This window comes from Triticum aestivum, chromosome 1B (assembly GCF_018294505.1).
Source record: "Triticum aestivum cultivar Chinese Spring chromosome 1B, IWGSC CS RefSeq v2.1, whole genome shotgun sequence".
Taxonomy (NCBI): Eukaryota; Viridiplantae; Streptophyta; class Magnoliopsida; order Poales; family Poaceae; genus Triticum; species Triticum aestivum.
The window spans coordinates 228,374,826-228,446,914 of record NC_057795.1 but is presented as its reverse complement, the minus strand read 5'-3'; the positions used below and the strand labels follow the sequence as shown (position 1 = coordinate 228,446,914).

The window sequence follows — 72,089 nt, the reverse complement described above, 5'->3', positions numbered from 1 at the left end:
TATGCATGTGAGAGAAATAGTGTTTTCCAACTGAGATTAGTGAAAAGAGTGGTACATAGTAGTCAGAGAGAGAGAGAGAGAGAGAGAGAGAAACAGAGAGAGCATGTGCGTGAGACACCCCGAGACCCTGAGAGAGATTGTGAGCATGTGTGAAAGAGAAATGCCGATGCATATAAAGTGTGTGCACTTATGCGTTAGATAGAGAGTGATATATAACGTGTTTGTGAGAACAGGGTGAGGCATAGTGCATCTACGTGTAAAAGGAGGTTCTACGCATTAAATTAAAATATAAATGGCATTATTATTTTTGGATGAGATCATGAATTTTGCAAAATTGTGACTGGACAAAAATCGGTCTATCAGACACCCATACTCTATTGAATTCTAGCATGTGCATGTGTTTATTCCATATTATCGATCCATAGAGTGAGAGCGGTTTGAAATACAGGCAATGTATGCTTTTGCAATTCATATATAAACATTAATTAGTGCACTCCATGTTGTTAGTGTGAAGCACTTTATACATTTGTCACTTGCATTGATACATTCCAAATTGCTAGCTATGAAATAAAATACATGTCGAATTCAACATAAAGGGGGTTTCGAAGATTCGAATTCATAGGAAGTGCATTCATCTATTTGAACCCGAGATAATGACATTTTTAAATCAGATGTAAAAGGGGGCATCAATCTTTGTTGTGAGTTTGAACATGGTATATATATTCATACGCATATCTAACTTTTTTTTGCAACCAAGGAGATTATATCTGGAACCATGCATGAACTGAGGTAAGTTGCATATTTTTTAATATATACTCGTGTACAATGTATATTAAAATGTACCCCCTCCATTCCAAAATAATCGTAGCTTTAGGATTTTCAAGAGTAAAGATTTGTGAAGTTTGACAAATCCTGAAAGTTCAATTCAAGAGAACCGAAAACGTTAATGCTTCTGCTCCCAAATATTGAACGAAGCGCCAAATAGGCCTCTGGTCACCCGAAACCGCGCGCGACTAATGTTTTGGTGGTAGGAAATTACTGTCCTGACTCTGGCCCGTGTAGCCTATCGGCCCGATGTCCAAAGGTCTAAACCGGGGTAGGTTTGTAACTTCACCAAGACGCCAGTCTCAACCACCTCCGAGAAGCATTCATACGCCGTGGGCACCTAAACACCCATGCACTCGGTCGAAATCTATCCCGCCCACATTTGGGACACCTGACATGACTGTCCTACCCTGACCCGCAATATGTCCGAAATTTTAGATGGGGGCAAAGTTTGTAACTTTCCCCAAATTTCAAACAAGCGTGTCTCAAACCGAAACATTGTTCCCCCTTAGTTCCCCGCCTCCCTCTGTTTCCCCATTCATACTTCGTGGGCGCGAAAACGCCCTCTCCACCAGCCGCAAAACCCCAGCCTCCTCCGTCCTCCACCCCATAGCAGCCAATCCACCGCCGCCCTCCTCCATCATGCCAGAGTCGGTACCCCGACATCATCGTCCAACGCAACCGCAACCGCAACACCCTCAAGGACTTAGCAGCTGAAGCCGAGGCAGAGCTGCCTCCACGACGCCGACGCCGACGTGCGCCGTATCAGAACCACTCCGACCATGCTGTCATGTGCCTCACTGCTGCGGCTCCACTGTCGCAACCGTCCACTGCACCGGAGCTGTTCCCGCTACGCCATCGTTCGCCGCCTCGGATCTGCTTCCCCGCCGCCGACAGACGGTTCGTCCAAGGCTGCACCGTCCTCCACAACTTTTGGTTTCCAGCGAACAACAAGATCGTAGGAAAAACAGAAGGAGGACATAGCACTGCCAGCAGAAAGAGGTACTCCTCTTCCCTTATTCGTGCAAATCTTACGTCTCCGCTCACACCGTATTCATCCCACAAAAGAAACTAGTTGAGCGCTTCTTACTGCATCTTCTTCGTGATACTAAATGCACAAGGTTTCCTCCCTTTTACTATTTCACCTTTGCTAGAGGTCGGTAGCCCGCCTGGATTTCAATTCAGGGTCAGTCGAACCGCAATTAAAAGAAGCAGCATCCGCTTAGGCACACGAAGCACCTAGTCCGCCTGTTCCCCGGGGAAGCGGCGCATCGGTGTCTATCATAGGGGTGTGGGGCGCAGGAGCTGCTTGCGCCTGATCTGGAGGTCGGTGGGGCTTGAATGGATGGCCGGGGAGGCGGTGCCAAGCACGGCGGTGGGGTGAGGTCGAGGGGAGGGCGCATGCAGGGGAGGAATACTGGGCCGGTGGTCGCTGGCATTTCGAGGAAGATCGTCAACACTGAGTGGCTGGAGGTAGATGAAGGCGATCTGCCCGTTCTTTGTACATCAGACGGTGCGGAAAAAATGGACTGACCTATTTGCTTTCAGTCGACTGTTATTTTCATAGAATCCTGTAGTAATTGAGTGTGACATGCATGTTGTAGAGCTATCATATGTCTCTCGTCATTTACTTCTCACCGACTTGCTATCTGCTACCTTTACACTGTACTAATTGTGCACACACTTCACCCATACTCACACTATTGTTTTTTTATGCATGGGTATTTCAGACGCTGACGCGGTGTTGATGAATGCAGAAAAGAGAAGACAGAAGTCGCTCTAGTGAATTTGAAGATAAGCACTAAGCGTTTCAGCGCTCTAATGGGTGCAGTGTCAGCAGTTGGAGACAGTAAATGTAGCTCTGCAGTTGATGATCTCAATTGCCACACACAACCATCCCAGGTGCTTGCTTTAACTTCGCGCTGTCAAATGTGGTTGCATGTTGCATATGGTGTCTAGCTTGTATTGCTTCCAATTTGGTTAAATTGCATCTGCTTACTTTACACATTATACCTTTGATAATGACATGCCTTCCTGTTTTTGATACATACTACATATGTCTATTAACCATGTTCGTACATCAAACTAATGCTCTTTTGTATCCCTCGTCAATCACTTATGATGAGACAGTCACCCGGGTGGGTTACTGTGAGACGCCCTACTCGTTTAAAGAGTGCAGTGTCATCCTCCCCACATGATTCTCAAGAAACAACAAGGCTAGATGAAGATAGTCAACGTAGCTCTCTAGTTGATCACCGCAATTCCCCCACACCACCATCGCAGGTGCTCGCTCTTACTTGGAAGTGTGATATGTGGTTGCATGTTGCATATGGTGTCTACCTTGTAATGCTTCTAATTAGGGTAAATTGCATCTGCTTAGTTAACACATTATACCTGTGAATATGGCATGTCTTCCTGTTTTTGGTACATACTACGTCTTTCTATTAACCATGTTCTTACATCAAACTACTTTTCTTGTGTATCCCTCATCAATGCTCCTAATTTGTTAAATTGTATCTCCTTAGCTTACACATTATACATGTGAATATGACACGCCTTCCTGTTTTTGGTACATACTACATCTGCCTATCACACCATGTTCTTACATCAAACTACTGTTCTTGTGTATCCTGCATCTATCGCTTATGATGAGATAGTCACGTGCGTGGGTTAATATGAGACGCAATACTCTTATAAAGAATGCAATTTCATCCTCTCCACATGATTCTCAAGAAACAGCAAGCCTAAATGAAGATATTGAACGTTGCTCCATACCTGAAGACCGCACTTCCCCTACACCACCATCACAGGTGCTTGCTCCAACTTCGCTGTGTGATATGTGGTTGCATGTTGCATGCGGTGTCTAGCTTGTAATGCTTCTAATTAGGGTAAATTGCATCTGCTTAGTTTACACACTATACCTGTAAATTTGACATGCCTTCCAATTTTTGGTACACACTACATCTATGTGTTAACCTTGTTCTTACATGAAACTACCTCTCTTCTGTATCCTGCATCAATCACTTACGATGAGTCACCTTTATTCGTTGCATATTGCATATTATTTCTAGCCTGTTGTCATGTATTGCTTCTAATTTGGTCAAATACATTTGTTAGGGCACCCTTTTAATTTGGCAGAGTGATATTGGTTTCATCTTTCATATGGTTTCTAGCTTGCATCAATTCTAACAAGTTCAAGCACCTTGTGCTTAGTTTACACTTTATACATCATACATGTCAATATGTCACGCCATCCTGTTTTTCATACATATTCCATCCTCCTATCATGTGGCTGCCTTACATGAAAGTAGTGTTCGTCAGTATCATGCATCAATAAGTTCTGAAGAGCAAATTTTATTCCTTTTTCTTGTGGGTTTGACTTGACAAGGCAAAATCAAGAAAGAGGAAGGAAAAGAGTAAGGAAGGCGATGATGGTGGTCCTCTGCAGCAACGTAAACGGAGCATCTGTACCGATTCTCCTTGTACTAATAGTGCATTACAAGGTCCAAGTCTCCGCTCCCCTACTCCACCATCCAAGGTGCTTGCTCTACCTTGGCAGTGTGATATCTGGTTGCATGTTGCATATGGTGTCTAGCTCGTATTGCTCCTAATTAGTGTAAACAGCATCTGCTTAGCTTACACATGATACATGTGAATATGACACGCTTTCCTATTTTTGGTACATACTATATCTGTCTATCACACCATGTTCTTACATGAAACTACTCTTCTTGTGTATCCTGCATCAGTCACTTATGATGGGACACCTTTAAGTTGGTAGTGTGATATTGGTTTGTGTCTTGAATATGATTTCTAGCATGTATTGCTTCTAGTTTGATGAACGCCACCTACGACGAGAGAGTTTTAACTTGGCAGAGTGATATTGATTGCACCTTCCATATGGTGTCTTGCAGTGTTTCTAATTTGTTGAAGTGCCTTCTGCTTAGTTACCACATCATAGGTGTGAATATGTCAAGCCGTCCTTTTTTCGTACATATTCCATCCTCGTATCATGACTTTGCCTTTCATGAGAGTAGTGTTCGTCAGTATCATGCATGAATGAGTTCTGAAGAGCGAATGATATTCCTTTTTCTTGTCGGTATGACCTCACAATGCAAAATAAATAAAGCTGAAGGAAATTGGCAAGGCATTGGATGATGGTGGTCCTTCCGAGCAACTGAAACGGAGGTTCTCTACAGATTCTACTCCGCCATCCTCCCAACAAGATTCGCAAGACAACGCAAGGCTAGACAGTCAACGTAGCTGTGTAGATGATGAGCACATCTCCCCTTCTCCACCAGCACAGGTGCTTGCTCTAACTTGGCACTATTATATGTGGTTGCATGTTGCGTATGATGTCTAGCTTGTATTGCTTCTAACTTTGTTGAATTGCATCTGCTTACTTTACACATAATGCATGTGAATATGACGTGTTCCTGTTTCTACATCAGACTACTATTTTTGCATATCCCGCATCAGTCACTTATGATAAGGCACCTTTAAGTCTCCACTGTGATATTGGTTGTGTCTTGCATATGATTTCTAGCATATACTGCTTCTAATTTGTTGAAACGCCATACAGTTTGAACTTGGCAAAGTGATATTGGTTGCATCTTTCATATGGTGTCTGCTTGCAGTGCTTCTAATTTGTTGAAATGCCTTCTGCTTAGTTACCACATCATAGGTGTGAATATGTCACACCATCCTGTTTTTCATACATATTCCATCCTCGCATCATGTGTTTGCCTTTCATCCGAGTAGTGTTCGTCAGTATCATGCATGAATGAGTTCTGAAGAGCGAATTTTATTCCTTTTTCTTATCGGTTTGACTTCACAATGCAAAATCATTACAGCTGAAGGAAATTAGTCCGGCAGTGGATGATGGTGGTCCTTCGGAGCAACTCAAACAGGGGGTCTCTACAGATTCTACTTCGCCATCCTCCCAACAAGATTCACAAGACAACACAAGGATGGACAGTCAACATAGCTATGTAGATGATGAGCACATCTCCCCTACTCCACCATCACAGGTGCTTGCTCTAACTTGACACTATTATATGTGGTTGCATGTTGCATATGATGTCTAGCTTGTATTGCTTCTAACTTGAATTGCATCTGCTTACTTTACACATAATGCCTGTGAATATGACACGTGTTCCTGTTTCTAGAACATACGTGTACATGATGAGCACATCTCCCCTACTCCACCATCACAGGTGCTTGCTCTTACTTGGAACTGTTATACGTGGTTGCGTTTTCCGTATGATGTCTAGTTTGTATTGCTTCTGATTGTATAGAATTGCATCTGCGTAGCTTACAACTTATACCTGCAACGATCACTTACCCATAAGACACATTTAACTTGGGACTATGATGTAGGTTGCATCTTGCATTGTCTACTAGCTTGTACTGCTTCTAATTTCTTGAAATGGCACTTACGACGAGACACTTTTTACCTGATAGAGTGATATTGGTTGCATGTTCATATGGTGCCTAGATTTCATTTCTTCTAATTTTGTTGAAATGCCTTCCGCTTGCTGTTTTTTCATACATATTCCATCCTCCTATCGTACGTGTGAATATGAAACGATGTCTTTTTTTGTATATATTCCATCCTCCTATCCTCCGCTTGCCTTACATCAAAGTAGTGTTCATCTGTATCATGCATCAACCAGTTATGCAGAGCTAATTTTATTCATCTTCTTGTGGTTTTGACTTCATAAGGCAATATCAGAAAATAGGAAGGAAAAGAGTAAGTTAGGGGATGTTGGTGGTACTCCGCACTGACGCAAACAGAGACTCTCTAGATTTGCCACCGCTACTGCTAATGAAGTTGAGGTCCCAAGTCTACATGATGAGTTCATCTCCCGCACTCCACCATCGCAGGTGCTTGCTCAAAGTTGACAGTGTGATAATTGGTTTCATGTTGCATATGTTGTCTAGCCTATATTTCTTCTTTTTGATTAAATTGCACCTGCTGAGTTTATACGTTATAAATGTGCATATGACATGGCTTTCTGTGTCTAGAATACACTGCATCTATCTATCATACCATGTTCTTACGTCAAAGTACTGTTGTTGTGTATCCCGCATCAGTAACTCGTGATTGGACACTTTTAACATGGCAGTTTGATAGTGGTTGCATCTTGCATTGATTTCTACGTTGTACTGCTTCTAATTATTTGAATTGCCACTTATGACAAGACACTTTTAACTTGGCAGAGTAATATTGGTTGCATCTTTCATATGGTGTCTAGCTTGCATTACTTCTATTTTCTTGAAAATCCTTCTACTTAGTTTGCACATCGTAGCTGTGAATATATCATGCTGTCCTATTTTTCTTACATATTCCATCCTCATACGGTTGTCTTACATCAAAGTATTGCTTGTCTGTATCATGCATCAGTGAGTTCTAAAGAGTGATTTTATTCTTTTGTGTTGTGGGTACAGCTTGACATGGCAAAGTCAAAAAAGAGCAAGGAAAATAATATAGTAGGGAGTGTTGTTACTCGTCGGGTGAAACAGAAAAGGTTCTGCCGTCGAGATTCTGCTGGTACTTATAGTGCAGTAGAAGGTCCAAGTCCACCGGCTAAATCTACAAACACAGTATCACCTGCTCCACCAGCTGCAGCATCCGCTTCAATTGTACCAGCATCTCAACCAGTTACTCGTTCGTTTGCTCCGGAACTGGCCAGTTCCCAAGCTGCCTTCACACCTAACACTACTTCCAAAGCACTGCTGACACAATAGGACTTGGCAAGATCAGATGAACCTCATGAGCATCAACACCAAGACGGTACCTGACCGAGTCAAGTTGCAGTTGCATGCTCCTTTATATGTACTCTCACAGTTTGATGTACACTAACAATTTCCATATTCGTTGTTGAACTAGCACCACGGCGCAAGCGGAAACAGACATCAGGGATAATGCTTGACAGATTAACAAAATCTAAAGGAGGAAGAATGGAGATCCATTTTGAGGCAGGTTTAAAAAGGCCATGTGATGCTACAGAGACAGCCAAGTTAGTATCAGAGGCAGTCATTGCCGTTAGGTGTCATGCGCGTATCCTCCCAACGTGGATCCAGTACAGGAATGAGAAAGAAAATACCCAGTTTAACACCTTCCTTGCCCATTTATCCGTAAGTAATGTTATTCATCGCAATTAGTAATATTGTCTTGCTCTGTCCCATACTTTCTAGCTTCCTCTTAATAAGACTCACATTCTTTTTTCAACAGATGAGGTTCAAGTTGGATCCGAAAGATGATGCAACTAAACAAGCATGCACTCATGTTTTGTCAGTCTGCTCTGCGACAGTATCGGTACCACCTTAGAAAATCTCACTTTGAAGGCAAGGCTAACAATGAAATCGCCCAAACATCTCCAGTGGAATATATTACAGATGAAGACTGGACAACCTTCTTTAAACACTGGTCTGATCCAAAGTATCAGGTAGGCTGTATGTATTTGATCAGACCACATATTGAACTTGTATTTATGTATGTGCCTTACAAGTGTATCTTCTTCTAGGCTAACTATTTGAAGAACAAAACCAACCGTTCTAAAGTGAAATTCCAACAGACAACAGGATCTCGTAGCTATATTGCACACTTCGAGGCTCTTGAAAATAGCTGCTACTTCCTTCTTTTTTTTGCCATATTATCGTATCTATATTGACTTGTTCCAAATATAGAGGAAAGCCCGTGCGGACCAAAAAGAACCTGAACTAAATGCAGTGCAAATCTGCAAGGATTGCCACACAAGCAAGATGAAGGGCATGGGCACACTAGTTCAAGCCACTGTTGTAAGTCCTTACTCCTCCTGCCTTGAACTGATTGGTACTGTGATGTGTTCATTTAACTACTTGGTTTCCAGCCAATGTCAGTTACTCTGTTCACTTTTACACATAGTTGTCTTAACGTATCATTTCACCTTACATGGTTTAAAAGAGATGAAGGATATTCTTTTGGTCTTGATCTGTAATCTAGTTGTTATGTTCACGTGCGCACACAATGGTAAAATAGCATGTTTGTTTTATATCTGTTTGCCCATGATATGAATGATGTCATACTACGTTCATCCTACTTTAAACTATGTCTCTTTATCCTTAGATGTCAACGAATGTGAGGAAATAGACAATACAGTAGGCATGCCTCGCATGCTACATGGACATATGTTCCAGAAGTGATTTTATTATGTAGTTGGCACTACAATACATGCTAATGTATTACAGTAGTTCACCAAAATCAGTTATGTATAAAAGTTTAACCTACTTTGTTTGTTTTTGTCTCATTAGTAACTTATCTGGTACACTAATCTACAAGTTTAAACTTTCAGGAAGCTATGGAACAAATGATTGAATAGCCACAACCACCTGAAGGTGACGAGGCTACTACAGGCACAATGTCACCTCTTGCTGCAGTGCGTCAGTATCTCTCCACTAACAGTGCAAAAAGCACCTTCCTGCGTAATTCTGGGTTGGTTGTCAAGGTAACCTCATCCAAATCACCTACTGAACAAAATCTTCCTGCTAGACAGAGTGATATATCTGTGCTCCAGACACAAGTCCAATCCCTAATGGACGTTGTTTCGGAAACAAGAATAGTGGTTGAGAAATGTCGTCAAGATATGAATGGTTTTGAAACTAGACTATCAGACATTCGCTTCGTTGTTGAAGAGCAATGGCGGAGAAAAGGTGGAGATCGTGCTGCTCCATCAAATTCTACAGCCTGAAATATTAGCACTCAGGTCAAATGATCTGTGCTTCTATACATCTGATGGTGCTTTTATCTGGAAGGACTGTAAACTTTATGCCAACAGGCCTTTTGTTGTATGATTGGAATTTATTTTGTTGTGATACAACATTTATGATGCTGCCACAGGCTGTAGTAATTACGACGCTATTTTTGTATAGTGTAGGTTTATCTTAGTAATGTATTCGGTTGAAAGCTTCGTAGGATCCTGACATGCCAACATTCGTCGGGCCCATTCCAATTGGGCTAAAAATGATTACGGGCTGAAATTGGCATGTGGCCCACTAAAAATATCTGGGCTTAAATCAGCATAAGCTTTCAAATTTTTCTGGTAGGCATGTGCCCATAGTGGGCCTTTAACAGGCGTAAACATAATTTGGGCCCTCGGTAAAAATAGGCCGTTTACAGGTGTAAATATCTCGAGCCCATAAAAAACACGGGCCTTTAATAGACCGAAAGTGAGATTGGGCCCTGATTGTGCCAAATAACCCACTGGACTTAGCAGGCCGAAATGGTGGCCCATTTACGATGCGGATATTTGACAGGCCGAAAGTCGGACGGGCCGTAAATGCGCCGACCTAATACACGGGCCTTTAACAGGACGGAACTTTGGTCGGGCTAGATTATCGTCATTTTTATATGGGATGTTAATGGGCCCGATATGACGTTGGGCCACATATGGCCCATGGTTTACGTCCGACGTTAACAGGCCAAAAATGACAACAGGCCGAAAGTGGCCCAAATCTATAGTGAGCCTCTAACAGGCCGAATGACAGACATGGCCGAATATGACCCAAATCCTTCACGGTCGTTTATGGGCTGAAACTTTTGATGGCCTGTAAATGGGCCCAAATGAAGCCGGACCTTTAACAGGCCAGAAATACATCGGGCCGTAATTCAGCCCAATTACTTAGCGGACTGTTAACGGGCCAGAAGTGACCATGGGCCGCATTGATAACAAGTTTAGACCAGGCCGTTGACGGGCCGATTTGACAGAGAATGTTGGGCCTTTAGCTGGGCCGGCCCATTATGGTCTACAGAATCTTGTGGGCCTTTAGCTGGGACGGCCCATTGTGGTCCGCAAAATCTTGTGGGCCTTTAGCTGGGCCGGCCCATTATGGTCCGCTAAATTTTGTGGGCCTTTAGCTGGGCCGGGCCATTATGGTCTACTAAATCTTATGGGCCTTCGGTTGGGCTGGCCCATTTAAACTTTGTGGGCCACTTTTGGGCCGGTCCACGTGTCAACATATCATAGGCCCATCACGACCATTGGATGAGTGACACCTGTGCCAACGCGAAGCTGACACGTGGATCCGTCAGCCAATGAGAATTTTACACGTGGAAAATCGGCATTGGTCGTGGCTGTTAACGGGTTATCGGATCCAAAATCCGACCCGATAGCTTAACGGCATTCCATTACGGTGGATGCCACGTGTCGGTCACCCTTGACGAAAGCACTTCTGTGACGCGCGATTTATCGTCATGGAAGTGGACACTTGCGTGATGATAATTTTGGTAATGTCATGGAACACTTCTACGATAGCACAGGTATGACTATCTTGATTCTGTCATAAATATGTCATGGATGTACATGCATGACAAAAAACGCGACCTACTGTGACAAACACGTATCATCACGGAAGTGTATTATTTTGTAGTGCTGGTGGGTTGTGCTCCCCTCGGCCCTCCTCCGGTGGCCCTCTTCTGGTACATAAGTCATTTTGACCTAGAAAAAATAAGGGGAGGACTTTCGGGATGAAGTGCCACCATCTCGAGGTGGAACTTGGGCATGAGCACTTTTGCCCTCCGGTGGAGCGATTCCGCCGGGAGAACTTCCCTCTCGGAGGAGGAAATCATCGTCATCACCATCACCAACAACTCTCCCATCTTGGGGAGGGCAATCTCCATCAACATATTCAACAACACCATCTCCTCTCAAACCCTAGTTCATCTCTTGTGTTCAATCTTTGTACCGGAACTATAGATTGGTGCTTGTGGGTGACTAGTAGTGTTGATTACATCTTGTAGTTGATTACTATATGGTTTATTTGGTGGAAGATTATATGTTCAGATCCATTATGCTATTTAATACCCCTCTGAACTTGAGCATGATTATCATTTGTGACTAGTTACTTTTGTTCTTGAGGTCAAGGGAGAAATCATGTTGCAAGTAATCATGCGAACTTGATATGTGTTCGATATTTTGATGATATGGATGTTGTGATTCCCTTAGTGGTATCATGTGAACGTCGATTACATGACACTTCACCATATTTGGGCCTAAGGGAATGCTTTGTGGAGTAGTTATTAGATGATGGATTGTGAGAGTGACAGAAGCTTAAATCCCTAGTTTATGCGCTATTCCGTAAGGGACAGATTGGATCCAAAAGTTTAATGCTATGGTTAGAATTTATTCTTAATACTTTTCTCGTAGTTGCGGATGCTTACGAGGGGGTTAATCATAAGTAGGAGGTTTGTTCAAGTAATAATAGCACCTAAGCACCGGTCCACCCACATACCAAATTATCAAAGTAGCGAACACGAATCAAACCAACATGATGAAAGTGACTAGATGAAATTCCCGTGTACCCTCAAGAACACTTTGCTTATCATAAGAGACCGTTTTGGCCTGTCCTTTGCCTCAAAAGGATTAGGCTACCTTGCTGCACTTTTGTTACTACTACCATTACTTACTCGTTACAAATTATCTTGCTATCAAACTACTCTGTTACTTACAATTTCAGCACTTGCAGACATTACCTTGCTGAAAACCACTTGTCATTTCCTTTTGCTCCTCGTTGGGTTCGACACTCTTACTTATAAAAAAGTCTACAATTGATCCCATATACTTGTGGGTCATCAAGGCTCTTTTCTGGCGCCGCTGTCGGGGAGTGAAGCACTCTTTGTAAGTGGAAATTGGTAAGGAAAATTATTACTACGTGCTGAAATTTATTGTCACTTGTTACTATGGAAAAAAAATCCTTTGAGGGGTTTGTTCGGGGTATCTTCACCTCAATCGGAACCACAATTATTTACCCCTCAACCTATTGTACCTACTGAAAATGTTGAATATGAAATTCCTTCCGGTGTGGTAGAACAACTCCTAGCTAATCCTTATGCAGGAGATGGAACCGAACATCCTGATAAGCATTTTATATATGTGGATGAAATTTGTGGATTGTTTAAGCTTGCAGGTTTACCCAAAGATGAAGCTAAGAAGAAGGTTTTCCCTTTATCTTTGAAGGGAAAGGCATTGACATGGTATAGGCTATGTGATGATATTGGATATTGGAACTGGAATCGGTTGAAATTGGAATTCCATCAAAAAATATCCTATACATCTAATTCATCGTGATCAGAATTATATATATAATTTTTGGCCTCATGAAGGAGAAAGTATCGCTCTAGCTTTGGGGAGGCTTAAGTCAATTTTATATTCATGCCCCAATCATGAGCTCTCAAGAGAAACTATTATTCAAAAAAATTATGATCGGCTTTCTCGTAATGATCAATCCATGCTCGATACTTCTTGTGTTGGTTCTATTATGAAGAAGACTATTGAATTCTGGTGGGATCTTTTAGAAAGAATTAAACGCAACTCTGAAGATTTGGAACTCGATGAAGGTAAAGAGTCGGGTATTGAGCTTAAGTTTGATTGTGTTAAATCTTTTATGAATACCGATGCTTTTCAAAGTTTAGCACTAAATATGGACTTGACTCTGAGATAGTAGCTTCCTTTTGTGATTCTTTTACTACTCATGTTGATCTTCCTAAAGAGAAGTGGTTCAAATATCACCCACCAATTAAATAAGAAATTAAAGAACCGGTAAAAGCTAAAGATGAAACTATCATTTATAATGTTGATCCAGTTGTTCCCACTACTTATATTGAAAAACCACCTTTCCCTGTTAGGATAAAGGAACATTCTAAGGTTTCAACTGTGGTCAACAAAAGTTATATTAGAAAACCTAAACCAGCTGAACAAATCAAAGTACTCCCTCCGTTCGGAATTACTCGTCGAAGAAATGAATGTATCTAGATGTATTTTAATTGTAGATACGTCCAATTTTAGTGACAAGTAATTCCGAACGGAGGGAGTAGAACCTAGTGTTGCTATGGTTAAAGATCTTTTGGTCGATAATATTGATGGGCATGTTATTTACTTAATGAAGCTGCTAGAATTGCCAAACCCGATGAAAAAGATAAACATGGACCTGTTGTTGGCATGCCTATTATCTCAGTTAAGATAGGAGATCATTGTTATATATCATGGTTTATTTGACATAGGTGCTAGCGTGAGTGCTATTCCTTTTACCTTATATCAAGAAATTATGAATGATATAGCACCCGCTGAAATAGAAGACATAGATGTTACTATTAAGCTTGCCAATAGAGATACAATATCACCAATTGGGATTGTTAGAGATGTTGAAGTCTTGTGTGGGAAAATAAAATACCCTACTGATTTTCTCGTTCTTGGTTCCCCACAAGATGACTTTTGTCCCATTATCTTTGGTAGACCATTCTTGAACACCGTAAATGCTAAAATAGATTGTGAGAAACAAACTGTCGGTGTTAGTTTTGGTGATGAATCTCATGAGTTTAATTTTTCTAAGTTTAGTAGAAAACCTCATAAGAAAGATTTGCCTAGTAAGGATGAAATTATTGGTCTTGCTTCTATTGTTGTACCTCCTACTGATCCTTTAGAACAATATTTGCTAGACCATGAAAATGATTTTTATATGCATGAAAGAAATGAAATAGATAGAATCTTGTTCGAACAACAACCTCTGCTTAAACGCAATTTGCCAATTGAAACTCTAGGAGGTCCTCCTCCGCCTAAAGGTGATCTTGTGTTTGAATTAAAACAATTGCCAAACACTTTGAAATATGCTTATCTTGATGAGAAAAAGGAATATCTTGTTATTATTAGTGCTAACCTTTCAGAACATGAGGAAGAAAGATTATTCAAAGTTCTAAGGAAGCACCGAGCTGCTATTGGATATACTCTTGATGATCTTAAGGGCATCAACCACTCTATGCCAGCACAAGATTAATATGGAACCTGACGCTAAACCCATTGTTGATCACCAACGTTGGTTAAATCCGAAGATGAAAGAAGTGGTAAGAACGAAAATATTGAAACTTCTGGAAGCAGGTACAATCTATCCTATAGCTGATAGTAGATGGGTAAGTCTTGTTCATTGTGTCCCTAGGAAGGGAGGTATTACTGTTGTTCCTAATGATAAGAATGAACTTATTCCACAAAGAATTGTCACAGGCTATAGAATGGTAATTGGTGTTAGAAAATTAAACAAAGCAACTATAAAAGATCATTACCCTCTCCCTTTTATTGGTCAAATGCTAGAAAGATTATCTAAGCACACACATTTTTGCTTCCTTGCTAGATATTCTGGTTTTTCACAAATACTTGTTTCTCAACCTAATCAAGAAAAGACCACTTTCACTTGTCCTTTTGGAACTTATGCTTATAGATGTATGCCTTTTGGTTTATACAATGCACCTGCTACCTTTCAAAGATGTATGACTGTTATATGCTCTGATTTTTTTGAAAAGATTGTTGAGGTTTTCATGGATGACTTTTCTGTTTTTGGGAAGTCTTTTGATGATTGTTTAAGCAATCTTGATCGAGTTTTGCAGAGATGTGAGCAAACAAATATTGTCTTGATCGAGTTTTCCATAAGGTATTGTTTTGGGCCATAAAATTTCTGAAAGAGGTATTGAGGTGTACAAAGCCAAGGTTGATGCAATTGAAAAATATTCATGTCCTAAAGATATCAAAGGTATTCGTAGCTTCCTTGGTCATGTTGGTTTCTATAGGAGATTTATCAAAGACTTTTATAAAATTTCTAGGCCTCTTACAAATCTTTTGCAAAAGGATATCCCTTTTGTTTTTTATGATGATTGTTTGGAAGCCTTCAAAACACTAAAGAAAGCCTTAATTTCTGCACCTATTGTTCAACCACCTGATTGGAACTTGCCTTTTGAAATTATGTGTGATACTAGTGATTATGTTGTTGGTGTTGTTCTAGGACAAAGAGTTGATAAGAAACTAAATGTTATCTATTATGCTAGCAAAACTCTAGACACTGCCCAACGAAATTATGCTACTACTGAAAAGGAATTTTTAGCAGTTGTGTTTGCTTGTGATAAATTTAGATCCTTTGTAGATTCAAAGTGATTGTTCACACCAATCATGCTGCTATAAAATATCTTATGGAAAATAAAGATGCTAAACCTAGACTCATTCGATGGGTTCTCTTGCTACAAGAATTTGATTTGCATATCACTGATAGAAAAGAAGCGGGGAACCCCGTAGCTGATAACCTATCTAGGCTTGGAAATATTCTTGATGACCCACAACCTATTAATGGTAGTTTCCCTGATGAACAGTTAGCGGCAAAAAATGTTTATCATAACACTCCTTGGTATGCTGACTATGCTAATTATATTGTTGCTAAATACATACCCCCTAGCTTTACATACCAACAAAAGAAAAAAATCTTCTATGATTTAAGACATTACTTTTGGGACGACCCACATCTTTATAAAGAAGGAGTAGATGGTATTATTAGACGTTGTGTACGTGAGCATGAACAGGAGCAGATCCTACGGAAATCCACTCCGAAGCTTATGGAGGACATCATGTGGGAGACAGAACTGCTCACAAGGTATTGCAATCTTATTTTTATTGGCCTACTCTCTTCAAGGATGCCCATAAGTTCATCTTATCTTGTGATGAATGTCAAAGAATAGGTGATATCGGTAAGCATCAAGAAATACCTATGAATTATTCACTTGCTGTTGAACCATTTGATGTTTGGGGATTTGATTACATGGGACCTTTTGCTTCCTCTAATGGGTATACTCATATTTTGGTAGTTATTGATTATGTTACTAAATGGGTAGAAGCTATTCCAACCAGTAGTGCTGATCACAACACCTCCATTAAAATGCTTAAGGAAGTTATTTTCCCAAGGTTTGGAGTCCCTAGAGATTTAATGACTAATGGTGGTTCACACTTTATTCATGGTGCTTTCCGTAAAACGCTTGCCAAGTATGATGTTAACCATAGAATTGCATCACCATATCATCCTCAGTCTAGTGGTCAAGTTGAACTTAGCAATAAAGAAATAAAATTAATTTTACAAAAGACTGTCAATTGGTCCCAAAGAATTGGTCTAAGAAATCATGTGGGTATGTCAACTTATAAAATGGTTTATGGAGAAGATTGTCATTTGCATCTTGAGTTAGAACATAAAGCATATTGGGCAGTTAAAGAACTCAACTATGATTTCAAACTTGCTGGTGAGAAGAGGTTATTTGATATTAGCTCATTAGATCAATGGAGAACCCAAGCGTATGAAAATGCAAAGTTATTCAAAGAAAAAGTTAAAAGATGGCATGATAAAAGAATCCAAAAGCTTGAGTTCAAGGTTGGAGAATATGTTCTTTTGTACAACTCTCATTTCAGATTCTTTGCAGGAAAAACTCCTCTCCAAATGGGAAGGACCCTATGTTATCGAGGAGGTTTATCAATCTGGAGCTATCAAAATAAATAATGCCGAAGGTACTAACCCGAAGGTACGCCCATTAATGTTGAAACTAGTGTTATCCAAACTATGACACCGGAAGAACACATAAAAGAAACCTTCCCGAACGCTCTAGAATGTGAAAAAAGAGGAGGTACGTGATACGGTAAGTAAACTGACTCCCAAAAATCCGCAAAAATATTTTTTGTCAGTTTTGGAATATTTAGAAAATTAGGAAAATAAGAAACTACCAGGAAGGTGACCCTGGTGGGCACAAGACACTAGGCCAGGCGCGCCTAGGTGGGTCGTGCCCAACTCGGGTACCTTCCGGACTCCGTTTTTCTTTTGTTTGCTTGTTTCCCAAGATAAAAAAAATCTTTATATACCCCCAGAACCTACCTCCGTATCATGGAGAAATCTCATGTTTTCTTTTCTTACTGTTTTCTAACATGTCTAATCCACCATGGCCGCTTCAAGCTCCTCCAAGGACAAGTTCTTCGAGAACGTCATCAACCCATATCTGTGGGAGGTGATGCAGCACCCTCAAGGTATCCAGATGCGTGAGGGAGTGCTCCACATCCATGATGTGCAAGGCCCCAAGGGGACTGGATCCATGGAGGCTAGGCTTGAAGCTATGGAGCAGGAAGTCTTCCGGTGCAAGGGGATGGTGGAACATGGACTCAATGTCAATCACCTCATGATCACGGACTACATCCGTGAGCTCAGGGTGGATGGCAACTCCATGAAGGACATCGTATTCTCCTTCAGCGAGCAAATCAACTTCCTCTGGAGCCAGATCTATGACCTTCAAAACCAAGTCTTTGAATATGAGGCAAGGTTTAAAGGTATGAGTTTGGCTGCCAGTTGCAGGACCCGAGAGACTCACTCTTCCTCTTATGATGGCCTCTGTCATGGAAACTCGAGGACAGGATCGCTACTTCTTCATCACCACCACCTCCTTCTTCATCACCAAAACAAAATCGAGTATCGGGTATGGGCACTCCCCCTGGCTCTCTCCAAGCTTGGGGGAGGTGCCCTGGTATCGTATCACCTCCATTATCTTTTGCTTTTACTTATCTTAGTTCGATCCATAGTTATCTTTTGCTTTAGATGAATAAAAGTTTAATTCGATCCTTTCTTTTCGAGAGTTTGCTTAGTGATCTATCTTTGTAATCATGTGCGAGATATATAATAAAGTTTAGTTTGAGTTTTCTTTCTTTACTTTCATGTTTCAATAAAAAGAAAGGAAATAAATGAAAAAGATCATATGCTAATCTTATGGTGAGTAATGACACCACATAAGGAAAAGTATAAGTAGAAAATATTATTGTAGATTAACAAACATAGCATTGGTCGATGATGCAACTCATGAAAGAATTAATAAGGGAAGAGAAGATTCACATGCAAATACACTATCTTGGGAATCTTTTGTGATTGTGAGCCCCCATCAAAATATTATATGCCAAAACTATTGACGTTGGACAAGGAAGACAACGTAACGGTTCATGTTTGTTCATATTCACATAGAAGTTATATTGTCATAGATCCTTCAACATGTGGTGCTTGCCCCTATCTTTGCTAGCCAAAAATTCCGCACCAAGTAGAGGTACTACTTGTGCATCCAAAAACCCTTAAACCCAATTCTTGTTTTGAGAGTCCACCATACCTACCTATGGATTGAGTAAGATCCTTCAAGTAAGTTTTCATCAGTGCAATAAGGCAATAAAAATTGCTTCTACAAGTGTTAGATCATTTAGTGTAAGAGAAAATTGAGCGTTGTACGAACTTATGAAGGCGAAGAATAAAAGCGACAGACTGCATAATAAAGGTTGCCATCATAAGGGGCAATATAACGTGATGTTCTCTTGCACTAAGGGATTGAGCATACAAACAAAAAGTGCATGGCAACCTCTGCTTCCCTCTGTGAAGGGCCTATCTTTTACTTTTATGCATTTACTTTCATGCAAGAGTCAAAGTTCTTCTCTCTATTCCTTTTTATTTTCTCTTTTGGCAAGCATCATGTGGTGAGGAAAGATCTAGGCACATATATCCAGTTGAATATGGGTAGCATGGGTTATTATTGTTGACATCACCCTTGAGGTGAATACGTTGGGAGGCGAAACTATAAGCCCCTATCTTTCTATGTGTCCGGTTGAAATGTTTTGCTCATGTGTATGCGGTGAGTGTTAGCAATCATAGAAGACTATATGATGGTTGAGTATGTGGACATGCCTAAAGGCTCCGCTACGTGACCCTTCCTGAAAAGATGATGAATTGTAGTTGCAAAGTTGACTGGGAACATAGTTTGTTGGTTTTCAATAGAGTTTATACTTTATACTTCGATGTTGTGATGAATTGTTACGTATTCATGAGAAGTCTATGATGAAAGCTTTATGTTAAAGTTTGTTGCTATCATAATAATTTACATGATGCTTCTATGTCTGTATTTTGTTTTTATCGACACCTCTCTCTCTCTCTCTCAGCATGTGGACATGTTTTTCGATTTCGGTTTTCGCTTGAGGACAAGCGAGGTCTAAGCTTGGGGGGCTTGATACGTCCATTTTACATCATGTTTACCTACTATTATTTATGTTGTTTTATTGCATAATAATGCTTTTTGGAGTAATTCTAATGCCTTTTCTCTCACAATATGCAACGTTCACACAAAGAGGGAGAATTCCAGCAGCTGGAAATCTGGACCTGAAAAGCTATGTCAGGCTACCTATTCTGCACAACTCCAAATGAGCCAAAACTTTACGAGGAATTTTTATGGAATAAATGAGAATTATTGGATCAAATAAGTACCAGAGGGGGCCCACTAGGTGGGCACAACCCACCTAGGCGCGCAAGGGAGCCTAGGCGCGCCCTGGTGGGTTGTGCTCCCCTCGGCCCACCTCCGGTGCCCCTCTTCTGGTACATAAGTCATTTTGACCTAGAAAAAATAAGGGGAAGACTTTCGGGACGAAGCGCCACTGTCTCGAGGCGGAACTTGGGCATGAGCACTTTTGCCCTCCGGCGGAGCGATTCCGTCGGGGGAACTTCCCTCCCAGAGGGGGAAATCATTGTCATCATCATCACCAACAACTCTCCCATCTTGGGGAGGGCAATCTCCATCAACATCTTCAACAGCGCCATCTCCTCTCAAACCCTAGTTCATCTCTTGTGTTCAATCTTTGTACCGGAACTATAGATTGGTGCTTGTGGGTGACTAGTAGTGTTGATTACATCTTGTAGTTGATTACTATATGGTTTATTTGGTGGAAGATTATATGTTCAGATCCATTATGCTATTTAATATCCCTCTGATCTTGAGCATGATTATCATTTGTGAGTAGTTACTTTTGTTTTTGAGGTCAAGGGAGAAATCATGTTGCAAGTAATCATGTGAACTTGGTATGTGTTCGATATTTTGATGATATGTATGTTGTGATTCCCTTAGTGGTGTCATGTGAACGTCGACTACATGGCGCTTCACCATATTTGGGCCTAAGGGAATGCATTGTGGAGTAGTTATTAGATGATGGGTTGCGAGAGTGACAGAAGCTTAAACCCTAGTTTATGCGCTATTCCGTAACGTTAATGCTATGGTTAGAATTTATTCTTAATACTTTTCTTGTAATTGAGGATGCTTGCGAGGGGGTTAATCATAAGTAGGAGGTTTGTTCAAGTAAGAACATCACCTAGGCACCAGTCCACCCACATACCAAATTATCAAAGTAGCGAACATGAACCGAACCAACATGATGAAAGTGACTAGATGAAATTCCCGTGTACCCTCAAGAACACTTTGCTTATCATAAAAGACCGTTTTGGCATGTCCTTTGCCTCAAAAGGATTGGGCTACCTTGCTGAACTTTTGTTACTACTACCTTACTTGCTCGTTACAAATTATCTTGCTATCAAACTACTCTGTTACTTACAATTTCAGCACTTGCAGATATTACCTTGCTGAAAACCACTTGTCATTTCCTCTGCTCCTCGTTGGGTTCGACACTCTTACTTATCGAAAAGGCTACAATTGGTCCCATATACTTATGGGTCATCAGTGTGCCTGGACACTCACTGGAGGTCCGGGACATAGAGAAGCAGCTCCATGAATTATACGAACAAGAAGAACTAATGTACAGACAACATTCACGGGTGGATTGGCTCAAGGCAAGCGATTCAAATACCAAGTTTTTTCAAAACCGTGCAAGTCACACAAAGAGGAAGAACACTGTTAGAGCTTTGAAAAGAGAAGATGGAAGTAGATGTGTTGTCAATGAGCAAATGAGAGAACTAGCCGCATCTTTTTATGAGCGGTTGTTCACTTCTGAAGGCTCGCGGGGGGCAAATGACTTGTTGGAAAACATTGTTGAAGTCGTTAATGAAGGTATGAATGAGAGGTTGACTGCCCCAATTACGGGTGAGGAGATTCAGGAGGCTCTTTTTCAGATGGGGCCAACTAAGGCCCCAGGACCTGGTGGACTGTCGATTCTTTTTTATCAGCGCCACTAGGCTCTAGTGAAAGATGATGTGTGTCATGCTGTCAAGGAGTTTCTATCAGGGGCGGCAACCCCGAAATCTTTTAATGCTACAGTAATTGTTATGATCCCTAAGATTAGCTCATGAGATACCTACCAGTCTATGCAATGTGTTATACAAGATTGCTACTAAGGTTTCGGAAAATAGACTCAAGAGCATCCTGCCGGTGCTCATCTCTGAAGAACAAAGTGCTTTTGTGCCCGGACGTCTTATTACTGATAATGTCCTAGTGGCCTATGAATGTGTGCACGCTATCCGGACTAGGAAGAGGAAGAAACCCCTTGTTGTTGTCAAGTTAGATATGAAGAAGGCTTGTGACTGGGTAGAATGGGGCTTTCTGGAGCAGGTGTTGCACAAGATCGGGTTTGCTGACCAGTGGATTCGGATGATTATGTGGTGTGTTCATCTGCGAAATTCTGTGTCAAGCTCAATGGTGGATTCTCCAGGGATTTATTACCTTCTCGGGGCCTAAGGAAGGGAGACCCTCTTTCCCCCTATTTGTTCCTGTTTTGTGTGGAGGGTTTCTCTGCAATGCTAAAGAGAGCCCAAAGTGAGAAGTTGATAAAGGGGGTGTCTTTTGGGAGGACTGGAAGGATTGAGGGAGAACATGAATGCTCTGAAGGAGATTTTGATAAAGTATGAACGGGCGTCCAGACAGAAGGTTAATCTCTAGAAATCTTCCATTTACTTTGGTAAGGGTTGTCTGGAAGATGTGAAGGAGCAGCTAAAAATGGAGATTGGGATTACTTCTGAAGCTCTGAGTGAGAGATACCTTGGACTGCCAACTCAAATGGGAAGATCAAAAGAGAGTTCTTTTAAATATGTGATTGAGAGCTCGAAGGGAAAATTCACTGGTTGGAAGGGACAAGGTCTATCAAAAAAAGCAAGAGAAGTCTTGGTCAAGTCGGGACTCCAAGCTACCCCTAATTTTACCATGAGTTGTTTCCACCTCACAAAGAAAACGTGTCGGAATCTGACTTCAATCTCCTCAAAATTCTGGTGGGGTGCGATAAATGGTGAAAGAAAGGTGCATTGGATCTCGTGGGAGAAGATGTGTGCCTCTAAGCGTGTGGGAGGCATGGGTTTTCACGACCCAGAAGCTTTCAACCAAGCTCAGTTCCCAACTCTCTGGTTGCAAGGGTCCTAAAGTCTCGCTACTTCAAGGATTGTTCAATTTTGTCTGCTACTTGTCCCTCCAATGCTTCTTTCACTTTCAGAAGCATTTTGCACGGTCGAAATCTTCTGAGAGAGGGGCTAATATGGCGTAATGGGGATGTCTCAAGTATCAACATCCACCATGATAATTGGATCCCAAGGCAAGGTTTATTGAGACCACTGGGTCAAATCTTCTTGTCGGGTATTACTAGAGTGGCTGATCTGCTGACAGTCGAGGGCTCAAATTGGGATATGAATAAGGTCGATGTTATGTTCACCCCTTCATATGTTACAGATATCAAGCAGATCGTTGTTGGTGGGATTGGAAATGACGACTACTTGGCTTGGAACTGTACCAGGAATGGAGTATTCAATGTGAGGTATGCATATCATTTGGCTATGTCGCTTAAACGAGTGAGGTTTGGACAGCCGGCCTCATCGAACTCGGTTCAGCAACATAAGGGGTACTTGAGCCTGTGGAGCACAAACGCGCCGGGGAAAACCAAAATCCACACGTGGAGAATGATTCAGAATGGCCTCGCGGTGGGCTCCGAGCTTCATCGGCGTCGGATCAGGCCGAGAGTTTTCTGTCTAGCGTGTGGAAGAGAAGAAATTGTTTATCATAAATTTTGGGCTTGTCAACACTCATCTCAGTTCTGGCAACATTTGTCTTCAGAGGAGGGTGCCATGGTGGCGATCCCATCGTTTCCTATGGAATCCCAGAAGGCACTCTCTAGCTGGTTTCTGGGATGGTTCGCGGGTGCGACCGAGGAGGAGAAAGAAATGATGGTGTTGGCATCGTATGGGCTATGGCTGGCACGTAATGATGCTAGGGATGAAAGAAAGATTGCCCACCCACATGAAATAACACAGGCGGTTTATTCACATCTGTTGGAGAGGCGAAGCACCCAAGAAGTGGAGGGCAAACTTCTGAAACCAACAATTGTTCAGGAATGGGATCCGCCGGACCAAGGTTGGATGAAAGTGAATTATGATGGTGCGATCTCTAGGTATGGTGAGAAGGGAGGAGGGGTGTGGTCCTTAGGGACCACATTGGGTCTTTCATGGCTGGAGTTTTCCACTTTCTTCCAAACATCGTTGGCCCTGAAGCCACGGAGATCCTTGCCTGTAATCGTGGCTGGCAGCTTGTGATTGAGCTCGGGGTTCAGAGAGTCCATCTTGAGCTTGATAATAGATCAGTTGTGCAAATGCTTAAGGATCCTGAAAGGAATTTGGTTGTTGTAGGGTCGTGGATTCAAGAGGTCAAGGAGTTGCTGGGTTCGTGTACTGAGTTCATCGTGGAATGGGTTCGACGTTCTGCCAACGTTGTTGCACATAAGTTTGCTAAAGTAGGGGTAGGTGATGAATTATGTAAGGTGTGGTTGGGGTCTCCCCCAGACTTTGTTCTTTCTGTAATCGCTGATGACATCCCCAACTATGCTGGTTAAATAAATGCGGCAATGTTGATCCTCAAAAAATAAGGGATTTCTTGCTGGTGCTACTTGACAAAATAAACAACAAACAAATCTCATACAGATCTCAACCTCCAGCAACAGATTGGCACTTTTCTTTTTTTGGCTGAAGTAATATTTGTAACCTGCGCACCAGAATCTGCACGTTCTGTACCCTTCCTTTCTTTGAAATCTTTCCTCAAGGTCTATCTCTCCACGTCTTACTCTTCCAAAAACAACTACTCTTATTTTTTTCTGGCTGATCCAATCTCTTTCCTTCGTGTTTTTTTTCAGGACCACCAACCGATCAGCTCTTTCCAAGAAATAAGGCCTGGGTTTAAAGGGACCTTTTAAACAAACGATTTTATTACTTCGGTAGCAAATGAATCTGACTTGATTGATATTTTAGTGGCAACTTTCCAACCAAACCGACCAGCACATTTGCTCGATCAATATGCAGTTTTTTCTCCTTCCAATTTTTTTCTCACGATCCAAACTTCCCAACCGAATAGGATGATTTTCTCTCTCTAGGAATTTTTCTCTCGTAGTATTTTTTTCTTTCTCTCCAAGATGAATATGACTTCAAGATAAACTGATGACAATGAACAACAACGATGGGTAGCGAACACAAGTGGCGGCGGAAGATGACAATGAAGTGTATGATGTGTATGTGGATGCGGCATGGACGAACGTGACCAAAAATCGAAACACTAAAGGACTAGACACCAAAACCAGCAACTCAACACACAATGCAATCAAAATTTTCAACAATGCAAAAAATAAGTTGTAATTGGTGAAAAGGCTCAGATTGTTTGGGACACGGATGAACTAATCTAAAAAAAATTGTGAGGCTTTTTTTTTGAAGATAGGTAAAGAAAATAAATCTAAACTAGGGATAAACTAGGGATAACTGAAAATTTTACCGAGCAACTTGAAAACTTATATCACTTGATAGAGGCGAAGGTGTCCCGCTGTTTCGATGAGAGGTATCTATCGTTTTCGGTGGAAGTTAGACTTTGAAGATCCGACTATGAATGTGTGAAGACGTCGCGCCTTAACAATCACTAAACCAACTTCAAGAGGTTATTGACCACGTCGGAGCACGATTTTTATTCCTGCACGCAAACGAAGAACAAGCGAAAAACTGAGATTGCAATCTGAATATTATGAATATAAGAGGAAAATTTTATTAATCAAAGTGGGGTTTTGTGACGTCTTGGCCTGGTCGTTGAACACAAACAAAGGGCGCGAGATGCAGCTATGGCGAACTTTAATCTAAACAAAATCCAAGTCTAAACAGTGCCTTAAGTCGTTTCCCCTACAATACGGACTCTAAAAACAGCCTAATGAGGTATTTCGAAATTACATGGGCCTATCTCAAAAATAAGGTGGCACAGACGAATTTTATGAAAGGCCATCTTCTATATTTCGTTCATCTTCTTGTATGTCATCATGATGGCTTCAAAGTACAGAAATTTTCACTGAAAACCCCGTTATTGTTCCCTTCACGCATGCCTTCATCTCCATGCTTGATCATGTCCCAATGTTTATCCTTCTTGTCCATGTTTGGCCCTTTGATTGTAAGCAACACAAATGTATCTAAATTAGGTAGCATCATATTCTCATGAACATTAGAAACATTACCAAAAAACGGAAGTACCTTATAATTTAATTGGAGTACGCGAGCTCTAGTAATTAATCGAATAGTTATAGCAGCAGGGACCGTAGGTGTAACTGTGTTAGTCATGTCTGCGTTAGAGACCCGTTTCCTTCATGTCCCGTGTCTAGGTCCTCCTTTTATGCTTTTGGGTGATCAGATTGTCAAAAGTATATTGTATTTAAGTTAAAGATGAGGAGTTAAAAATAGAATAGGTTTAAACAATGTACAATTCCAGGTCTCTCTCCCTCGTTCCTTAAAAAAATTTCTCTCCTCATGTTGTACTTTATATATACACAATCAAAGATGTGCATGAATTAATAAGTACCCAAGGAAAAGCAAACATCTTTAAATAAGCCGGCCTAACAAAAAATGGTCGCCCTTGCAAATAGGGCTTCCCAAGTTGATGTTTAAAAAGAAAGCGAGGCGCGTCAATTAACTCTTCCTGGACCAACCGGCATTGGTGACCTGAATTCTTTAAAGAGAAAGCAAACAGTAATTGAGCAGCTCTTGCTGATATGCATTTTATCTAGATTTAGGCGTGCACCTAACTGTCATGGTCAGGTAACACCATCCAGATACTGTTTTGATGGACATGCTAATTTCTCTCATATTGCACTGGTACACGTGCTGATAAGGCGCACGGTACAGATGGGGAATCAAGATGACAAGAGTCGCAATGAGATGCAAGGAGACAAGGGGATGAAACGAGTGACGAGGAGATTCAGGGATGTGAAAATCAAACCGGTGTCTTGGATTCACCTATACAGTGGCAGTACTCCTTGAATAGCTGTTACGGAGCTAAGAGGCTGTTTGGTTCCTAGCCACACCTTGCCACACCTAACTTTAGGGTGTTTGATTTTAACCACACCTAAGGCAAGGATTTTTTTTTATGAGCAGTGAGCCCCACATGTTATAGACACAAAAAGTGTGATAAGATTTCCTTAGGCAAGCCAAAGTATGGCTAACAATTTGAGCAACTCAACTAAGGCAACTGTGGCAAGTGTAGCAAAAATCATGTTGCAATATATGGCAAAGATAGTCACAATCCAAACAGCCCCTAAGCTTTCCTAGCTTCCCAAATCCTCAAATTTTGCACTAAAACTATCGGCAACTTCTAGGTTCAGCCCAGCTCTCAAGCTGGCAGCTGGAGCACTCCAGAACACGCCCTTAGCAGCCTCATTAGTGCCTTAAATGAGACCTTCATTCATATCAAAACTATGTTAGAGACTGTCATTCATATTAAAACTATGTTAAGACCCTTGATGCACTCTTGGGGTGGAGAGAAAAGGTCAGAGAACAAAACCATTGTTCACGCTCGTTGTCCGAAAGTTACTAGACGAAGCTTTTAAAAGATTAAGTTACATACAGCATATCAGTTTCAATAGTTTCCATTCAGCTGGATACATTACCAGTTTACCAACCTCATCGACACCAATAGTGACAGTATATATATTACCCAAGCCCACAACGCATCCTCAGAAGTTACTTTGACATACTACCTGTAGCCAGCTACACTTCAGAATTTACTTGTCCAGATGAATCCTACTTTTAAACGGACAAGACTAGAGATACTAGAAACCCTAATCTTCAATTGTTCAACGATCTACCATACACCAATAGTGCCCCAAAACCAGCAAAATTGCAGTCAAACAATATTCGTAGCACGAGCACCATAAGTGCCACAAAACCACATGATACTGACGTTCGGACCTAAATCTATGCCTCAAGTGAATCAACCATATGGATGTCGACTGGAACAACATCGGACATTGCACAGGAATTGCCATCAACACGTCGATAGAAGAGCAGATAAGCAGCAGATGTCCTTGTTTCCTCTTCATTGACAGAGGAGACATGACTATCATCGAAGTGATACCAGCTATCTTCTTTTATTAACTGCAAGTGTAGAATGGACAGCAAATGAATTTCAGGCAACCCACAGGTGATTCTACAAATGATATGCAAGACATTGATGGATAACAATATAGCACAAAAGAAGGGCCAAGCACCTTCGCATAGGCAGAATAGTGACCACCTCCCAAACCACCATAATGATTTATCACCGCATAGAGTTCATAGATGTGGGGCTGGTCGCCTCCTGATGTGTGCTTTGCGTACTTGGTCATATCGAGATCATGGATTGGAAAGTTCACAAAGGTATCAAGCTTATTTTTCATATAACGGCTGTATGAAAACCTCTTTAAGTGGACCACCAATATCTCAGGCAACCTCCACAAGTCGAGTTTCTTGCTAGCCTGTCTGTGCTCCTTGCAGCAAGGACAGTACCTGTTGCAGATAGGCAAGGCACCAGTGGAAGCCATCAGATTGAAGAAAGTTGGTACCAATAGCTGGACTAGTCAAAAGAAAAAAATACTAACCACATGTCATCAGGGCCTAGAGGTTCGTCCTTCAGAAAAGCATCCAAGCATGAAAATAAGTTGACTGCTTCTTGCCGTGTTTTCTTTGACATGAATCCTGGCTTGAAAACATCAGGAAGATCATCCATGTATTTAAGGTTATATATTTCATGTTCTTTATCAGACCAACCCATCAATAACCTCATGGGCAAACCAAAAACGTGATCAGAATCTTCTTCTACAGGATTTCTTATATGACCTTTATCATCACTCAAGTAAAGCTTAAACGGCAAAAACTCAGCATCACTCCTTGCTTCATCCACATTTGACGTAGAAAGACCCTTCTCACATGAGGCGCCATTATCCCTTAGTACAATACCATCCAGACTTGGCCTGCTGCCATTCAACAGAGACTCACCTGGAGCATGCACATTTGCTCGTACAAATGGAGCCAGAACCGCAGAGACAGCCGCATAAATATCAGCTTTTCTTGTCGAGTCATTGGGAATACAAGTCACAAGAGGGCTTCCAATGAGCTTCCGAGCATTAAACTGGGGCTCTGGAGTAAATCTGGGTGAATTAACAAGCACATACCAACATAAGCCTAATTTGGAAAGTAATTCTCATATCCATAGTAACAGAATGATAAAAATATATAGCATCAAAGAAGATGAGACATAAAATGAGGTATAGGTGATCTCAGTTTTCTGTGCTATCTGCAAGTAAAAATAATGCATAAAATTGTTACTCCCTTCAAATTTGAACTAAAGCCACGACACTTTGTTTGGATCGGAGGAGTACTACAAAAGGAAAAATCTATCAAGTACAGTGGTGTAGCACAAAGCATAAACCATTAAAAAAAACATTTACTGTGGCACATCGTAAATCATAAGGGCATTCATGACAACCAAATGTAGAAGAATATGTCCTGTCCACTCCCAATCTCGTGCTCTCTACTGCAGAGTTACATCGGAGTGCTGCCACCCCCTCCACATCATTGGACCCCTTCCACATCTCAATCTTCCTAACCCCATTCTAAATATGCAGCCGTACGGTAAGTCTACCATAATGTAAAGACTCAACACGTCTTTTGGCCATAAGAGACTGAAAGCACAATCAACACTGTTATCAGCCTCCAGCCGCATGTAGGCATTTTAGAAGGGCGAGCACCAAGCGTCAGCCGGCTGATACTCATACGGGATCAGCCGGCTCGATGGCCACTCAATCAATTTGTAAGCCATATGATTATTTGATTAGTCAACCCGGAGCACCGTTTTGGCTGTGGTGCTGAGGCCAGGGACACACCGTTTCACAAATCAAGTGGGCATCAGGGCCCCACAATACTAGTTTAATGTATGTTCGGTACAGCAACTACAGGTCGTAGCTAGCTGCTCATATTGTAGCAACCTCATACAATCCAGAATTCCAGATTTTAGTTATGTATCAAGCCATTCATGCTCATGCTGCATGGCCCCTAGAGCCTATCTTTGTCGTCAACGTTCATAGAAATGTATGCACCAAAATAGAGATAATCTATATCTTTGCAGTAGTAAAATATAGAGACGGTCGTCTTGCAACAACAGCACCACTCTTGTACTGGCGTCCTTTTGTCTTGCAGCAATGGGCGATCGTCCTTGACACCTCATCGTCCCACTTGCAACAATTATGACTGTCACTGTAATATGTTGCGACTAGCTTGCATCAATGCCTGATGGATCTTGGGCGTGGATCAACCGGGTGATTTGAACCATTTAGCTATACAACAAATCACCATTGATCGCAACAAAAATCTTGACAAGAAAAACATCCAACATATGAAATATGAAGTCAAAACACTTGCAACATTCACCCATGTATTTGCAGCAAACGCAAGTACAAGCTTACAACATGTCAAAAAAAATCGTTACCATAGGAGCGGCGGACAAGACATGGTGTCTGCTACACGCTGGTGCGTGGATCGGATGAGACGCCTCCAGAGTCATTGGATCCCATACGCGACAACCGTCTAAAGTGGTTGCTTCAGTCATTCAGTGTGACCCGCCATGTTGCGCTACTGGATGCAACATGAACCATGTTGCGCTCGGGTCGTGAGCATCCACCCTGATCTGACCCGTTTGCGACATAAACCATGTTATGTTTGTAGGTTGCAACATGACCAGTGTTGTGTTCGGAAAAAAATCGTCCACACCCTGACCCCCATTTGCAACATGAGCCATGTTGCGCTCGTAGGTTGCAGCCGGAAAAATCATCTACACCCTGACCCGTTTGCAACATTAGCCATTTTGCACTCGTAGGTTGCACAAATGACCTGTGTTGCTTTGGAAAAAAGTCCTCCACACCCTAACCCCCGTTTACAACATGAGCCATGTTGCGCTCGCAGGTTGCAACAGGACTCATGTTGCAACAGTCCTCCACACCCCAACTGCACTACACCCGTTTGCAACATGAGCCATGTTGCATTCCTAGGTTGCAACATGACCCATGTTGCTTCGGAAAAAAGTCCTCCACACCATAAGCCCGTTTACAACATGAGTCATGTTGCTCTCGGGTAAGGTCGTCCATTCGCAATATGAGTCATGTGCTCGCTGGTTGTAACATGACCCACATTGCACTCGGGAAAAGATTCGCTTCTTGCGCCTGGAAGGGAGTTGCACTGGGTACCATCCGATCAAAATTAGACCCAACGGCCACAGAGACAGCCAACCCTCGCCGAGTTATGAGCAGGCTATTTACAAGTGTTTTCCATAAGCCATAGGATGATTGTGGGGACGGGGACAGCGCCGCCAGCTCGCCGGTTATTCGCAACATTACCTGTTGTTGTAGAGGTCCCCGGTGCCGCAAACTCCTCTGACAGAAAGGACGGTGTCGCTATTGCGAGGGCAGCGTTGGACTGGGTGGCAACGCTGGCAAGCAGCAGTGACGACAATGCAGCAGCACCAAGGAAAAAGCACATCAGCGGGCTAGCGCATGGGCATGAGGCGAGAAGAAAGCACACTCATAAGCTAGGAAGGTACAACAGCATTCCAACCACTGTGCTCCGACCATAGAACTAGAAGTATTAAAAAAGCCAATTATGTAGGAGTATTAGTAGACGGTACTGTACTAGTAGGGATCGCGCACATGCACCTAAGTTTTCATGCGGCCGTACTGCTTGCGATCAAACGGCCCAGCACACGACGGATGCGTTCAGCAAATCAGTCGGTTGAATCCAATATTTTACCTTTTAGAAGACCCAATTCTGATATGTATAACATTTATGAATCCTTTTAGGATCAACGCTACAAAGCAACGGTGGTATCGATGAGGATGTTAGCCATAGAATCAAAGCGGGTTGGATGAAGTGACGCAAGCATCTGACACCCTCCATGGCAAGGTCCCACAAAAGCTCAAAAGTTCTATAGGACAGCTATCAGACCTGCGATGCTATATGGAGCAAGAGTGTTAGCCTTACTAAGAGACAAACGTACCCAACAATGTGCATGCTAAGGTGGATGTGTGGCCATATAATAAAGGACCGAATTAGGAATGACGGAATACGTGATAATGTAGGGACGGCACCGATTAAAGAGAAGCTTGTCCAACACCTGCTAAGGTGGTTAGGACATATATAAATCAGAGGGCAGCAGAAACGCTAGTGAATGAATAGTGGTAGTCTAAAGAGTAGCAAAAATACGAGAAGGGGTAGGGGGCGACCGATATGGTAAAAAGAGACTTGAAGGGCTGGAATGTGCCCAGGGATTTGGCGCTTGATAGGACTGTATGGAAATCAGTGATACATGTACCAGAACCTTAATTTGCTTTCCTTCACTTTATTTACTTGTACATTCTCTCTTCCATTTTGGGTTTTTGTTGTTTTGCTTGGGATAAAACGCTTTGTTGTTATTTTGAATATGGTGCGATCATTATAATGAACACATCTATGCAATGGATGCAGAGTAGGGCCACTTAACGCTCAAGTGTCTTATACTCCCTCCGTCCCAAAATAAGTATCGCTGATTTAGTACAACGTTACAACTTGGTACTAAATCAGTGACACTTATTTTGGGATGGAGGGAGTAACAAATATCACGAGGAAAATGATAAAAGGGCTCTGTTTGGCATAGTGCTGCCTCTCCAAATGCATGTATGTGTTTCTATATATATATCAAGCGTATTCTTTAGGTGTAAAAAAAACTTAATAGAATTTAGTAAAAGTCAATTAAGTTGCTACATTCCAGCATTTGGGGCAGCACACCACATAAACCAAAAACTGAGCCTAAGATATGAAAAAAATAACATTCGCATGACTCTCACCTATCCACATTCCGATGTAGGATCTCAATCCTCAAAAGTTTTTCATGGCCAGCAGGAAGCTTATAAGCAACAAGCTGATCACCATCTTTTATAATATGAAGTAGCTCCAATGGACTGAAATAACGGTAAATCCGATAATCATATACCTGATAAATGCCAGTAGCCTTTAGTTAGTTATTTGCTTTAAAAACCTACACTCGAGTTTCACGAATGACTAGGCAAGCAAAACATGACAAGTATTTTACCTCTCCAAGTAACAATGTCTCGGACTCTTTTAAGCAGCACGCATCACTCAGGGCTTTACAAAGATCTCTGCAAACTCCATTCTTTGGTACTGTAACAGTGTAAGGCATGGGAAGAGAATCCCCAGTACCACTAAATACAGTCACAGTCATCATTCGAGTAACAGTTGAGGGTAATGGTAGCGATAAATACATGAATGGGTCAAAGGTAACAGAGATTTTGTTGCATTCTGGACAGACTAAGGTGGACTTGTATTGCCCCTGAAACATCAAACAAAGAAATTACAGTTACGGCAGAGAACACGAACAAAAATAACTTGTTGGCAGACAGTCCCCGCATATGAAGAAAAAAAATTGTAAGATAACTGACACATAATTCAAACAAAGAGCGCTAATTTAAATATTATAGTTAGCTTTATTTCTGTTCTCTATTTCTAGAGAACACCAGTACTTACAATCTTTACGGAGTTATTAATATCAGTGTGTGCCCCTAAATTTACATGGATGGTTTGAGTAGATCCCTAGCCTTGCTAACTAGGCATTTAGGTCCTCTATATTGGACAGACTGGTCAAGTGAGGTCTATAGAAAATTCTACTGGCTGATGTAGCGCACATTTTCCCTCCTCTCCTTGGAACATTTGAACCAACACCTGGAGACAAAAGCATCACTATCATATGCTTAACACCTCTACATTGTGAACCCAGCTACCATTGTCCCACCAGCCTCATCTAAATGACACCCACCAAACCATGGCCACCATGTTGCTGAACCAGAGCAGCAACTTTGCCATGTTCAACAATGGGTTTTTCTCTTTTTTGTTTTATTATGAGATCTAAAGTCTCCTAATCAATAAATCAGCACACAGACCACTAACACATCTGACTTGGACACCATGTGAATTAGACAAAACAAATTATGCATGATGTTGGAAGGCAATGGAGATTTCACGAGATAATGTGGCTCATAATAGCGGTGGGCAATGAATCAAGACAACCCCGTCAGCTACGCACACAATCTGACAAGTGTAGCATTTCTGCTGTTGCCTAATCGCACTGCTCCACGCAGATCGTAGCTTCCGAGTGGTGATTATTAAGATAGTCGTTTAACCATCTATCCGAAAAGACCAATTTAATAGGAAGAGATATATAATAGATATATAATATACTTAACACACAGACCCCTTCGCATCCGATGTGGATATGGAATGATCAGCACCTACCCTCACGGGGGGAAATGCGGGGTCCGAGACTTGAACCCAAGACCTCAGCTCTGATGCCATGTTAATAGTCATCTAACCATCAATCCCAAAAGACCGATCTGATAGGAAGAGGAGATATAATATCTAAACACCACCCCTCCCCCCCAATCCCCTCACATCCGATGTGGACGTGGAATGATCAACACCTCGCCCTAAGCCCGACTTGGATAAATGCTTGGGGGAAATACGAGGACCAAGACTTGAACCCAAGACCTCAGCTCTGATACCAATGTTAAGATATGGTCATCTAACCATCTATCCCAAAAGACTGATCTGATAGGAAGAGGAGATATAATCCTATATACATAAGAGAGTGATCCCCACTAACTTATTTGTCATCATGCAAGCATGCCACCTCACCATACAATTATGAATGGAATAAGGCCCACCTTAGCATTGAAACCATGCATGGAGAAAGACCCACCACAACATTCAATCATGCATGGAAAATGTTCTCCATTCAATTATTCTACTTATATTCAATAAAGATTTTGCAACTCTACATAATCAAATACAACATGTCAAATGTATTTAAATTTTTGTTCTCATGTTATCAACCCAATTTTTTGTCAACCAATTCCCGCAACAACGCGCCGTGTATCCTCTAGTATACTTAACCCCCCACCCCCACCCCACCCCCTCCCCCTCACATCCGATGATGATTAACACCTCCACGGAATGCTATGTGTGCGTGGGGGGGGGGGGGTGCTATGTGTGCATGGCTACTACCTAAATCCGGAATGCTATGTGTGCTTAGGTACCAAGAGGACCCTCTCGGAGACACTCATGATGATGGAAAAGTCCCCAAGTGCAAGGACGTCGAGACTCAAGAAGGAGAACCATCAAGATGCTACAGGGCCCGGATGTGACATCCGGCCCCTAGCAACTTCACCACCAACCGCAGCCCAGCCGAAGACCAACTTCAGGGCCCGGACATCCGGCACCCGCCAGAAATCCGGCCAAACCCTACAGCACCAAAAGCCAGAGCCAGCCCGGACATCCGGCCCGTCCCAAAGCCCCAGACATCCACGCCCCACCCCGGACATCCGGCACCTGTCTGCGCACAGTGAACAGGCCGAAGGCCCATGTATCCCTCCAACTCGCCCCAACTTGTACGAGCACTATATATAGACATCTCCACTCTCCATCTAGGGTTAGGAAAGGATTAGCTCATTAGAGATAGAGCTTTGCTCATCCACTTACATACTCCCATGGAGATCAAGACCTCCATGTGGTGAACTAACTACCCATTGTATCCTCCCTTGTTGACTTTGGATCATGTATCTCTTCGTGTGTATATGGATTTAGCACATGTGTGATTGTGTCTTGTCTATTTGAGTGATTTCCGTCTTGTGTTCTTCGTGTTCTTCCCTGTTTCCCCTCCAAATCGTGAAAGATCGACACCATAGGGTTCCACCCTACATCAAAACATAACGCAATATTTGGCATTTTTGGTAAAGTGTGCAGCTGCATTAGAAATTAGTCCCACCTCGCCTAGCTAATCAGAAGGGGGCAGAGACCTGGCCTATATGAGGGAGAGGTGTGTGGTGAAAGGCACGCAGCTTCGTGGTGGGTATAACGCGAATTAGCGAACAACGCATTAGGTACGAACTGAAAACCGAACCGAATTAGTCGGTTAACCAAATTTTCAGTGCTGTTTCATGCTGCCATTTTCGGTTAGCATTTGTCACTAACCAAATTTGCAAATAAACCAAATTTTCTATTTCTATCAGACCTACTCATAGGATGGGTCATGTACTTTTGTGTGTGTCCTTTCTTGTCACATTGTGAGGAGCAACAAGTCAAGCAACTGCAGGGCAACTTTAATCTATTCTTGGCCATCAGATAGGCTGCAAGACAGATAGGCTGCAGGACGGCAGATCGCTGTGATTGCTTTCTCTTAGGATCACCTACTACTATCTCCATAAGAGCAAGTCACCCAATTAGCATTCAAGTACCACTTCCCAGATATAATTAATGCCAACAAGCAAAACAAGTTTTCTGACACTGAAGGACCTAAATATCACCGTGCTGGCAACTTTGATTCTACCATTGACAAACAAACAACAATGCAGTCTTTAGGAATTAGCTCATTAGAGATAGAGCTTCGCTCATCCACTTACAAATAATACCCAGACAAACAACAATGCAGTCTTTAGGATCAGCAGCCACAAATATGATAAACATCATGTGATAAATATAGATGGGCTTGTTGAATGAAAACTGAAATTTCATACATTCTGCAAACTATATCTATAAACACATAAACTCTAGAAGTAGTATCTATATATATATATATATATATAGACAAACCATGAGAAAATAACATCAACAGCGTCAGTTACAGCATGGACAAGTTCCTTGTGTCACCTAGCAGTGGTTAACTTTCACTAGTACGTCCGATTATAGTTAACTTAGCTTTGATGAGCTCCCATTATTATAAAATACCTAAATAACAGTAAAAGGCATCAAATAATTTGAAAAGGGTTCAAAATAAAGTAGGATTCAAACAGAATAGTTTCTCCAGGTAAGCATGATTATCTGATCATTCAAGTCTAAAAATTACTTACCTGGAACTTATCTACTATTATGGAGTCATTTCGAGCTTTATGGTAATTCCAGCATTCTTCAGCGAATTCTTCATCAGGACGATCATCAGCATCCTTTGCTTCAATATATGGTTTCTTCTTCACGCGATTGAGATCTTCATGCAGACCATCCAACAGAAATGCAAGCAACTCCTGAAGAAAAGAGAGGCAATTCTTACATAAGAAAAAAGGGTATATTTAAATGTTTCACAAAATGTAGCAAAACGAAAACAGAATGCAGGTCGATATGTACAAGTGTGCCACATGCAAGGATTTGCACCGGTCCTGAGACCGATGAATGTGACAAGGTTGGGGGTACAGCTCCGAGGAGTGAAGGTTGGTGTGCCATGGTGCTGAGGACGAGAGGGAGAAGGTTGGGGACATAGATTACATCTTTACTAGTTTATTCTCATTTGTTGGATAATCCATATGGGGTACATCATGTCCCTTTTACAGGGAAGACTCGACTTGATGCCTAAGAATATAATCTTGAGTTCCGTACCAAATCATATCTTCATCTTCCTAACTAAACCAATCTCTTTCCTAACTAAATAGATACCCTTACTAAGTAAACTACTATAATTATCTCTAGTGGACTAAGGGATGAGATCAACGCCTATCGAGGAATAAGTTATAGCTAAATGAGAAAAGACAGAAAATGTTGAAAAGTATAAAGGAAAAACTTTTTCTACGAGCAACCAATGTGGTTGATGAAATCATTTGCCATTTGTTTGCTTTGTTATCTGTGCAGGAAACTGAGATGTTTGCTCCTGAATGTGGTCTGCAATCATATAATTAGGTATTTCGCTCCTGAATGTTACGATATATGACTCTTAACCATTTGCCTTGCATCTTCTGAACGTAAAGTTTTACTTACTATGTTTCCAAATTAGCCTAAATACGCTATGTGCATTACCGGGCAGTGGTAAGATGGAGTGAATTGCATCTTGATGTGACATGAGTGAAACTTGAAAATACTACTATATGCTAACCTCAGTAGCAAGATGAAAAATAACGATCCTGGAGTAACTTCTCATTGTTTGGTTAAATTGACTTGTATGATAGAAAATTGGCATGATATTGGATAGGAAAATTATGTGTAAACTTTCTATCTTTTATGTGTGCAACTAGATAATTTCACATCATGCATTCTGCCTGTAATTTTGTAGAAATGTTTTCCAATTTTTTGATGGTGTATTGTGATTTGTGATTTTCTATTTTTGTTGTGCGTGTAATAAGTTTACCGGATTTATAGGCACACACTGTGCATGCAAGATTACTAGTGACATATAACATCTAAAATCATTTGAAACTTGTGATGGGCACATTCAAAAGAAACCATGCTCTTACTTACAAAGAGTATAGTATATATAAAAAACAGTAAACAGGGAAGTAGATCTCAACAAATGGGTAACGGACACTGAGTTGTAGATAAGAAAGTAGATTAGAAGCAAGAGTGGCCGAGTGAAATAGATTAGAAGCATACATCAAAGAATATCAATTTAACTGTGGAAGGAGATTATACTCCATACGAAATATAGGGTGCATTCTGCTTTCCACTTATACTAATGAGACAAGATTGCGGCTAACCTATTCGGTCAAAAACAGAAGTGGCTAAACTACCACTATTGCTATGTCTAAATAACTAACAACGCATGCATGTAGATAATAGTACAAAATAAAGCAGGATACATATTAGGGGTATAGAGGGAGCAACACACTTTGCATAAGATTATAAAATCCACCATATATTTAAGATGCACCTGGTATTTCATATCTTTAAACCAAGTGAGTAATAACAATTACAAAAGAAAAGGCAATGATAGTAAATGGGTATGAACGAAACAAGCTGTGGAGATGGAAGACATGTATTTCGAATAGGCAGAACTGAGATCATATAGTCAATGCTTCAGGAACTGAGGGTCACAAATGATACCAAGTAATCAAAAGGGCAATATGGTATCAATGCCATATGGATGCATGCTTGATCAAAGCAAAGAAAAGGTTGTTAAGCAAATAAACTTTGCACAGAAGATAGGATATCACATCCCAAAAACAGAAGAAAAATAAACAGGGCATCATGAATTAGAACCTTTGTAAATCTAAAACAGAAGAGGATATCTTCTACTCCCTCCGTTCCAAAATAGATGATCCAACTTTGTATTAACTTAGTACAAAGTTGAGTCATCTATTTTGGAACGGAGGGAGTAATATCTACAGAATGACACAAAGTGAGATACCTAGCTGTACAAGAAATTCCTTAGATCCATTAGAAAATGCACCAAAGAAAAAAATGCTAGACTAAATTCATTAGATTGATTAGAAAATGCACCAAAGAAAAAAATGCTACACTACTATCCAAGAATATTATTCCACGGTAAAAAAGAACTATAATACTGTAATAAACTTGGATAAATGTGTTTAATTCTTCCAAGTTGAAATAGCATAAACATCTGAAGGACCAACGCGGACCAATGCATTCTGAGCAACACGAACCTGAGAATCATGCTGATTATATCCACTAAACTGAGGAGCAAAACGAGAAAGTTTTGACTTAAATGCACGTGGAGGTACAGAAGTGCGACCAGCGGACCAAAGTTTTCTCAGTAGTTCAGCAAATGCTACTGCAAGTTCACCCTGCATCATTAAAATTCCTCAAATATCATGAATAACGACATCATGTGCCCCAAGTGGGTAAAAATGAGCTCGTACCTGCAGCCCAAGCGGATTTTCCGTGTTTATCTCCTGAGTGTACTCCTTCAAAAAATACTCCACCAGTGGAGGCGTATGGACCAAGGACTGTATGGCGCTATTCATGAAGCATGTATTACCCAGGTTATGTAACCCAGTCAATCCATGGATGTCATCTTTTGTTCCATTGCTGAAATTACTATACCCATCTTCTATGTCCTTTACTAAAGGATTAAGGCTATTATCCTGTGAAAGACTGGAACCAATTCCAGATGAATAGCCATTTGAAAAGTTAGGGCCTCCAGCAATTGAGAATGACGACGTGGTGGGTTCCAGTGGAAGTAATGCTAATTCATTGCTGGTAGATCTTGTACAATGATCGGAAGACCAGATATCATCTGCACTAACCTCCAAGAGAATCTGTAAGCATAAAGCAAGAACGAAGGAATTTCAGCCAAGCTAGAGAAAGTAGCAAAGAAGTTACAGGCCTGTAGTTAACACAGGGCAATCATGCACAACGGAAGTATATAATTTGAGAAGGCCACAAGCATTCTTGCATAAATAGAAAGGGTTGTAAGGTTCAGCCCAACCAATTATTACATTTACATATAGCACCAATAAACTCAAAACAGATTTTCATCTCGCAGCTTCATACCAGTGTTACAAAAGGAGTTATACCATATGATAGCATACTAAATGTGCACAAACGTAGAGGAGAAGCAAACTTAATGGTTTGTCACTACTTGATTGTGGATGCTATTCACCTATAAACAAGTGACATGCAACAGCAGACCATGAACAGGACCCATGCTGTTGCTGAGCATAACAGGAACCTTCAAATGTTTCAGCAAAGAAAGGAGTGCATGAAAAGAAACATGATACCTCTTGATCCATCAGAAGTTGAGCTTCCTCGAGTGTCTCATTGCGATTGGTCAACTTTTTGTTCTTCAACTTTTGGTAATGATCCCAGATGTGAACCTGAACCATTAAAACACAAGGATCAAAGTCTGGATGGTACAAGCAGACCAATGCTGCAGCTCTACTGAAGATACAAGGCACAATATGTGAGATACATTGGTGGTAATGAGTATACCTTGGACTGCTCCACAGACAAAAGTGAGCAAACCAATCTATAAAGCTCACTAACTTTGGCCTGGAAGCATCAGAATGCAGGTGTCAAAAAATAAATGACTTGAGAATAAAATTGCTCATAAAATTCATCTTATTTCATGCACTTCCAATCCAAAGTAGTTAGAAAAAAAACATGCCACATTAGTATGTAGTATCATCTTGTAACAAACATTTGTGCCTTCACCGACAGCAAACGAGAAGTATGAATACCCAGGATAGTGTTCCAGAGAACAAAAGGAGGAATAAGGGAAGTAAGACCAGCCCAATTGTGCCTCTTTTTCTTTTTTCTTTTCTTTTTTGGCACTACCATCCCAAAGGAGAAAGTCAGGGTTTTACGTATTATCTTCAATGCATACAATAAAAAAGATGTTTAGAACTATGACTAGCCAACTAAGTTATGCAACGTAGCGGTGTAATCTACTGGTCAGCAGATCATCTATCACATGTCATAAAGATATCATAACAGCTAATTTGCATGTGGATAGATAGTTACACATGATCATCATATTTTAAAAGAATATGTTAGCGCCAATTCACCTTCCTACTTAGTTTGATGGTCCGCGCAGAGTTATCTCTTTCATCAATTAGTGTCAAATGAAGGGGATAGACATCGACTATGTATCTCCTGGAAGTTGGATCCTCACATATCACTTTCCTAGATATCTCTGGTCCACCTTTATACCTGAAAATATCAATCCACCTCATAAGTAACAGATATGCCGAAGATTAAATAATCTAAGTACTCCTCAGTTAACAAACAAGTGACGCTAAACTTTGAACGCCAATATCCTTTTAAACATTTAAAATTAGAAGCTTGAGTATCATATGGATAGATTTGTCTCGAAAAGTATATCAAGAACATTGTAAGACTCATCGGCTATAAGTCCACTTACATGGCATTTTAGCCAATGTGGAGGACACAGACAAGATAAAAGAGGAGTGGGCTCTCATGCAAGAGCCCACCCTCTACACGTGCTTCTAGGTAAAAAATATTAAATGGTGGAAAGAGAAAGAAAAAAAACAAAGCCCTTCAGTCCCAAACAAGTTGGGGTAGGCTAGAGTTGAAACCCATAAGGGCAGTCCCAGTGCACTTTATCTTAAGCTATATCTAATGGCATTAGATAGATGTTTAGATATAAGTAGTCCCACTGCACTATATCATGTTCTATCTAAAACAACATCATTAAATGCCTTTTGTGAGAGAAAAGTTATGAGATGTCTTGGATTTGGTGCTAAGATCTACTCCCTCTGTTCTGAATTATAAGATATTCTAGCTTTTTTCTGAACCAAATGTATATATACGCGGTTTAATGTGTTTGTTCACTCATTTTAATCCGTATGTAGCCCATACTGAAATATTAAAAACATATTGAAATTCGGAACAGAGGTAGTGTATCTAGATTAAGATATGGTTGCTCCACCTTTCCTCATTACATAGAGTGCCACATCAGATTTTTACCTATGAAACCATGCTAAGATATAAGCATTGGTAGTGCCCTGAGGTCCCAAAACCTAGTCATGGTTCTGCCACATGGATAGCTAACTTCCACACACCCCTGACGATGACAGAGAGAGAGAGTGAAAAAAAACTAACCTAATAGCCAACTCTATTATAATGTAACTAAGAGCATCTCAAGCAGATCCGCTAAAAAACGGTACTGCAAAAGCGTTTTAGGGTTCCCCAAAAAAATGATTTTCCGGGAACGCAAAGGCTCCAGAGGAACAGATCCCGTAAATCTCGTACTGCGTATTAAAAACATCTTCGTGCTAGAAAATAGTTCATCACAACGGTAGTGCATACATAGGAAATACAAACTTCGCGCTACAAATTAAACCTAGAGTCACCAGTCACTCGTCAAAGCTGAGGTAGAACTTGGTGACGGTCTTGCGGAGCGCATTGCCAAGGTTGTGCTCCTCCTTGGTGGCGATGAGACGGTCGTCAGCACCTTCTTCTCCGGCCACCAAAGCTCTCTCCGCAGCGACGAGCTCGCATCGGCCTCCCGGCACCTCTGGAAATGAGGAAAGATTTGCTCGTGGAAGCCGGCCCAAGGGCTCGACCCGGGAGAGCAAGCCACCGTCGCGCACTTGCTTTGAGCGACATGGATCTTTTCAGGCCGGGAGAAAGCAGATCTGCTAAAAAACGGTACTGCAAAAGCGTTTAACCCTAAAGAGCATCTCAAGCAGATCCGCTTAAAAAAACTAACCTAATTTGGGTGCTGGAGCTGCCGGCCTCCGCGTAGTGTCATGCGAGCTTGCGCGGAGGCGACCCGCCTCGGCCGCTACGCCCGCCAGCACCATCGGCCATCAAGGAGAAGAAAAACCGGAGGAGATGCGGCAAGATTTGTCGCTGGAGTTGGGGAGGGCTAGCGGCAAAGTGGGTGGATTTCGGCGGAGGGGGAAGGGTTTGCTAACCCTAAAACAGAGCTGGCCCCGTACATATAGCGCCGGAAGGATGAACATGCGGGCCGCCTGTAAAAATTTACGAGCCAGGCCGGGCTACGTTTAACGGATCTTTTCGGGCCGAAAAAACCGAGATCCTGCAAAACAGACAGAATTTTACGGGCCAGCGAGCTTTTGCAGAATCTGCTAGAGATGCTCTAACAAGGCTGACTTTTTGAGCCAGCTGCTGGCTCTACTATTATTCTTTCTCTCATAAATATCAACCAGCAGTATAAATTTCTAGTTACCCCTTAGACCGTGTTACTGTACAAAACATTACTTATTTGTCTGTCAACTAGAGATGCGTCAAGTATTCTTCTGCTCCCAATATGTGTTGTTCTAGCTTTCCAAATTTTGTTCTTTCTCACTGCACTTTTACCCCTTTTTTTATTAAATACGTGTTATTCTAGCTCTCCAACTTTTGTTCATTGGCATAACATACTTCTTGCCCCTTGTCCTTATATACCTCAGTCTCATTACTCCATTGGCATCAGAAATTAAACATCTGCAACCTATACCTACTACTAGTTGCAACTTCCAAAGATGGAACTGATTAACATACATTTCTTGATTGTGCATGCATGTGCATGGGTTACAAACCCACCACCAAGGAGCAAACACACACCAAAAATGGTGGGATATACATATACAGAAGTATTTACATAATGTGGTCCAAAACTACTAGTGGCAGGCGAGAGAAAAATAAAAGGCAACAACTAATGTCAACAAGCAGGATGGCGGAGGTGATATTATTGGTCTAGCAAAGTTCCTGCTACAAAGTGCAGTGAACAGGGCTAAAGAAACAAAGAAAAACATATATTACGTGCCATTGCAACTGCATACCAGTCATATAGTTTTCTCCAGACATCTTGTGGCACCAAAGTGTAGTCCTCCCCTTCTCTTAAGGTTCTTTGGAGCTCTGTATCTTCACTGCCACTGCTAGTTTCCTCCAAAACAAGCTTTCTGTTATCAATCTCTCCAGGTCTACTTGCAGGTTGAAGAGGAATGTCAGTGTCATTCTCCCCATAACTGAGTAAGCCCACATAAGATTGCCAGTTGGTCCACCAGCTGCAACATTTACACAGCAGGTAGTTCAATGGCCAAAGCATGGAATTGAAATGTCCAAGTAATTATTTCAATGAAAAGCAGATAGCCCTATATTTTAACTTCAAACCGGCAATACAACCTCCAATGCAGATATGATATTTACAGGCACAAGTGCAATCCAGAGGTAGTAATACTTACAAGCAACCTAGAGCAAGAAGGGCATATGGATTGAATTGTTTGAAAACATAAATATAAACACTGTTGTACACATTAATTTGCAGGGTTTTAAACGGAAGTTGCAATTTCCACTGCCAATGGATTGGATGTCAATTTATGTGTTCACAGAGAGTAATATTGAAACACATGGTCCTCATCGTAGTTCATTTACTCGCTCCACATTGAAGAGTGAATTCGAACATCTAAGTGTTCTCCAATACAGACAAGTTGATGGAAATTAGAATAAAGGACAGGAAGTCAGGAAAAAAATCAAGGCTTTAAAGTCCCTCAGTTGGTTCCAGGCCTGTTTGGTTAGCTACTCTGTTTTCGAGTCGAACGACTAGTCGTCGACTAGTCGACAAGTCATTACATGAAGGTCGACTCAACCTGTCGACTCGAATCATTGTCACGACTAGTCTAGGGGGGCTGGAACTGTCTGAATCACATGTCGACTCGTCGACCATGAGTCTAGACTAGTCACGACTAGTCTAGAGTCGCCCCCCCTGAGCGACTCGTCGACTCATCGACTCGAAAACCTTGGTTAGCTACCAAATAGTGGCACGTGTAATCGTGACAAAATGCGGCAAGCCACACTTTATATGGCTAACAAACTGTTGGCCATGCCTTGGGCAAGTCTTGGCCTAACATTGTCCTATGACACGTTGACTGCAAGGTAAGAAAAAAGTGTGGTGAAGCAAAACTCTGGCACGGTTAGTAAAACTTACCTACCTAAGGCCCGCACAATGTTGTAGCGAACCAAACATGCGCTTCATGTTTTCCATTAACGTATTCCTAGACTGAAGTACGTGTAGGCTGGGGAGGTCACTTCCTTGTTATACTAATAAATAGGTAAGAAGGAACAGACATTGTTATCATTCCTCTACAACCTTCAGTACGGCTTTATACATCCAGTACAAACAGAATAACAGTATGAATGATGGATGCTCAAGCCCAAGCACATGTGAGCCTGATAACTAAGCCGCTCAAGTGTGTAGAGATGTAAACCACGCAGTTTATAGGAGGCTGTATTTCTGCATATTCTTCTGCTTTGTTCTTTAAAAATTCTCACCCTGTGCGCGAGGGAGCATGCTCTCTCTGACTGGTCCCACGAACTTTTCGATGGTGCATTCACTTTTTACCAGTCTACCTTGTCATTAACAGGCAATTTACCTCCAAAAAAGCACTCGGCTTACAAAAAACTGCTATTCATAGTGTCATAATAAATCTTAACATGATTCATTCTGATTGGAGCAAATTTTCTTGATGCACCGTCAGGATTAGTTCATATGCATCATCCGTGAACAAATGTGTGACCATTAAAAAGAGAGCTTCACCAATAGGATTAGTTGATGCCTCATCCATGAACTTTTGGAAGGTTGATGAAAACAAAATGATTTGGACAGCGGAACCAATTGATCCATGAACAAACAAAATGCATCACCCATGAACAAATTTGGCACCAATAAGAAAGTAGCCTCACCGTTATGAAAAAGGATTAATCAAATCAACGTAACTATTACAATTTGCAATGCTGCCGCATCAAACTAACTGATTTGTCATCAGTTGAAAGAAGACCCAAAGAAGAAGAGGAACAATGCCAATATCATGAAGAACAGCGAGATGCCACTGTGTGCTCCATTCCATCAAGCATTCCTCTGCACAATTTTGCCTAACGCACACGGTGATGAACATCGCCGGACAGACATCACTACAATGAATCTGGCTGTGTTCAAGCAGGAACACATGACACGTCAAATCCACACCCACCAACCATCAGAGATGCGAGGCTCACTAAATCCATGTCCGGGGGCGAGGGGCACACCTGAGCTGCCCTCTCCATCTGCCGGAGACAAGGGGTATGCCAGGGAGTTATTTACCCAAAACCACCACACTTGGGGCTAGGGTAACAACTTAGTACCACATTTGTGCCAGGGCACAAAAAACCACCAACTCTGCGCCTAACCAGTAACGTGGAGCACTAATTGTCAAGTTTGCTCGAGAAAACAGCGAACCCGACAGGTAGGCCCCACCTGTCAGGCTGACGTGGCTAAGACCAAAAAGTTTGACCGACTAATGTGGCAAATAAGACATGGGCCCCAGCTGTCAATGAGTAAATGGTCATCTTCTTCACATCTCCATCTGTATTGGGCATTTCATCAAACAGCTGGGCGGCTGTCGGGGAGCTCTTTCTTGCAGTCATGGCAATGAGCTTGACGTGGCCGACGCAGGGGGTAGAGTGCCGTGACCATGAGAGGCCAAGCGGACGCGAAGCCAGCGGCTCGTCGGGCGTCAGGCTGCCGGCGAAGACGGCCCATCGGGCGGCCGGACATGCCCTCCAGCACAGGAGCAACCATCACGGCCGAGGCCAGGGGCTACCTGCACCGCTGCAGCACCGACAGCCACCATGAGTAGCAGTTCTAGCGTGCCGCAGCGTCTCTAGCCGCCATGCACAGCCTCCCTGCGCAGCACCGCCAGCGCGCCCCGCCGTGGACGTCGGGGCCGTCCTTCCTGCGCCGCACCTGGTCGCGTGGGGAAGAGCGTGCTGCTCTCAACGATGGCCCAAGGAGGAGCACCGGTCCTGGCTGCTGTACGTGAACGGCGGAGCTAAGGAAGAACGACGTGACGGCTGGCTGCTCGCGAACGAGGTTCAAAGAAGCACACCATGGGCACCGCCCGAGCTTGTGCACGACGCCGTGCTTCACGGGCCGCTTGACCACGCCCTGCACGACGCCAAGGGGGGTGGCCACGTCCATGACGCGGCTCGGGGATGCGACCTGGTCTCCTGGCGCGATGCCCAGGAAGGCGGCCACTTCGACCTCCATGATGCAGCTGGCGAGGATGGCGTCGAACGCTGACCACCGCGTGTACGTGTCGCCCGGCAGCGCACAGAGGCTCGGCAACGGAGAAGAATCAGCCACAACGCACGACAGAGCTCGACCGGAGACAGGGCGCTCACGATCTGTTCGATGAAATTCACATGGAGGAAAAGAGGAAGAAATAAAAAGAAAAAAAAATAGTGGAGTCATTGACAGGTGGGACCTTCATACAACTCAGCATATTGTCCACGTAATCATGCCACATCAGCCCGACATGTGGGCCCTACCTGTCAGTTTGGCTGTTTTCACGACCAAATCCGAGAGTCAGTGCTCCATGTTACTGATTAGGCGCAAGGTTGGTGGTTTTTTGTGCCCTGGCACAAATGTGGTACCAAGTTGTTAACCTAGCCCCAAATGTGGTGGTTTTGGGTAAATAACTCTATGCCAGGTTCATGCGTTTTGACCACCAGAATCGACGCTAACTACAGATCTGGGTTCTGCAATAGTCGTATCGGTGTGCGCACGCACACACACAGGGCGAGAGAGAGAGAGAGAGAGAGAGAGATGGGAGTCAGGGAGATAATGGGAGAGAGAAGCCGGAACACATATTGTCGTAATTTCATTTCCAATAACTCAGCATCCTCAACTGGACGCCAAATCATATTGTCTGTAGCCAGAGAGTATGAAGGAGGCGCAGACATCTATGACTGAATCGCTATATACACTCATACATAATATCTGCTCAATGAACAGGTGAACTGCTGAGTTGTCTCTAATATCCTAATTGCAGTCCCTAACAGATAACCTATCAAAATGTACCACCAGATACTGATAGTCAAAACTGAGATAGGGAACAGTTAAGTGCACTCCTATTATAACAAGGCATCATGCAGCGTTACAGCAACCTGCATAGAACTGAGTCGCTCAAATAATCTGCAATAGCCAACATAAATGAGAATTTGTCTTATATCATCATATAGGACCATCCCCTACAAAACCTACGATTTCCAGATGATACAGAGGCAAATCGAGAGGGGTATCACGATTAGATTGTTATTACTACTGCGCAACACAGACCCGAAAACACAAAGATTCGATCGCGCCATAACACAGACTAAGACGCCAGATCCCATATCCCAAATCCCTAAATTGCTGCCCGGTGTAAGATCCGCATGGCATCCGCCTTATCAACCGGAAACTCGAACCCATTCCACGAAGGAAAAATGCGCAGAAAAAATTAAAAGGGTAAGTAGGAAGATGGTCCTGCACCGCGCCCACCTTTGTGAGATGAGATAGCGGAGATCGCCGTCTTTGACATTCGCGTCGGCCTCCCGCGTGAGTGCGTCGACGGCCGCCCTTTCCTCCTCCGCGGTGCACGGCAGGCAGCTCGCCGCCGGGAGGAATCCCTCGGCACTAGGTATCGTCATCCCCCTCCAGTCCAATCTCGCACCCAACTGAGATCGACTCGAATCGGATCGAAACGAGCGCTACCTAGGGTTTGGTAGCTCGAGCGTTTTATTTGGACGGAACGGGAAAAGGCGAAGCGGAGGCAACGGAAGGAGAAGAGACAACAACGTGGGAGACTGTGTATCTATATATCTCTTCTTCTTTTTTCCTTCGGACGATGCGTTTTGGAGCCCGGGAGTGAAAAAAATCCTTAAAAATACGAAATCAATTTTAAAAAATGTGATGTCCATGCCAAATCTCAGAGCATTTGAATGTCTGAGTATCTCTCGGTAAGAAAGAAAATTTTGGGATATGTGAAAAAGTTTAATGTTTGTGCACCGTTCGGATCCGATTTTGTTGTGTTTTTTTCTGCTAAGAGCTACTCGAATTTACAAATGCTTTAAAATTTGGCACACAACTCACACACTAAAATATCTTTCATGCAAAATAGCAGACATTTTTGAATTTTCTAGTTTTTTTTTATTTACTGTTACTGGTGCAGATGAGTCGGTGCTTAGAATTGGATATTCGGTTTTCTTCTTCATATATTGTCTTCTTCTTATCTTATACTACCTCCGTATAAATCAAGCTACAAAAACTTCATATATTATGATATGAAAGGTGTCGGGTTATAAATATGGGGTAGACCCATGTATATGAGTGGCCCACCAGAGGCCTAAGACTCGTATAAGATACGGCCCAGAAGGTAGTGAGCCAAGGGGCTCAACCTTTGGCCCATCAGGGAAAAAGAGGATGGCATGAGTCCGTGCTAAGTCCCGACAGTCGGATATCAGCCCACTGTCGATCACCAGCCACTCGGCCAGAGACGAAGGAAACAGTCAGCTATGTCCTCAGTCGGTGGCTACCTAAGATACCTCTCGGCCACGATGTCTTAATAGTGTCAGTTACTGATAACCCACAAGTATAGGGGATCGCGACAGTCTTTGAGGGTAGTATTCCACCCAAAATTATTGATTTGATACAAGGATAGCCAAAGAATCTCTACTCCTAATGTCTGAGTTGGTAGGATTGCGTCCACGGTTTACTTTCGTCTGGTTTATTTTCGTCTGGTTTATTTTCGTCCGGTTTATTTTCGTATCACATCCCATCACCATATCTCATCAAGTTGTTTTTTTTACCTTCACAATAAAAACTTTCCTAACCTTTCCAAAGTTTCCTAACTAGACACATTATAAACGGGAAGGAATTGATAGCACGTTACCAATCAATAAAATTTAGTTTTATGACAATCAATTCCAAATCTTAATTTTCCTAATGCATCGACCTTTGCCTTTTCTAAGTGGTTGTTTGCATAAGGAGAATTAGCCACGGGTATATCTCTACTCCTAATGAAGGAGTTGTTGTTTGGTTTCGCTTCGCTTCATTACCTTGGCCAACACATTCCCAACAGATTCAAAAATCACAAATCAGAATTCAAGCTTTCCATGTACAACACATTCCCCTCGATCTGTTTCCTACGTCGATCGACAAGGACGCCCTAGCCGCCTTCGCGACCCTCTTCGCCGCCGTTGAGATCAGAGACGAGCCGCCGCCGCCGTCGTCGCGGATTTCCAGTGACGCCCCGCAGAGCGGCCCACACCCTCGCCAATCAATGGCATCAATCACGTATCAATCGTGCATCAATCACTCTCTACTCCTAATGTCTGAGTTGGTAGGATTGCGTCCACGGTTTACTTTCGTCTGATTTATTTTCGTCTGGTTTATTTTCGTCCGGTTTTTCGTCACATCCCACCACCATATCTCATCAAGTTGTTTTTTTTACCTTCACAATAAAAACTTTCCTAACCTTTCCAAAGTTTCCTAACTAGACACGTTATAAACGGGAAGGAATTGATAGCACGTTACCAATCAATAAAATTTAGTTTTATGACAATCAATTCCAAATCTTAATTTTCCTAATGCATCGACCTTTGCCTTTTCTAAGTGGTTGTTTGCATAAGGAGAATTAGCCACGGGTATATCTCTACTCCTAATGAAGGAGTTGTTGTTTGGTTTCGCTTCGCTTCATTACCTTGGCCAACACATTCCCAACAGATTCAAAAATCACAAATCAGAATTCAACCTTTCCATGTACAACACATTCCCCTCGATCTGTTTTCTACGTCGATCGACAAGGACGCCCCAGCCGCCTTCGCGGCCCTCTTCGCCACCGTTGAGATCAGAGACGAGCCGCCGCCGCCGCCGTCGCGGATTTCCAGTGACGCCCCGCAGAGCGGCCCACACCCTCGCCAATCAATGGCATCAATCACGTATCAATCGTGCATCAATCACTCTCTACTCCTAATGTCTGAGTTGGTAGGATTGCATCCACGGTTTACTTTCGTCTGGTTTATTTTCGTCCGATTTATTTTCGTCTCACATCCCACCACCATATCTCATCAAGTTGTTTTTTTTACCTTCACAATAAAAACTTTCCTAACCTTTCCAAAGTTTCCTAACTAGACACGTTATAAACGGGAAGGAACTGATAGCACGTTACCAATCAATAAAATTTAGTTTTATGACAATCAATTCCAAATCTTAATTTTCCTAATGCATCGACCTTTGCCTTTTCTAAGTGGTTGTTTGCATAAGGAGAATTAGCCACGGGTATATCTCTACTCCTAATGAAGGAGTTGTTGTTTGGTTTCTCTTTGCTTCATTACCTTGGCCAACACATTCCCAACAGATTCAAAAATCACAAATCAGAATTCAACCTTTCCATGTACAACACATTCCCCTCGATCTGTTTCCTACATCGATCGACAAGGACGCCCCAGCCGCCTTCGCGGCCCTCTTCGCCACCGTTGAGATCAGAGACAAGCTGCCGCCGCCGCCATCGCGGATTTCCAGTGACGCCCCGCAGAGCGGCCCACACGCTCGCCAATCAATGGCATCAATCACGTATCAATCGTGCATCAATCACACATTGAACGGGAGGATCTCGCCTCACCGATCGTCCGCCATCGGAGCCCATCTCCTTCTCCGTTGCCGTGCTTGTGCATCCGCCGCAGCCGTCACCCGGATCGCGTCTCACGCTGTCGCCGTCTTCCACCATACTGAAGTGGCTGCCGCCAACAGGACACCTCCACCCCGCCCCGCCCCATCTTGCAGCACCCGAATCAATGCATGCAGACGTACGAGAGACGCAGCCACTCAGGGCATGCAGATGTACTGAACTCTAGACCTGATCGATCAGTGCATGCAGGCGTACTGAAACCGGGACAAGCAAGCCTCTGCTTGCAAGGTAGCAGCAGCACTGGGATATACATACTATACTAATATGCATACAGCAAAGTACTGTGATTTGCCCCAGTAGATTAGTTTCATTTTAGTTTTAGTTATAAACCATTTAGTATAGTACATGAAGTTGGCCCTCCAGTTAGTACAGAAGTATTTTCTTTATCTGCTGGTGAAGGTAGCTGCTGTCGTTTCCAAACAGACTCAAGGTAATTGCTATTGGGTTCTATCGATTTAGAATTAACATGGCACAGATGTATAGCTAACATTTTTTGGATGGCTACAGGTACATTTTTCTTAATTGTAAACCATGATGTATTTTCTTTCGGTAACTCGAATCACTGACCTACAGCATGATAGCCCATATATTTGTGCGGAAATGTTGGAGATGGCCCGTTTAAAATGATGTTTTAGAAAATTTTTCAGTAAAAATCAGGGTGCCAGCAGCGTGATGTTTGTATAATATTTCAGGAGAAGTGGATCTTTTTGGACAGTTATAGCCTCCAACTTTCTGAATGAGTATCAAAAAGAATGCTATGAGGTAATGCAAGCACTTATATTCAACATATGGGCTACTCTAGGTTGCATGCTAAATTATGATTAGAAGTATCTCTATTTTTCAACCTAAGGCGTCTGAACTTTTTACTACTGTTCTTTTACATCCGAGTAACATTGCTTCCTAATTTCACTTGATTTGCATTGGACGACTCCCAGAGCTAGGAGCTCAACGAGCACAGGGATCTGTTCTGAGCTCCTCCATGTCTGTTCTCATGTTTATTGTATCAACACATTCATTAAATGGGTGTACTGTAGTTCATATCTTATTTGCAAGTTGTGCAAAGCTGATGCTATTTGATCGTCTCAGTTAGATGAAAAATCAGGCAAGGTCTAAGGAAAGAAGAATTGAGGATCGGGAAGCATAGGAGCAGATTCTCGCGATATGTTACTGCGTCATCTTAGCCGATAACAAATGGAGAAGAAACAGAAAAGAAGTGGAGGATGAATATTGGACCAAGAATTTAATGAGGTCATGTGAATCTTTTGTCTTCACTTTGAGGTAAACTTCTACCTACTCCTGAGATCAGTGAATGATGTGTGGATTGAAGAATTAGTTTCTGGCTAATGGAACTACTAACTAGAATCTGAATATAAATGTTTAAAATCAAAACTGGGTTTAAACAATTGAGACTTTGATCTAGCAGTAAAAGCAAAGTTGTAGAGCATATGAAGGAGGTGGAAGTATGTAATACTGAAAGCTGATTTTTTATGCATGATTAGTTTTAAGAAATACTTTTATGCATGTTATTGATACATGCATCTCCCTTGATCTTCTTGTAGTAGAAACAAATTAGTTGGTTGGTTACCCTATAATTTAGTGCTAATTACTCTCCACCCATCTCGTCACATTCTATTCACCTTGGATTTAGATCAAGGTTCAGATCCTGGCGCATTTTTCTCGGTGAAAACAGATTGCACAATTGCAGATGCAGAGGGGGAGAGAGGAAAAGGATTTCATGTCTCAGCCAAGCAGGAGTCGTTCATCTCCATGCAGCAGGAGCAACGCGCGTGCAAATGCGAGCCCACAGTAAGCCGCCATTGCCTTTCTCTTAGCCCAATCGCCCTCTCTGCACATATTTTGTATGTGTGTCCTTGCAAAACGATCCATATCCCGCATAAGTGGGATACTTTGCTCAGCTTGCTCCACTATTGAAGTACTTTGTTGTAAACACGTTTCTACATAATAATTGTTAATACCTTAACTTTGATGTGAAGGTTTGCATTATTGTTGTCGGACCTGAATTACATCAAAGACTTCAACAAGGGATGTTTTCCCTTTAACGTGATTGTCTTGCTGCCTTCCTCCTGCCTTTCAGTTCCATGCATGTACGCAGCTCCAAGATCCAGAGGCGTGCGATTGTCACGGCAAACGCGAGTAGCAAGGATGACAAGGCGGAGGAGGGAGGGAGAGTGTTCAACCCATCCAGGTTGCGACCAACCAATCTCCGTTAATATCATTCATGTTGGTGCTGCCACTCTCCACGGAGGTGCCGGTCGGCCGGCACATACGTCAGTACGTCATCTATCTCAGATTCTCAGTCACAGCTATGATAATTGGAATATATTCATCTCCAGCTACAGGCCCATATTTTTTTGGTTCATGGAAAGAATTTTATAATTTTATCCTGTAGTTTCATGCTCCACATTTTGATAAAATTGACAAATGTCAGATTTGATTCGTTATTAGGTTCATGAATGCCAGGCGCTGCTCTTTTTTGTGAGGACTGTGGTCAGCAGCGCTGCTTACCACGTTGATGATTGTAGAAGCAACACCCAAAAGGAGTGACATCACAAAGACGGAGGACGACATCGAGCTGAGGTGAGCCATTGCCAATTTGCCATGATACACAAGAATGGAAGTGATTTGTTTCTAATTCTGGCACAAAAACTAATAGAAGTCATGTATTATGGTTTTTAATGCTTGTGTATTTTTCTGTGATCTTTAGAAGAATTGTACCCTGAGAAAATTTGAGAAATCAATTGTATGTAACTTCGGAAATTAAGTATGTTGGTAGCATTCTGATGTTTAATATACTAGGTGACACCCCGCACGTTGATGATTGTATGTAACTTTGGAAATTAAGTAGTGGGGGTGGGCCTTTTCGCATGCATGTTATGTGATGATGCGGCATGCTTGCATGTTGAGAGAAATAGTTAGAGGGGGTAGCTATTTAAATATAGAAGATACCAGGGATCATACAACATGTGAAAAGTCATTAATAGCAACATATTTAGTATGACCTTGTTAAAGTGATGGTCTACGTGACAGCTTTCAATAAAGCACTAAGCCTCAATTGAACTGACAATATCTTGAGAAAGAGAAAGGTTATATGCTACAAAGGTTGTTTAAAATGTCGATTTGTTGGATAAACAAACTATGGTATATACATCCTTGGTGAACTTAGTTATGTATATGTACATTTGTGAGTGTTGAATAATGTCGCCATGTTGTGGATTTGGTGTTGACTTGCCTAATTTCTGTAGTATTATATGTTTCATGCAGGCAAATATTTAAGGTAAGGGCGATGGCTCTATTATATTGGAGTGTAAATTATTTGAGTAATGTATATTTATATATCTGTTGCCCCTGCTCCTCTTGTAGCAACACGAGCCACATTGAAGCCTGTGGACAAGAAAGTTCTTATCAAGTCCGCCGCTCGCCTTGAGCAGCGCACGAAGAACGCTACCGACTTCGATGAGCATAGATGTCGTTAGAGGATGCTGTCGGTGGCTCTGCCCTCAAGATCTGTAGGAAGGTCATCAACAAGCTCACCTCTATGCTCAACCATTGCCTCAAGGTGAGAAACCCGATTCATACGACATCTATGTCATTTAATTTGTACTCATGGGTTCTATATCACCTCAGCTGATTTCAGTGCCTTAAGCTTTTCTTGCATTTGTGAATGGTGTAACATCTGCGGGATGATATCAACAAGTTCAACGTCAAAAATGAGCTCAACATTGTAGAGCGTTTACTACATCATGGTCATATACAAGTATTAGATGGCATCATATGTAACTACAACCTTCCTCTTCAGCATGTCTTTTATTTTGCGGGTATCATGTCTTTTATTTGGTAGGTAGCATTTATGTTGAAGACGATTCTTTAATCCTTTCTGAGGTGAAATACAAGCATGTAGCCTACCTCCCTTAATTATTGTATGATGGAGTTTTTGTTGATACAAAGCAATATTCATGTGAGGCCTCACTAATGTAAACTAAAGAAAAACTATTTAGTAGGCATATTTCATTTCTTAATGGGCGAGTATTTTACAAGTCACGATGTTTAGTTTATGTCTGATCATACTGTGAACACATAATAGCATTGAGTAGCGGGGTGAGGTGGTGGGCGCAGTCGCAGGTGCATGGTAGAGAGAGGCAGAGATGGGATTGGATGTGATGGCTGATAATGCTGATGCAGTTGCTGTCCATTTTGAGATGAAGAAGCGTTGTTAATGTCATTTTATAAAATATAGAAAATTTGGATATATCAGTTAAAATAAAAAATAGGATGGTGCTGGGTACAAAAAAATTTAGCGGGGAATCTTTATGGAGTCCTCTATTCTTCTTGTATCCCCCAACTCTACCCATGCAACACGCTGGACATCCATGTCTATCCCCTCTGGCGGCTACAAGGAGTAAGAGAGAGTGAGATGAAGGGTGAGCGGAGGAAGGGAGAGATGGAGATATATAGAGAGAGGAAGAGCGGAGAGAGGGGAGGTTTACATGACATTGTTGTTGAGTTACTCCAATATATATATATATGCATTATAGCCCGTAGCAACGCACGGGCGTTCTACTAGTATATGTGAGTATTAGCAGTTGAGTTGTCAATTTAACCACCCATAGAGAACTAAATATCTGCAGCTAAGTGTTTAGTAGCACAGTAGTATGGTAACAATAGTAATAGTAGCAATAGTAGCGGTAACAGTAACAGTAGCAATTTTGTAGTGATTGTAACAACAGCAACAACGAGAGTAACTTAACAAAAAATCAATATGCAAAAAAGCTTAGGCATTGAATTAGCGATGAATACTTGTGTTGGGTGACATTCATCATATAACAGTCATAACCTAGAGGGATACAGAATAACTCCAATTCATCAATATAATGTAGGCATGTATTGCATATATAGTCATACGTGCTTATAATAACAACTTGCATGACATCTTTTGTCCTCCCATGGGGCGGGGTCCACAAAGAAACTAAGGGATATTAATGCCTCATTTTAATAGAGAACCAGAACAAAGCATTAACACATGATGAATATATGAACTCCTCGAATTCCGGAGAGTATTCCAACTATTGTCACTTAGGGGTCTACAGATCAGAACAATAACAAGTCCGTATAACTAGCAGATAGGATCAAGAACTCAAATATATTCATGAAAACATAGATGGTTGAGATCCAAAACCATGTCACTCGGGCCCTAGTGACAAGCACTAAGCACACCAAAGTCATGGCAACGTCAATCTCAGAACATAGTGGATACTAGCGATCAAGCCCTGACAAATTGACTCAATTCTACAAATCTCATCCAACTCCATCACCGTCCAGCAAGTCTACGAAGGAATTACTCACTTCCGGTGGTGAGCATCATGAAGTTGTTGATGGAGAAGGGTTGGTGATAATGATGGCGACGAATCCTCCACTCCAGAGCCCCGAACGGACTCCAGATCAGCCCTCCCAATGAAGAACAAGAGGTGGCGGCGGCTCCATATAGTAGAATGCGATGAAACTTCTTCTTTTATTTTTGTCGAGAAGACGATATTTATGGAGTTGAGATTAGGATTAGCGAAGCCTCATGGGCCCCACAAGGTAATAGCGCACGCCTTATTGCCTTGTGAGCAATAGGTGGCCCCCTCCGGTGGATCTTCGTTCCAGTATTTTTCATATATTCCATAAAAAAATCTCTAGAAAGATTCATCTGATTTCGAGGACTTCTATTTCTGCACAAAAAAACAACACCATGGTACTTCTGCTGAAAACAGCGTTAATGCGGGTTAGTTTCATTCAAATCATGCAAATCAAAGTCCAAAATAAGAGCAAAAGTGTTTGGAAAAGTAGATACAATGGAGACGTATCTGTTGGGGAACGCGGTAATTTCAAAAAAAATCCTACGATCACGCAAGATCTATCTAGGAGATGCATAGCAACGAGAGGGAAGAGTGTATCCACGTACCCTCGTAGACCGAAAGCGAAAGCATTTAAATAACGCGGTTGATGTAGTCGAACGTATTCGTGATCCAACCGATCCAAGTACCGAACATACGGCACCTCCGCGTTCAGCAGACGTTTAGCTCGATGACGTCTCTCGTGCTCTTGATCCAGTTGAGGACGAGGGTGAGTTCCGCCACCACGACGGTGTGGTGACGGTGATGATGATGCTACCAGCGCAGGGCTTCGCCTAAGCTCTACGATGGTATGATCGAGGTGTGTAACTGTGGAGGGGGGCACCCGCACATGGTTAAGAGAAACTTGTGTGTCTTTAGGATGCCCCCTGCCCCCGTATATAAAGTAGGGAGGGAGAGAGGTCGGCCCCCTGGGGCGCGCCAAGTGTATGGAGTCGTACTAGGACTTCCAAGTCCTAGTAGGAATCCTTTCCCTTTTAGGAGTAGGAGAGAAGGGAGGAGAGAGGGAGTAGGAAAGGGCAGGGGGGCGCCCCCTTCCCCTAGTCCAATTCGGACCTATGGGGGGGACCTTGTAACGCCCTGGATTCGATGCGCCAGGTGTCCGCCAGATATTCGTCGTCGTTGCCATGTCATTTGCTTGCGTGTTGCATTTTGCCATGTCATCATGTGCATCTCATTTTGCATACGTGTTCATCTCATGCATCCGAGCATTTTCCCCGTTGTCCGTTTTGCAATCCGGCACTCCTATGTCCTCCGGCGCCCCCTTTTGCCTCTTTTCATGTGCGGGTGTTAAACATTCTCGGAATGGACCGAGGTTTGCCAAGTGACCTTGGTATAGCATCGGTAGACCGCCTGTCAAGTTTCGTGCCATTTGGAGGTCGTTTGATACTCCAACGGTTAACCGGGTAACCGCAAAAGCCCCTTTCTCTTTGCAGCCCAACACCCCTTCAAAGTGGCCCATAACCCATCCAAACCCCCTCCATTCTCTCGGTCATTCGATCACGATCGCATGGCCGAACACTGCTCTTCATTTGGACTCTCCTAGCTCCCTCTATCTATAAACATGTGCATCTCCCCCAAAATCCTGGTCTAACCCTAGCCTCTCTCCCTCTCAGCCGCCGGACGCGTCCGCACCGTGCCGGACACGTACGCCCCGCTCCCCCATCCACTCCGCCGCCGCCACGTGTCCTCCGCCGCCAGCCCCGCGCCGCCGGCCCGCGGAGCCCATCGCGGGCCCGCGCAGGCCCGGCCGGCCGCCGCCCGCGCCCGTTGCCCGTCGCCGCACCGGACCGCTGACCCCGCCGCCGGCCAGCACCGCCGCCGCCGCGGCACACCGCCGGAGCTCCTCGTCGCCGCCTCCTCCACCAGATCCGCGCTGCCGGTCGCCCTGCGCCTCGTCGCGCCCCCGAGCGCCTCCCCCGGTCGCCGGCCTTCGCGCCCCAGCCGGCCGCCGCCCCAGCCGCCGCGTGCCGCCCCCGGCCGCCGCAGGCCACGGCCTCGCCCCTCGTCCTCCGACCTCGTCGCCGGCTCCGCCCGGCCGGATCTCGCGTCGCGGCTCCGGGAGCCGCCGGATCCGGCCCCGCCGGCGCCCGTCCGCCGCCCCGGGCTCCTCCCCCGTCGGCGACTTCCCGACCTCGCCGGAGTTGCCGCCTCGCCGCCCGGATCCTCTTCTGCCCCGAACCCCGCCCGGTCCGCACGCCTCCGACCCGACCCGCGAGCCCCGTTGACTTTCGCGGAGGTATAATTTGACTAAGTCCCTGAGAGTTTTCAACATTTTTATGCCCTGTTGATCATGTCATAACTCTACATTCGTAGCTCCAATTTGTGCGTGTAATATGTCAAAATGTTCGCTGTGAGATGCTCTACATTTCATTCCATTGCACCATGTTCATTTGAGCTCATCTTGATGCCCGGATCATCATTGCAAGAGTGCTATATGATGTTGTCTGCTGTCTGTTAACAGAACATGCTCATTTGTCATTTTTGCCATGATTGATGTGTGCATCCTATGAGGTTGAAGTCTACATGTGTTTTGTGCTACATCATACCATCTTCACAGTGGTGCCATCCATGTATTTTTGTGAGTTGTGTAGTGAGTGCATCAAGCTTGTTAAGTAGGGTACTTGTTGTTGCTGTTTTGTTAGGCTGAATCTGTTATTTCGTGATGCTATGTAAACCTGCTTCTACAAGTCATTCTATGCATAATCTGGAGATGTTCACTAAAGATGATTTGTTATACATGTCATGCTCTATCCATCCATGCCCCTGGTTGTATTTATAGCCTTCTGTAGCTTGTTCATATCATGCTCCAAAGTTGCTAAATAATGTTGATGTCAGCCTGTTAACATTAAGTTCAGTTTTGCCATGTGATTTTCTAGTGATGCATGCAATGTATGAACTTGTTCTTGCCATGCTTAGCTTCATAAACATGTCTTCTTACTGTTGGTTGCCTTTCCATGCCATGTTTTGCTCTGTGGTGAGTGGTTCAAGCTCACCAACATGCCTACTTATTGTTGTTCCTGCCATGTATGAATCTGTCATATAACTTGCCATGTTTACATGGGTGCCATCATATCTTCTGATCCTTTTTGGCTCATGGTCAGTAAGGGACTTTTGTTATATGTAATTAGTAGATTCATGACATGCCTTTGGTTGCCATGATAAGTTCTTGTAACATGTTGTTTGATAGCTCTAAACATTGCAACCTGATGTTATTTTCTGCTAAGTCTGAAACTGTATTGTTTGCAATCTTGTCATGTGTTTTGGAGCATGTTCTAGTGATTTCTGGAGATAGCCCAGTGTTCATGTTTTGTCATGCTTTACCTGTACATCATGTCCATGCCTTTTGTTATCATGTTGTGGTACTGTAGCATGTTGTTTTGATGCTTGCAATATGCCTAGTTGCTGTTATGGACGGATTGTTGTCAAATCTTGTATAGAGTGTATGTGTTGAATCGTTGCTCCATTTTTAGTGTGCTCTATATGAAACTTGCTTGATTTTGCATGTAGTTTCATATTATGATGTTGCTTCCATGTTTTGAGAGTGTTTGCGTGATGTTTGGATGTATTTTGCATTAATGCTATGTTTAACTTGTTTTGCTCATATCTTCTAGGCCGTAGCTCCGAACTAAATGAACTTTATATGTAACTTGACTAGAATTTCGTGTAGATCCTCTTGGTGCTCTTTAACTTGCTGTTTAACAACTTGAACATAAGGTTTATTCAGATCTGTAATAACTTCGAAATTTGCATATGAGGACTTACCGGATTTGTTATATGTTGTTTCCGGCCTCATTTAAACTTGCCTTGATGTGTTGCTCTTGTTTGCATAATCTCTTGCCATGAGTAGCTTCATGTAGCCTTGTCATGCATCATGCTTGGTTGTGCATCATGTCATGTATATGTGTGGTGTGTTTACCATGTTGTGTGCTTCTTCTCGATAGTTCCCGTTTTCGTTGCGATCGTGAGGATTCGTTCGTCTACGCTTGGTTCGTCTTCGTGGCTTCATCTTCTTCCTGGACTCGTTCTTCTTTCTAGCAGGATTTTAGGCAAGATGACCGCTACCCTGGATCTCAATACTATCATTGCTATGCTAGTTGCTTCGTTCTATCGCTTTGCTGCGCTACCTATCATTTGCTCTTCAAGCCTCCCAATTTGCCATGTCAGCCTCTAACCTTTTGCACCCTTCCTAGCAAACCATTGCTTGGCTATGTTACCGCTTTGCTCAACCCCTCTTATAGCGTTGTTAGTTGCAGGTGAAGTTGAAGATTGCCCCATGGTGGACAGGTTTATGTTGGGATATCACAATATCTCTTATATTATTAATGCATCTATATACTTGGTAAAGGGTGGAAGGCTCGGCCTTATGCCTGGTGTTTTGTTCCACTCTTGCCGCCCTAGTTTCTGTCATACCGGTGTTATGTTCCCGAATTTTGTGTTCCTTACGCGGTTGGGTGATTTATGGGACCCCCTTGACAGTTCGCTTTGAATAAAACTCCTCCAGCAAGGCCCAACCTTGGTTTTACCATTTGCCTCACCACCACCTACATTTCCCTTGGGAGTAATTAACCCAAGGGTCATCTTTATTTTAGCCCCCCGGGCCAGTGCTTGTCTAAGTGTTGGTCCGAACCGAGCCGCCTGCGGGGCCCCCTCGAGGAAACTCGAGGTCTGGTTTTACTCGTAGCCTGTCTCATCCGGTGTTGCCCTGAGAACGAGATATGTGCAGCTCCTATCGGGATTGTCGGTGCATCGGGCGGTTTTGCTGGACTTGTTTTACCATTGTCGAAACGTCTTGTAAACCGGGATTCCGAGACTGATCGGGTCTTCCTGGGAGAAGGTATATCCTTCGTTGATCGCGAGAGCTTATCATGGGCTAAGTTGGGACACCCCTACAGGGTATAAACTTTCGAAAGCCGTGCCCGCGGTTATGGGCAGATGAGAATTTGTTAATGTCCGGTTGTAGATAACTTGACACCTGATCCGAATTAAAATGCATCAACCGTGTGTGTAGCCATGATGGTCTCTTTTTGGCGGAGTCCGGGAAGTGAACACGGTTTCTGGGTTGTGATTGATGTAAGTAGGAGTTCAGGATCACTTCTTGATCATTGCTAGCTTCACGACCGTTCCGCTTGCTCTCTTCTCGCTCTTATTTGCGTATGTTCGCCACCATATATGCTTAGTCGCTGCTGCAACCTCACCACTTTACCCCTTCCTTTCCCATTAAGCTTTGCTAGTCTTGATACCCATGGTAATGGGATTGCTGAGTCCTCGTGGCTCACAGATTACTACAACAACAGTTGCAGGTACAGGTTATGCGATGATCATGACGCGAGAGCGATGTTTGCTTGTTTTGGAGTTCTTCTTCTGCTTCTTCTTCGATCAGGGGATAGGTTCCAGGTCGGCAGCCTGGGCTAGCAGGGTGGATGTCGTTTGAGTTTTTATTTGTGCTTCATCCGTAGTCGGATGGTGCTCTTTTGTATGATGATGTTGTATTTGTGTGGCATTGTATGCCTCTTGTATGTATCCCTATCTATTATGTAATGTTGATGTAATGATATCCACCTTGCAAAAGTGTTTCAATATGTGGGTCTATCCTTGGTGGGACCTTTGAGTTCCTTTTGGATAGGGTCGCATATTGGGCGTGACAGACCTCCACTTGGCCTGCCTCCTCTATTTCCCGTATGGCCGAATAAGGCCCATTACTTCTCCCCGTGAATTCCAGTAACTCCCCGGTACTCCAAAAAATACCCGAATCACTCGGAACCTTTCTGATGTCCAAATATAGCCTTCCAATATATCGATCTTTACGTCTCGACCATTTTGAGACTCTTCGCCACGTCCGTAATCTCATCCGGGACTCCAAACAACCTTCGGTTATCAAAACACATAACTCATAATACAAATCGTTGCCGAACGTTAAGCGTGCGGACCCTACGGGTTCGAGAGCTATGTAGACATGATCGAGACACATCACCGGTCAATAACCAGTAGCGAAACCTGGATGCTCATATTGGCTCCTACATATTCTATGAAGATCTTTATCAGTCAAACCTCATAACAACATACGTTGTTCCCTTTATCATCGGTATGTTACTTGCCCGTGATTCGATCGTCGGTATCATCATACCTAGTTCAATCTTGTTACCGACAAGTCTCTTTACTTGTTCTGTAATGCTTCACCCTGCAACTAACTTGTTAGTCACATTGCTTGCACGGCTTATAGTGATGAGCATTACCAAGAGGGCCCAAAGATACCTCTCCGAAACACGGAGTGACAAATCCTAATCCCGATCTATGCCAACCCAACAAACACCTTCGGAGACACCTGTAGAGCATCTTTATAATCACCCATTTACGTTGTGATGTTTAATAGCACACAAGGTGTTCCTCCGGTATTCGGGAGTTGCATAATCTCATAGTCTGAGGAACATGTATAAGTCATGAAGAAAGCAGTAGCAATGAAACTGTAACGATCATAATGCTAAGCTAACGGATGGGTCATGTCCATCACATCATTCTCCTAATGATGTGATCCCGTTCATCAATTGACAACACATGTCTATGGTTAGGAAACATAACCATCTTTGATTAACGAGCTAGTCAAGTAGAGGCATACTAGGGACAATATGTTTTGTCTATGTATTCACACATGTACTAAGTTTCCGGTTAATACAATTCTAGCATTAATAACAAACATTTAGCATGAAATAAGTAAATAAATAATAACTTCATTATTGCCTCTAGGGCACCTTCAGTCTCCCACTTGCACTAGAGTCAATAATCTAGTTCACATCGCCATGTGATTTAACATCAACAATTCACATCTGTATGTGATTAACACCCATAATTCACATCGCCATGTGACCAACAACCAAAGGGTTTACTAGAGTCAATAATCTAGTTCACATCACTATGTGATTTAACACTCAAAGAGTACTAAGGTGTGATCATGTTTTGCTTATGAGAGAAGTATAGTCAACGGGTCTGCTAAATTCAGAGTCGTATGTATTTTGCAAATATTCTATGTCTACAATGCTCTGCATGGAGCTACTCTAGCTAATTGCTCCTACTTTCAATATGTATCCAGATTGAGACTTATAGTCATCTGGATCGGTGTAAAAGCTTGCATCGACGTAACTCTTTACGATGAACTCTTTTATCACCCCCATAACCAAGAAACATTTCCTTAGTCCTCGCTAAGGATAATTTTGACCGTTGTCCAGTGATCTACTTCTAGATTACTATTGTACCCCCTTGCCAAACTCATGACAAGGTACACAATAGGTCTGGTACACAGCATAACATACTTTATAGAACTTATGATTGAAGCATAGGGAATGACTTTCACTCTCTTTCTATCTTCTGCCATGGTCGGGCTTTGAGTCTTACTCAATTCTACACCTTGTAATACAGAAGACAAGAACTCCTTCTTTGACTGGTCCATTTTGAACTCTATCAAAAACTTGTCAAGGTTTTTACTCATTGAAAAATCTTATCAAGCGTCTTGATCTAACTCTATAGATCTTGATGCCCAATATGTAAGCAGCTTCACCGAGGTCTTTCATTGAAAAACTCTTATTCAAGTATCCCTTTATGCTATCCAGCAATTCTATATCATTTCCAATCAACAATATGTCATCCACATATAATATTAGAAATGCTATAGATCTCCCACTCACTTTCTTGTAAATACATGCTTCACCGCAAGTCTATATAAAACTATATGCTTTGATCAACTCATCAAAGTGTATATTCCAACTCCGAGATGCTTGCACCAGTCCATAGATGGATCGCTAGAGCTTGCACACCTTGTTAGTACCTTTAGGATTGACAAAACCTTCTGGTTGCATCATATACAACTCTTCTTTAAGAAATATCAATTTAAGGAATGCAGTTTTGACATCCATTTGCCAGATTTCATAAAATATGGCAACTGCTAACATGATTTAGACGGATTTAAGCATCGCTACAATTGAGAAAATCTCATTGTAGTCAACACCTTGAACTTGTCGAAAACCTTTTGCGACAACTCGAGCTTCATAGATAGTAACACTACTATCAGTGTCCGTCTTCCTCTTGAAGATCCATTTATTTAATATGGCTTGCCGATCATCGGGCAAGTCCACCAAAGTCCACACTTTGTTCTCATACATGGATCCCATCTCATATTTCATGGCCTCAAGCCATTTCGAGGAATATGGGCTCATCATCGCTTCCTCATAGTTCGTAGGTTCATCATGGTCTAGTAACATGACTTCCAGAATAGGATTACCGTACCACTCTGGTGCAGACTGTACTCTGGAAGACCTACGAGGTTTTGTAGTAACTTGATCTGAAGTTTCATGATCATCATCATTAGCTTCCTCACTAATTGGTGTAGGAATCACTGGAACTGATTTCTGTGATGACTACTTTCCAGTTCGGGAGAAGGTACAATTACCTCATCAAGCTCTACTTTCCTCCCACTCACTTTTTTCGAGACAAACTCCTTCTCTAGAAAGGATCCATTCTTATCAACAAATATCTTGCCTTCAGATCTGTGATAAAAGGTGTACCCAATAGTTTCCTTTGGGTATCCTATGAAGATGCACTTCTCCGATTTGGGTTCGAGCTTATCAGGTTGAAGCTTTTTCACATAAGCATCACAACCCCAAACTTTAAGAAACGACAACTTTGGTTTCTTGCCAAACCACAGTTCATAAGGCGTCGTCTCAATGGATTTTGATGGTGCCCTGTTTAACGAGAATGCAGCTGTCTCTAATGCTTAACTCCAAAGCAATAGTGGTAAATCAATAAGAGACATCATAGATTGCACCATATCCAATAAAGTGCGGTTGCGATGTTCAGACACACCATTACGCTGTGATGTTCCAGGTGGCGTGAGCTGTGAAACTATTCCACATTGTTTTAAATGAAGGCCAAACTCGTAACTCAAATATTCTCCTCCATGATCAGATCGTAGAAACTTTATTTTCTTGTTACGATGATTCTCCACTTCACTCTAAATTTTTTTGAACTTTTCAAGTGTTTCGGACTTGTGTTTCATTAAGTAGATATACCCATATAGGGCTGGAATTCGAGCCGAGTCGAGCCAGCTCGACTCGACTCGCTAGAGCTCATTTCGTTAATGAGCTAGCTCGACTCGACTCGTTAATATAACGAGCTCAAACCCAAGATTGGCTCAACTCGTATAACTCGTGAGCTAGCTCGTTTAGCTTGTTAAGCTCGTTAAAGATATAAACATAAAGCCCTCAAATATGATAAAAATGATTATGTATATATTAAACATATATATCACTAAACAATTGTAATTTCCTTGTAACACATGAGTCTCCTAGGAGGCTAGGCCTTCAACGGTTGGGCCTTGCGTTGTGCGTCTGGGACGTAGGTTGTTTAGTGACTGGTCTTTCTTTGTATTGGGAGTGGCTGATCTATTGTATCGACTCTAACGAGTTACACGAGTACTCGTGAGATTGGCTTGTTTAACTTGGTCTATAAACGATCTTAAACTAAAGCTCGGCTCGAATCGTTATTCTTCGAGTTCGAGTCGATTCGAGCCAAGTCACGAGCTACTTGTTTAGCTCGCGAGCTTCGAGCTTTTTTTCCAGCCCTATAGCCATATCTGCTCAAATCATCTGTGAAGGTCGGAAAATAATGATACCCGCCACGAGCATCAACACTCATTGGACTGCATACATCGGTATGTATTATTTCCAATAAGTCACTAGCTCGTTCCATTGTTCCGTAGAAAGGAGTTTTAGTCATCTTGCCCATAAGGCACGGTTCGCAAGCATCAAATGATTCATAATCAAGTGATTCCAAAAGTCCATCTATATGGAGTTTCTTTATCTGCCTTATATCGATATGACCCAAATGGCAGTGCCACAAATAAGTTGCACTATCATTACCAACTTTGCATCTTTTGGCATCAATGTCGGTGTCAAAACCGGCGAATCTTAGGTAGGGGGCCCCGAACTATGCGTCTAAGGTCGATGGTAATAGGAGACCGGGGACACGATGTTTACCCAGGTTCATGCCCTCTCTATGGAGTACTTCTTGCTTGATTGATCTTGATGAATATGAGTATTACAAGAGTTGATCTACCACGAGATCGTAATGGCTAAACCCTAGAAGTCTAGCCTATGGGATTATGATTGTGTCCTACGGACTAAACCCTCTGCTTTATATAGACATCGGAGGGGACAAGGGTTGCACAAAGTCGGTTATAGAGAAAGGAATCTACATATCCGAATCGCCAAGCTTTCCTTCCACGCAAAGGAGAGTCCCATCTGGACACGAGAAGAAGTCTTCTGTCTTGTATCTTCATAGCCCAACAGTCTGGCCCATGTATATAGTCCGGCTGTCCGAGGACCCCTTAATCTAGGACTCCCTTAGTAGCCCCTGAACCAGGCTTCAATGACGATGAGTCCGGCACGCAGATTGTCTTCGGCATTGCAAGGTGGGTTCCTTCTCCGAATACTTCAAAGTACACTTCAAACACAAGAATCGTGTCCAGCTCTGCAAAACAAGTTCCACACACAATCGTAGAGAGTATAATATTTCACGAGTCCAACCCGCTGACAACTTTTTATAGCGTGACATCACGTCACCGCCCGCCCATTATTCGAACCGTTTTTAGCATGCCGCTCCGTATTTCGAGGCGCGGTTTCACTGGCATGTCTTGTCAAAGCAGAGATCGTGTCCCCTTATTGTGGGATTCTCATCAATACGAGCATGGGTAACCCAACTGTGCCATACGCACGGCCCTTGGGGAATAGACGAGTTTCAAGGCGAGTGGGGAGGCGCATAATATTTACTGCCTTCATAAAGGGATAAGGATTCCCCGCTTTTTCACCCATGCCTTCTCCTTCCTCTGCCCATCCATTCTCGAGCTCCAGCGCCCAAGCTCTCACCTTTTCCGTCCACTCCAACCATGTCCGGATTCGGAGCAGGAGGCAAGTGGATGGCCTCCTCTGTCAAGGAGAAGGACATCACGAAGCTCCGGGAGGCCGGGTATCTAACCAAGGAAATCGCCCATCGGCTTCCGGCCAAGGGGCAGATCGTCCCCACCCCGGAGCCCCAGGAGATGGTGGTGTTCATCTCACACTTCGTCCGTGGGCTGGGATTCCCTCTCCACCCATTTGTCCGCGGACTCATGTTCTACTATGGGCTGGACTTCCATGATCTGGCCCCCAACTCCATCCTCAACATCTCGGCATTTATTGTCGTGTGCGAGGCCTTCCTCCGCATCCCACCTCACTTCGGACTATGGTTGAAGACCTTCAATGTGAAGCCAAAGGTGGTGAGCGGTCAGCAAGCAGAGTGCGGAGGCGCCATGGTGGGCAAGATGCCCAATGTCACCTGGCCCGAAGGCTCCTTCGTGGAGACTGTCAAAGGGTGAGAGTCGGGGTGGTTCTACATCACAGAGACGCACGGTACCATTTGGGCAACAGCTCCCGCATTCCGGTCCGGAGTCCCGATGCGGCTTACCTCCTGGCAAGAGAAAGGCCTGACCTGGTCTTCCTCGGACGAGCTGACGGGGCTCCAGACGCGCGTCAAGAACATGATAACAAGAGAATCAAGCTCGTCAACATGATCCAGGTGATGCTTGTTCGCCGGATCCTTCCATGCCAACGCCGGACTTGCCATCTATGGGAGTTTGGTCCGGCCAAGCACCAGACCCTACCAGAGCTCTTCGACATGATGCACGAAGATATCTGGAAGGTGCTCTTCAAGGCCAACGAGGCGCCGCCGCCCATGACCGAGGAGCGCGGGCATGACTTGACGCACCCTGCTACTCCGGTAAGTTCTTTCATGCTTTCAAGGTATACCTTTTACTTGCATACTCGAGGAAGGCATCTAAGCCTCCCCATTAATTTTTTTTAGGCTTGGACAGGAATGGCGGAGCGGATTAACTGTCCGGCTCCGCTGCCCAAAGACCCAGAAGTCCCTCTTCTGTCGAAGATGCTGGTTCCGGCGCCTTATCAGGTGCCGGAGAAGAAGACCAAGAAGAAGGCCAAGGGGACCAGAGGTGGTCTCCATCGCAAGGGCAATTCAGACGTGACGTTCGAAGAAGCCAAGGCTCACTCCTCCACCGCCGAGGACAACGAGGAAGAGGAGGAGGAAGAAGAAAGCCATCCCCTGCAGGGGGGAGAAAGAAGAGGACGACCTCCACACGTATGGAAGCCGAGGCATCCAAGAAGGGGAAAACCTCCCTTCCGAACAGCTCCGCAGCGGCCACCAACAGCAGTTGGGAGTGGGAGCCCAGGGACAAGCCCCTGGCCAAATCGTAAGTGTCTGGACACATTCATATATCCGGCCTCTTTATTTCATTGTTTTAATGTGATAAATTACGTATTTATAGTCCGGCTCGGTCCAACCTTGAGCTATCCTCCTCTTCGGAGGGTTCGCTGGATCCAGAGGCGATGGACAGCGGGTCCCTTCCGGCGGCCTCCTCCCGCAAGGCCATGGACAACACTGAGGTGTTGTCTCGAGGGATCCCACTCCAGGGAGAGGCTCATGAGGCTGTCTTGGTGGCGCCGGAGGGTGAAACCTCGGTTGCCGAACACATGGGGGAGCAAACCCCCGTGGACACTGATGATGGGGGCCATATCCAATTTGGCCCTCAGCCGAATATAGTTCTGGAGACCCATACGACTCCGGAATCAGGCAGGCCGCCTCTTTCGAAAGAGGGAGGCACGCCTACTCCACCAGTGACCTCTGTCCATCTAGAGGCACCGGACAGTTTACTGGAAGTGTTGCAAGGTGCTTCCATTGTTGACGAACACCGTACCCTTATGGGTATGGTGATTGAGAGGATACAGTCCGCGAAGAGTGGACTGACCAAAGCGTGCACGAGCCTTCTAACAGGCTTTGAGGTAAGCAACACAACTAAAAAAGAATGTCACAGTATAGACAGTAGCCCCTGATACTCTGTCCGGTGTTCGGAAAGAAAAGCCGAACAAAGGATCAAGTAATTTTCGCATGAGTCTAACTTATATGTCTTATGTGAATAAGCAGGCATCACTGCTGGCTGCGACCTCGCATACTGCGGAAGTCTCCGGACTAAAGCAAAGTCTGGAGCAGACCGAGGAGGAGCTCAGCCACGTGAAAAAGCAGCTGGAAGATAGCCAAGGTATGCAATAACCTTGTATATATTCAGGAAGGATGAAATGATTTGAGCTAACCAAAGTTCCATTTTGTTTGTTAGGAGCGGCGACCGAGGTGGAGACCCTCAAGAAGGTGCTGGCCGAGGCCAAGGATAAAGAGGCCAAGGAAAAAGGCCACCCGTGAGCAACACGAGGCCAGGGTCAGTGAGGTCCAGCAGGAGCTCCAAGACGCCGTCAAGAAGTGCGAGTCCTTGGAGCGCGACCTTAAGGATCAAGGGTCCGAGCTCACCAAGGCCCGCCAAAGCGCACACGATGCCCGGGCTGAAGCCCAGGGCGCCCTCCTTGAAATCCAGGAGGACAGAAAAATCGCGGCGGGTAAGGCCTTTATTATGTAGAGCAAATATGTGAAGAAAGGGTTCCTATTACTGACCCGAATTTGGAGTTCTCCATGGGCGTTTACAGATCTGCCGCGCAGCATTTCCGATGCTGCGGAATTTTTTGGAGCCAAAGAGGGGAGCTCTACGGAGGCGCTATTTTGGTTGCAATACCTTGTGCCAGAATATCCGGTGCCATTGAGCGACCAGCTAAAACAGCTGGTCGAACTGCACAAAGCGGCCATACTAGCCATGAAGGATTTGATAATCCGGCTATGGCCCGCCGAAGCCATCCCCAGCAGCTACTTCGGGCTCGTGAAGCGGCTTGTTAATGCCTGCCCTCGGTCGGATGCCATCAAGCGGTCGGTCTGCATTGAAGGTGTGTGCATGGCCTTTGCCCGAGTCAAGATGCAATGGGAGAAGATGGACGCCGTGAAGGTTGCGACCGAGGGGCTGCCCGTGGGCAAGGAGCACCACACGCCCGGACTGTACTCTGATAATGTCATGGAGGGGTCCCTCATTATAGCGGAGCGGTGTGCAAAGGATGTTATATTTATGTGAATACATTCACGTTATCCTGTCTTGTATTATGAAATAAGATCGTTATGTAATATAATGCTTGTTATTTAAAATTTTACCTCCTGTGCGGCCGTATTGTGAAATCTGAGAGTTGGCCAGTTGTCAGCTTCTACTCCCACGTAAATAATACGGGGGTGTTCGGGATAAATCTAAACACTCTTTACTCCAAAGTTTGGTCCTTAAAGGAGGTGTTTAGCGCAATGAACAAGGCAATCGGACTGTGTGGCTTTATCACCCTCACTTAGCCACGGGAGTTTGACAATAGAAGTTTAGGCGCAGCCCCTAGTGTTCGTAAGTCTGAACTTGGGATGCTGTAAACACCTTATCGGATAAAAAATCGATTCCTCGCATAATGTGGAAAAATCTCTAAAGATTTGAAACCTCCCAAACAGCTGACCGGCTCTCTCCTCATCATGACAGTCAGTTTTCGGCTTTCTCTACTGAGGTGCTCATCCGGATGAACCAAGACACAATCGCAGTAGTTATCCCTTTACTACCCTAGCCGATATAGCGGAACATAAGGTAGTAAGCACAGGAGTCGGGCAACCCAACTATTGACCAAAGACATGATTCAGAGCCGATGCATATAATGCTACAAGTTCGGGGTGCCGAGCTATATTGTAAAAAAGTGTTTGGACTTTGTTGCCGTATTACGGAGCGTAATGAAGCCCCTGGCGAGTTAAGTCGTACCATAGTTTCCTTGCGCAATTTGATAAAAATATCAATACAAGGAAAAAATGAAATAATAGGCTGCCGCAAACTATTTTTCATTGTAGTTTGGTTAATACGTCAAAGCGTATTTTGTACAAGTAATTTGATAAGCACCAGGGCTATTTAACATGCCCCAACCAAGGGAGAGCTGCGTGCGGGTCCTCAAGACATGTATAATGATTATTTAAAGAAACCACCTGGAAATTTCACCACACGTCAATGCTTCTTGCCGTCTTGGTGTATCAGTCCCTCTATAGGTCCGTCGATCAGGTCACCAGGAACTACCTGGGAAAGGAAAGAGACCTGAAAAAGAAAAAGGAAAAGTAAAAGCATGCGGATCCAGGAGTGGTTGAACCGTATTATGGACCACGATCTAGTTGTTCCTCCATCTATGCCCATGGTATTTTGAGTGTGTAGTTATGTACGTGTGACACGAGTGTC

At 43.1% G+C, this 72,089-nt stretch overlaps 1 protein-coding gene across 2 annotated transcripts; it reads right to left on the bottom strand.

The window, feature by feature from the left end:
- Positions 1 to 27,292: 27,292 nt before the first annotated feature.
- On the bottom strand, positions 27,293 to 48,578 carry LOC123117147 (ubiquitin carboxyl-terminal hydrolase 9). 2 transcript variants are annotated; one of them, XM_044537974.1, is made up of 13 exons: positions 48,278 to 48,578; positions 43,764 to 43,988; positions 41,019 to 41,163; positions 40,444 to 40,503; positions 40,233 to 40,328; positions 39,372 to 39,770; positions 39,156 to 39,296; positions 36,642 to 36,812; positions 32,816 to 33,073; positions 32,571 to 32,716; positions 28,299 to 28,847; positions 27,930 to 28,206; positions 27,293 to 27,816 (listed from the first exon to the last, which is right to left on the bottom strand). In XM_044537974.1, exons 1-13 carry the CDS (start codon positions 48,424 to 48,426, stop codon positions 27,637 to 27,639), a joined length of 2,796 nt encoding a protein of 931 aa, XP_044393909.1. In that variant the 5' UTR covers positions 48,427 to 48,578; the 3' UTR covers positions 27,293 to 27,636. The 2 variants fall into 2 exon arrangements, with proteins under 2 accessions (XP_044393909.1, XP_044393916.1); XM_044537981.1 differs by lacking the exons at positions 27,293 to 27,816; positions 27,930 to 28,206; positions 28,299 to 28,847 and adding an exon at positions 31,658 to 31,700.
- Positions 48,579 to 72,089: the final 23,511 nt, after the last annotated feature.

Coding starts and splice junctions, on each gene's coding strand:
- LOC123117147 (XM_044537974.1), bottom strand. CDS start 48,426: ATGACGATACCTAGTGCCGAGGGATTCCTCCCGGCGGCGAGCTGCCTG. Junction 33,074..36,641: donor TAATAGTAGATAAGTTCCAG/GTAAGTAATTTT, acceptor TTGATGTTTCAG/GGGCAATACAAGTCCACCTT. Junction 28,207..28,298: donor CTAGGCCCTGATGACATGTG/GTTAGTATTTTT, acceptor TATCTGCAACAG/GTACTGTCCTTGCTGCAAGG.